Here is a 71479-nt window from a genome sequence, read left to right as displayed (position 1 = left end):
TTCAACCTGGAGAACCTCTACCCTGGCCTCGCCAAGGCGGCCGGCGGCGTGCTCATGTGGCCGGCGCGTCGCAGGGCCGAGAGGCTAAGGGACCGGTGGGACGAGCTCCTCGACAAGCTGATCGACCAGCACACGGGCGAGGTTGCCGGCCATGACGATGCCGGTGGCGACGGCGAGCCGGAGAGTGACTTCATTACCGTGCTGCTCTCCGTGCAACAGGAGTATGGGCTCACCAGAGACAACATCAAGGGCATCCTGGGAGTGAGTTCACCAAAGTCTTCACCTTCTCCTCTCCTCAATCTCAATGTTTCCGAGAGTAACTTTTAATTCGAAGAACAGAACATGTTTGCAGCAGGCACGGACACGACATACCTGGTCCTAGAGTTCGCCATGGCCGAGCTCATGCTGCACCCGGAAGCCATGGCCAGGCTACAAGCTGAGGTGAGGAGGAGCACACCCAGGGGACAGAAGCTCATCAGCGAAGACGATCTCGCCGGAATGACCTATCTGAAAGCTGTGATCAAGGAGACGCTCCGTTTACACCCGCCGGTGCCGCTGCTCCTCCCGCACCTGTCCCTGGAGGACTGCGACGACGTCGACGGCGGCTACACCATTCCTGCCGGCACGGCCGTGCTCGTCAACGCCTGGGCCATCGGTCGGGATCCCGCGGTGTGGGATGCCGCGGAGGAGTTCATGCCGGAGAGGTTCATCCGCATGGGCGACATCGGCGGCGTCGACTTCCGAGGGATGGATTTCCAGTTCTTGCCGTTTGGATCGGGGCGCAGGATTTGCCCGGGGATAAACTTTGCATTGGCCTCCATTGAAATCATGTTGGCGAATCTTGTGTTCCACTTCGACTGGGAGCTGCCTGCTGGCGGTGGAGGTACAGTGGATATGAGCGAGGTGTTTGGGCTGACCTTGTGTCGCAAAGAGAAGCTTTTACTCAACCCAAGGCCACTGGATGGGTGACATCATCAAGGAAAGGTAGGTAGGTTGACCGAAAGAAAACCATTTTCTTTTTGCTTGTGGTTATGTAGTTGCAGCTGCTTGTAGTTGTGGGCTTTCTACACACAGATGTTTAAGTTCTTTTTATATATGTTAAATCTGGGGACAAAATGTCTTGTGGTTTGAATTTATGCCAGAGACATAAACATTTTACAATTCTTGTGTTAACATAGCTTCTGCATCTCTCCCTCTAAGTAGACGCGTGTTATAATGATTTGGTTGAATCTCTCCAGGATATAGGACTTCTTCCAACTAGTTGATACATTAAATATGTTTCTATACATATATTTGAAACATATGAAACATAGAAGTCTAACTGCAAATGCTTTTTGGAAAAAGCAATTCTTTGAAAAGCTTTTAGAAAAACATTTCTAAAGAAGAGTTTACAAAAAAACTCTTCTATTAGAACCAAATTTGCAGTAGTTCATCGGGAAATTTTGTATAAGTTTTCAGAAAATACTTTTTCGTAATGCTTTTAGAAAACTTTTTACAAAAAAATTTTGACGTATTTTCAAGGAAACAATTTTCCAAGTGGTTTTATAATTTTTCCGAAACCTTTTTTTGTGAAATTCTTTTCTATACTATAAAAGTTGAAACAATTGAAAAAAAATTCTCACCAAGATTAGACCCACCATACCCCTCACGGAGGCCCCACTTGTCATGCCAAATGGCTTGACGAAAAGGAGGGGGAGATTGGTTTCGTCAATATTTTCCACTAAAATTCTATTACTTTTTACACCAGCAATTTCTTATACCCACCTCTTGTACCCACATATTACTTTTCTTTAGCATACACATACTTTCATTTGCATATACATTGATCCATAATTCACATCATTTTGTCTTTTGGAAGGATAATAATTAACATAATTGTTTATGGAAGGAAAAGAAAGACATGTATTATTTTTAGAAGAAAAATAAATGGCATTGTTGCTTGATGGTTATGGAAGGATATTAATTTACATCATTGTTTCATGGAAGGAAAAGAAATATGTTTATTATTTTTGAAAAAAAAATAACATTTTGATGGGAGAAAAATTAAATACTGTGGCACGTACATCTTTCCTAGTGGGAAAAAACATAGCAAAGATCAACAGGAGGGGGATAAATCTGGCAACGTGCAAGAGGAGCCCTGAGGTGAGAAATTAAGCGATTATTTTCTTTTCTTTTCTTTTTAATTTAGTTAGGATGATCGTTGTAGTGTTGCGTCCTGAGGCATGTGTACTATCCATAGTAGCTAGATTAACCAAGAGATAAACCTAGCATGAAATATTACCATTAGTTAGGTAAATAAGGTTAACATTAGAGATCACTAGGGTTGTAGTTCAGAGTGGCTGAAAGTAGAACGGTGATTAAAAGGAAACGGTGCTAAATGTTAGCTTGTTAGTGATTGTGTAGACATACTATATTGTGGTTATGTTACATATACCATGGTGGTTATGTGGCCAATCACAAGTTGATAACAAAATAACCATCTCCTTCTAACGGTTTGAAACCATCGATCCACTCAACTCCGGCGCAGTACTAATAATTAAAATAGTAAAATACATGGTCGGTCCTCGAACTTGTCGAGGTGTGTCGTTCCAGTTCTTAAACTTATAAAACTAGAAATCCAAATCCTTGAAATTGTCTGAGTGTGTCATCCAAGTCCCTAAACTCAGAAAACCAGAAATCTGGATCCATGCAATAATTAAAATTGGTTTTGAACCATTTTTTAGTTCAAAAACAAATCCAACAAATAATAGATATAATTTTAAACTATAAAAATATCTCTAAGCCCCGAAAAGTCTCTAAAAAATAAAAAAAGATTTTAGAGATACATCGGAGCCTAAATAAAATAATTTGGAGTCCATAAAAATATATTTGACACTCTCCTAGAGTTAAATCTAATTTTTAGAAGTTTTCAAAAAATATTTTCATGAGCTCTAATTTTTCTAGGCACTAGCAAAACACTTAGAAACTTCTGATCCTTTAAGACCCTTTGGCAAGTTTACTCTTTGATCTTCAATTTCATGTTGGGTTGTGCGGGCTTCTAGCCACAAGTCTGACCCAACTACGATTCCGCCTTCTTCTTGCTCGTTTCATGTCCATCACACGGCTATAAACAGAAACAGTCATGGAGGCCTGATGGAGGGTGGCGAAGGGTCGGGGTGGCTAGAAAAATATGTGGGGGGTTTGGGATGAGCACGCCGGTAGCTGGGGCAGCCGCCCCACCCCACCAATAGGGTAGCTCCACCCCACCGATAGGGTAGCTCCACCTCTGCCTCTCTTCTACATAACTAAATATAACTCTATTCGGCTGGCTTGTCAACCAACCAGCCAGCAGTTAGGGCCGGGCATTCGGGTTACCCGAAATTTTCGGGTCGGGTAGTTCGGGTTTTAGGAATTTCGGGTTTCCAAAAATGATACCCGAAATCAGTTGGGAAAAAGAAGAACCCGAAAATTCGGGTACCCGAAAATTCGGGTTCGGGTTCGGGTTTTACCCGAATTACCCGAAATTCTGGAACTCCACATATGCAGTATAAAATCAAATCAAATACACCCAACCATACATCCAGTTCACACGTCCAAACTGACAGTTCAAACGAAATTAACTAACACTTCACACGTCCAAACCGTGACAGTTCACACTTCATATATCACAATTAATAAACATAGTTTTGAAGCACACAAATCAAATCATAAATGAAAAAACAAATCATTTCGGGTTGTTCGGGTATTTCGGGTACCGTGGCCCAATACCCGAACTACCCGTATTAATTTCGGGTACCGTGGGTTGGAACCCGAATTAGAGTTCGGGTTTTTCGGGTTCGGACTTTTCGGGTTCGGGCTCGGGTTTTTCGGGTTCGGGTATCGGGTTTTCTGCCCAGCCATACCAGCAGTGCTTTTCTTTTATACCAAATCAGCACCGGTCATCAACCACCAATACTTTTCTCTTATAATATATCAGCACCAATGTTGACACTTCTTAACACAATCACTAGGAACGGGGTTGTTAAGCTCGTCCCCGGCAACAGCGCCAGAAATGCTTGTTGGCATTTCTTAGCGTCGCCACTAGTAGGGGTTAGTTCCTAGCGACGCCGGCAAAGGAATGCCGTGTTAGTATGTCTTAACGTTTACAGAAAGATCCGCAAGCGCACGGATATACCATTGTAGCATTTCACCTGGAAGTATTCAGGGTATCGTTATTTATATTTTCCCAAGGGATGGCTAGGTTGTGTAAAGATATTTACTAGTTCCATAACCATGACACGTATGAAGTAAGATGCAGACTACTGACTACACAGGGGTAAGTAATAAATAAAGGATAATCAGGGGTAATGTGACACACACAGAACAGCCAACTCTCATGAATAAAGAATAAACAAGCAATCCTAAGGTTAGTGGGAGCATATGCACAGATTCCTAGTATACTATTTATGTTAGCAGATAAGTTCCGTTAGCCACATACTTAGAGCTGCAGGTGCCGGGAAATTAGGGACATCGGGAAGAATGACCCGCACTGGAGAACATCCAGTCCCGTTTCATCTTTGCATGAACTCCTACACGATACCCGAACGTCAGGGAGTACGCTAACCGAGAAGCAGCTTCCCAGCGGACCGATAGGGCTGTCACCACCTGCGGTCTACCCCAGTCACACCGTGGAGCACCGTCATATCCGAAGGATCCCACATACCCGGGCACCATGCCCGCATATGAGGTCACTACCCTAGCACCCCGGGTCCCCCACCCTTCGGATGGACAGGTAAGATACTAAAGCAAACCCGAAAGCACAACGAACTGATATCCTTACCCAGATCATCTGGTCTAAGCAAGCAACTAGTATAACTTGATAAAGCATAGATCAAGGCTAAGCAAGCTACAAACATAGCAAGATAATTAAGAACAAACTCAATATGAATAGCATAACGAAAGTCGGAATACAAAGCCATACCAGAGGCCGAGGATTGCTCGCCGACCTCGAGGACGACTGGATTCGCTAAGGAGATGAAGTACTAGCCTAGCTCCACTATCCTAAGGAGTACAAGTCATAAGAGAGTGTGAGAGAGAGGCCTTCAAGTGGTGTCTGTGGTGTGAGAGAGGAGAGGCCCCTTTTATAGCTTGAGAGGTCGGTTCCCGCCATCTCCTTGTATGGAAACATGCCAAACCGCCATTGGGAGGATAAGATCAGCCTTCCCGCCAAAAATCTCCTGGAGACACCTCCAGGTGGGGTCGGCCGACCCCCCTGTGCCGCCTCTGGCCACCGTCTTCGTCTGGGTCGCTGCCTGGTGGGTCCTGATGTCAGATGATCGGTGTCGGGGCTTGGTTGGTCGGCTTGGTCTGGTTTGTGGGCCTCCTTTGCATGTGTTACGCAATACGCGATCGTCTGCGACTTTGTCTGCATATTCGTCGTGTTTTCTTCTTATTCCGGACTCGTGCTCCTGAAAACATAGATCTTCGAAAACAACTGTGGAGCTAAGTTAGTGATACAAATATGTGAGTAAGAGATATAGTTTTCCTTCTTTTATGAGTATAGTTGACGGTAATATTTCGCACTTAACGACCGTCAACAACCAAGCATCAGTCAATGGTACTTTTCTCTCTATTAAATCAGTAATAACCACTAGCCACAGCTCAGCCCACATTCGTGCATGAAGGCACCACAACTTATTGGGTCCAGTCTTTAGTCTTCACCCATCACTCTTGGGTTGGGCCTTCTTATGCTAGTGATGGGCTGCTTCTGCTGTTGCACCTGTATGCTACTGCTGACACCACAGAACCAACACATTTTGACTTTGCCCATGGCTAAAGTAGCAGTTCTTGAAGAACAGCTCTCCGGCGACTCGCCGATGGTAAAGGAAAACTCCTACCGCTCCTTCCTCTCCTACTCTTTGTGCTGCTGCGCTGCAGCCATGGAGAGGATGATGAAGAAAGAGGTTGCCTCCCTCCCCTCTGGCGCTGCCGCTGATCGAGCATGTCCACCTCATCGGCGTGCTCCCACACACGTCTCCCTGCAGCATCTCGCCGCGCGGCACGACGACGAGTGATGAAATTTTAGGTTTAGCTTATTAAAAATTTCAAAAATTTCAAATAAATCTCAAAGACCCACGAGTGTGCATGAGGAAGTGAGCTAGTGGTCTGACTCTTTAGTCTCATCTTGCTAGTTGAAGTGGACTAGTGGAGTATGACCAACCAAAATATGGAGGTTATCTCCACCTCTCCATGCTATGTGTGTGGAGAGAAGGAGAGCTCCATATACTCGCTCGCTTGTCTCGTCGGGGCAGGGTGTGGCATGACGAAAGGCGCGGACGCACATTGTCTGTGTGAATGGTCCGTCGAAATCCGGCCCCTCACTTTGTGGGAGCGCTGTTTTCTTTTGCTATTTTGTTTATGATTACTTGGCTTTAAGTTTATGAGATATGGAAATCTAATCAGTTTCCTAATTATTTAGAATCCAATCACAACGGAACATCGTGGGCTCTCCTATATTTTCGACCTATCGGCCTCCACCAAAACACGATCTAATCAAATTAGAGTTTTGTCTCACCCCGCCGCTGTTCCACTTTTGTAGCTTGCTCCATCCCGAGCGTCGGCGTGTACCGCTGAACAGGAGAGCAAGTTTCCGGAACCATTCGCTCTTGTGATCCTGTACCGGGAGATGGCGAATCAGATTTTTGGGTAGTGCTCTGTGTGACTGCACAAGGTCTTCAACACGGCTCATCTTCAGTCCAAGTCGGTTGCTATGGTGTACCGTCGTCTGCGACATTGTTTGCTGCGCTTCGTTTGCATGACTGTCTTTATCCCATCAGCGCCATTTGTCTTCCCGACGACACCCGTTTAGTACGTACATTGTGATTTTATCCGGTTCTTAATTTTCTTTTTCGGGATCATAGTTATGTTGTCCATACTGTCTAGTGTGTTAGAGTTCTATATGCTAGATTTTATTTTTTGTTATATTTAATCTAGTTCGAAATTTAATCTTACGATTGTCTATTTTTTTCCAACAGTGAGGATTTCATGATGCTTCGCCTCGGCATGGTGCCGACGCTGGTGGCTTCGTCCATGCGCGCGGCGCGGGCCGTGCTACGCGCCCACGATCGGGCGTTCGCCTCGCGGCCAAGGCCCGTCTGCGGGGACGTGCTCACCTAGGGGCCGTCGGACATCGCCATGGCTCCCTACGGCGATCGACGAGTGGTGGCGGCTGGCGAAGAAGCTGGCCACCACGCACCTCCTCAGCGCCAAGAAGGTAGATGCAAAAGATTGTGATGTTGATGAGAGCTTTCAAGTTCTTGCCGGCACCACTGTGATCATTATGTCTGGGTAATAGGTAGGGATGGGATGCCGCGGAGGAGTTCATGCCGGAGAGGTTCATCCGGAACGTGGGAACCAAAGGAGTCGAGTTTAGAGGGAAGGACTTTCAGCTTTTGCCTTTTTGGTCAGGGCGTGGAGGATGCGCTCAGGGATCAATTTTGCAGTCAGGGGCGGGCCCCACATGTATTCAAGGGTATTCAGCTGAAGGGTATTCAGCTGAATACCCAAAATTTTTGACAAAAAATTTTATACATATAGTGTATATTATGTATATGTATCAAACAAATGCAAAAATACAACTCAAAACAGGCTTTCTCAGTTCTTCTAGTCAACTTGGGCTCAGTTGGCCCACTATCCAACCACTTTGGGCCGGCCCAACTCCTCCCCTCACTCCCACCTTCCCTCAGCCGATGCGTCCAGCCCGACAGCCCCCTGGGCAGCCCGACACCCCATTCCTGCCGAGCGGACCCTTCTGCGGCAGGAATGGGGTGTCGGGCTGCCCAGATTCCTGCCGAGCGGACCCTTCTGCGGCAGGAATGGGGTGTCGGGCTGCCCAGGGGGCTGCCGGGCTGGACGCCTGGGCTGAGGGAAGGTGGGAGTGGGGGGGGGGGGGAGAAGTTGGGCCGGCCCGAAGTGTTTGGATAGTGGGCCAATTGAGCTCAAGTTGCCTAGAAGAACTGAGAAAGCCTGTTTTGAATTGTATTTTTGCATTTTCTGAGACATATACATAGTATAAACTATATGCATAAAATTTTTTGTCAAATTTTTGGGTATTCAACTGAATACCCATGAATACATATGGGGCCTGCCTCTGCCCAAGGGTGTTGAATGTTGGTAAGGTCGATATGGCGTCCGTGTTCCGTGTTCGGGTTGACTGTGAGCCGAAAAGAAAAGCTCCTGCTTATCCCTACGGCACCTGAAATTGTGCATCTTCTAGAAAGTAGGTGCACTATATGCAGAAAATGAATCAGACACGTTGGTTGTAGTGTAGTACCGGTCGCTATCTTGCTAAGGTGGATTTCTGTTTAAAATGTGTCCGTGCATGCTTTGATATTTGTTTTTTCATAGCAATGCAATAATGACAGGTGATATTTGCTTGTTTCACTTAGTTAAATGTCTTCAAGATTCGGTAATGCAAAAGGAACGGATGTAGCTAGTATACCAGAAGATGACACCATTGGCACCTTTGTATTTGTGCACTCATTGGAAAAGGATAGATGTGGCACCTTTATATTTGTGCACTCATTGGAACAGATAGATGTATTATACCAGAAGTGAAGAACGGATAGCTGTATTATACCGTTGCATCTTTAAAATCTGGTCTCTTGTTGTACCTATTATGGATGTATGTTGTTGCAATTTGTTCTCGACCGGTCTGAAATAAATTCCAGTCTATTGTTGTACCTATCACGAGTTCCTTGTTGTACCTGCCATTTTTAATCGGAATAAATCCCATATAACGAACAAGGCCTTAACATATATAGGATCCGAGTCAGCGAGTAATAGTGACGTTGATTAGGTCCTAAGGGCGGGGAAGCATAAAAAATGAGACCGAGGGGGTCGGGGAAGCACAAAAATGAGAATGGAGGAGGCAGGGGAAGAGGTTTGGACTCATCTTGGGAGGTCTATCATGGTCGGTGGCATTGCTGGCGGGTGTTGGGCCAATGGCCGGTGGCAACACCAACGAGGGTTCGGAGCCCGGTGCCCGGACTGGAGGATGGTAGGGTTCAGAAAAGGGAAGAAGGATCGTTGGATTTAATAGATGAATATATTGGTGATGTTGTTTTTGTCAATGTGATTTATGAGTGATGACTAATGCCAATGTTATTCTGCCAGCATTCTATGAAGGCATGATTTGTTCCCATTCCCTAGTCATTGTTCATATCAGTTTGCTTGTATTGCCTCTAGGTATTCAAGATAGCACCTTACTTTGATTTCTAATGATGGACTCCTCAATCCGAATGGGAAGGAATCTAATTGATATTATTTTATTTTTAATTCAGATTGTTTAGTCCATTTGTTGCAAATGACTCTCTAGCTGAATTGGTTAGATGGGCGTAAGTAGCACCTCTCTAGATTATGGATTCGAGCCCTGTTGTAGCGAATTTCGGGTTAGGGTTAAAAAATATCCCCACCTCCGCGCCAATGCACATGGAAGGCCTAGCCCACTCTCACACGGGTAAACTGTATGAGCAATAGTACTCTTTGTAAGGGTGGATTTTCTCGATCTACATGGGGGTCGGAGCACTTCACCCCCCAAACTACAAAACCGGATATTTAACACCCTGAACTTTGCAAAACCATTCACTTAACCCCCTCATCTGGTTTTACCGAGTGGTTTTGCATTCGTAGCATGCTGAGTTGGACCATCTGACATGTGGGGTCCACTTGTAAGTGACACCTCATCTTTCCTCTCTTATTCTTCTTCCCCTGTCTCCTTTCTCCCCTGCGTCAAGTCGGTGAGGGCTGCCGCCGCTGAGGACTCAACATTGGTGCTGGCCCCACCGTGGCAGGGGAGGCGCCACCCTGTCTTTGGTGCCGGCGCGGCCACCACAACCTTCACGGACTCTGCCGCAGGAGGGCAGGATGGGGGCGATGCCGGCGCGGTCCTTGGTCGGCGACAGTGGGCTGCGGGGTGCTCCGCGGGAGCTCGTGGCCCAGATGACGGAGCCGGATCCGGAGCCTGCACAGCGATGATGAGTCCTCGCCGCCGGCCGATTGGAGGAGGACAGCCGGCAGAGCGGGCGCCAGCGCGAGGAGATCACGGCAGTGTGGGCGGCGTCCTTGGCGGGGAGGCCCGAGACAACATTGCGGAGGATCGCGTCCGGGAGGGCGCTAAGGTGGTCCTCGAAGCTGCCACCGGGGGACAAGGAGTCGGCGGCGAGAGAGGCGGCGAAGGAGATGGGCGGGCAGGGGAGAAAGCTGTGCAAGGAGTCGCCTCCATCCACCTCCCACCTACGTCGATGCCCATGCCGTGGACTCGCCATCCCCGGCGGACGGGACAAGAACAGAGGAAGAAAAAAGGATCCCAGTGTTGCTTACAGGTGGGTCCCACATGTCAGGAGGCCATGTCAGCATCCAGCGTGGCAAAACCGCTAAGCAAAACCACAAGGGGGTTAAGTGCACGGTATTAGATAGATCGGGATGTTAGATATCTGGTTTTGTAGTTGGGGGTGAAGTGCTCCGACCCCAATAGTTCGGGGGGTTATTTAGACTTCTTTCATCTCCCATGGACCCATAGGGAGGCACCTACTCCTCGCGCAGCTCCGAACCCCGCAGCTCCTCCCCTGCGCACGAGCTGCGGAATGCTCGCCGCTGGCCCGAGCTGCAACGCCCGCGCCTCCTCTGCTCCGCTGGCCTCTAGCTGCGGCCTGCTCGCTGCCGGCCCCGAGCTCTGGCGCACCGCCGCTGCCGCCGGCGCGATGGCTGTTGATCCCATTCATCTCGCACTTGCCGCAACCCAGCTCAGCCTTGGAGCCACGCAGGAACGCAGCCTCAGTTTGGCCATGGCGCCTTGGGAGCTCGGAGCCCCGCAGGCCTTTCCCGAGGGCCGCCTGAACTCGACCATGGAGCCTCGGGGGCCTGGCCTAGGCAGCGTGCAGCGCTCAGGCATGGAGCCTCGCAGCCCTTTCCCCAGACCCCAAGCACCGACCGAGCTTAGCGATGGTCCATGGAGATTGTAGCCAAGAAAGATGAATCGGCGGCAAAGGGAGAGAGATAGAGAGAAAGATACATCAAGGGGAGGGAAAGAGACGCGAGAGAGATCTTGATGGGAGAAAGACCGAAAGAGAAATGCGAGAGGGAGAAATATGCATCGGGACTCGGGATGAAAACAAGAGATGCGCACCAGAGAGAGGAAAGAGCAAAATGAAAAGGTAGATAGATGAGACCCCGACACATAGGTCACATAGAAGAGTAGGGGCTGAAATTTAAGGACCATTGCTGAACATGAGAGGAAAAATTATAGCTCTAAAAAATAGGAGAAACCCCTACTTGAAAATGTAAGGACTGGAAATAGGAGTTATTGTTGAAGATGCTCTTTATGGTAAGCGGATAAATTGAATTGCCGAGAGTAGTAGTAATAGTAAAATGGAACTTTTCTTTAAAAATTCCAAGTGATGACTCAAACAAATCACCCATTGTTACTCAGTCAGCCCCTTTCGATTTAAATGGTTTTTTCTAGGCTGCGAAAGGCCATCGCGTGCTGAGAGAGCGAGAGAGAAGAGGACCACCGCCCTTGATCAACACAGGTCAGACCCAGTCACAAAAAAATACAGGTCAGACCCAGTAAAAAAAAAACAAATCAGATCCAATAAAAAAACATACAGGTCAGATCCAGTCACGAAAAAACAAATATACACGTCAGATCCAGTCAAAAAAAAAAGTCAGACCCTGGGCCTGCTCGGCCCCCGCGCCCACCCTCTCGTCTCCGCCGCCCTCTTCCCCTCGCCTCGGGCGCTCCGCCCAGAGCGCATCGCCCTCGCTGAGCTTCCGAAGTCCTCCACCTCCAAGTTCCAACACCCGCCAATCGAAATCCTCCGCTCCCGTGCCCGTGCTCCGTCGCGGCTCCAAATACCCCGCCCCCATCACCGAAGCACGCCGCTCCCTCTGGCTTCCCGCCTCCTCGCCTGCTCCGCGTCCCGCCGCTCCCTCATGGCCACCGCCGCCGCTGCCGCCGCAGCAGCAGCAGTCTCCTCCCCGGCCGCCCCGCGCGCCGCGGCCACCGCCCGCCGGGGATTCGTCACGTTCGGCGGGGGCGCCTCCCGCTCCTCGCCCGCGCTGCGGCCCGGCCGCGGGCTCTCCGGTGAGGGCCCCTTCCATGATCCCGCTCTGATCTCTGCGGGTTACTCTGGTGGTAAAAGGTTCAGTATCCTCGTGCTGCGCTGGAGTTCCGAGATCCAGCTCGTCTAGCAGAGCATAGCGGCGCGTTTGGAAATTTTGTGCGGCGGAATGGTTGCTTGGCAGCTCGTGCCCCCCTAGTGGGATCCACGTTTGATAATTGAGGTTTTTGCCTAGTATGAGGATCAGCGAGCTCGTTTTTAGGATCCTTTTCGGTTGGCTGCATCCATGGCTTGAGTTAGCAGTTAGTAACTGGGTCGTTATGGTCGGAGTGGAATTAGTCAGGATGGAAGTCAAATTTCTTGTTTCCATTTCTGTAGTAGTATATTTTGACATCTTCTTTATTACAAAATAAGCCTGAGTGCAAAATAGTGCCTCAACAGCCTCTCCTCCTTCATTGCATCCTCATCTCTGTTACTCAGACTCACTGAGCTATTCTGTAGCACCTAGTCTCGTCACACCTGCAGTGAATTGCTATCGTCTCATCACCACCTGGCTTGAGTGAATTGCCCTAATCTCATCACCACCTGGAACTGGAACAGGCACATGCAGGGATTGGAATGGGTGACCATACTTGATGGTGACAACAGCAAAGTTTGCTACAGACATATTCGTAGTGGCGACTAGGAAAACTGAGATGTCTGATTATGACTATAAGCATCTATCTGAATTGTAGGTGTCATTAATAGTATTAGTTGTGGTTCGAAGTAGTTCATATTTTGGGGCTGATAGGAGTATGCTTATCTAGCAAACCAATGAAATATGTATCTTATGCCACTTGGCAGAAGCAATGTGATAAATCCAAAACTCTAGAACTTAATGCTCAAGAAGTTAGTAGCTTACAATAAATTTTTCAATAGGAAACTCGAGACTGTAAGGTTGAACCAAGCTAGACAGTAAGATATACATCTAAATTTAACAACTCCACATAGGGAAACGAGCCATTAGCAGGTTTTTTCATTCTTGAAAGCTGAATATTATAATGTGTTTTTAGCATATCCCTACCAGTTCGGTTGTGAAAAGAAACTATCCTATACTGAGAACAGTTTTAAATACATGGTCCTTAATTGGATGACAATATTTTTGGCATTTGGAATTGCAGCATGTTGGATTTGAAAGACAGCAATGGCTGAATGAGCGCAGAATACAAGTTGATATATTTCACTATGCTGTAATGGCATATCATGTTAAACCTGCTGATTCTACTTACTGATCATTATGGTAATGATGAACAACTGAAGAAAACCAGATCCAGTCACACCAATCAATAAAATGTTATCTTGAGATGAGTTATATTATTGCCTTAGTTCGAAAATCAAAGCATTCTCTATCCAATGGATTTAACTTCTATAAGAATGAAACTTCGTTCAAGTAGATAGAGATGATGGTCTCAACTCTTTTTTCCTCACAAGTTCATGAATTTTCGTATGTTTAATTGACGCATTTCTTTCAGAAATACTCAGAAGGAATTTAGTATCTTTTAAAACTTCTCTAATGGAAACAACCTATTTGCATTCAGTACTGAGCAAACTTCTATCTGTAGGAGTGCGAACCCATGTTGCAGCTGTTGAACAAGCCGTTGCAAAAGATGCTACCAAGCTGGATGCACCAGTTGTTGTTGTTACAGGTGCCTCCAGAGGGATTGGAAAGGCTGTTGCTTTAGCCCTTGGAAAAGCAAGGTGCAAGGTTAGCTACTTGGCTGTTTAAAAGAATCATTGTATATTGGGAAGATGTTTTATAGATGCAGAGAGGGTCAGCAACTTATTCAACAGTTAATGGGACTCTTGTGTTAAAGCAAGTTTCTGTACACAATACATATGCGGTTGTGTGCTGTTTAGTTTATATTTTTACCTTTATTCTATGAATACACATGTGGCTGTATCTGTATGATTGTACACACCTGCTTGCAAATGCAAATATCTTCTTTCCCATGGAATGGCAAGTTAGCACTAACCTTAGGGTCTTGAATCTGGTTTGACTTTTTAGGTTCTGGTGAACTATGCCCGGTCATCAAAAGAGGCTGAAGATGTTGCCAAAGCGGTGAGCATGTCGATTCACAAATTACTTTGTTGGCTATTATTTGTTTGTCAGTAATTTTATGTCAGAAGGCTAACACAAAGACAATCTTTAACAGTTTCGATTAATTGCTTTTTATTTCACTACAAGTGTTCAGAATTATTCATTTCAGAACATCACTATTTCTGTCCCTCTCCTTGATCCTTGACATTGCAAAGTCGTTATTGCAGTCTCAAACTCTCAATTCTTCACTTATGCTCGGCCTTACAAAGTAATACATTGAACTATTATCATTTTTTTATTTATCTATCTGGGGAAGTGATAGTGTCATTATTCTGAATTCTCACTGCCATTTTTAAGGAACTGCAACTACAAAACAATTAAACAATCACCTTGAATTATATTTCACGGCTCTAATTATTGTAATGGCAAATATAAAGATTAGTAGATAGTAACAGCAGTGCGAGAACTATAACGAAATAGAATGGTGTTTCTTGAATTTGGTTGACTGAAATTCACCACTTTTCGACTAATAAAATAAGGGAGCTTTATTATTTGACCATCTATTGAATTCCGGCTGTAGTTTTCTGCCTACAAATATGTAGGGACTAGAGACTGACATTCTCCTTTCCCACCTTGAACATGCATTCATTCAGATGCTTACTGTGCTTCTTTTGCAGATTGAAGCGGCTGGTGGTGAGGCCATTACATTTGGAGGAGATGTTTCAAAAGAAGCTGATGTAGAATCTATGATGAAAGCAGTAAGTGTAGTTTGTATGCAGAAGGAAAATATTCCTTCTCTCTTTTACATAAAGCTTTATTTGAACATGATTATGATTACTTTCTAAATCAATTAGGCTCTGAATAAATGGGGAACAATAGATGTGCTGGTAAACAATGCAGGTATGTTCCCCATGGCAATGCGCTTTGCCTGCTACCTTTAACGTTGATTTGTTTTGTCAAATAAAACCATATTTCTTTATTAGGGATTACACGAGACACATTATTGATGAGGATGAAGAAATCTCAGTGGCAAGATGTAATTGATCTGAACCTTACAGGTGTCTTTCTGTGCACACAGGTGAGTTTGTAACCTTTCTTTATTTTGAAATTACCTGGATTGTTAGATGCATCTTACAATAGCATATTCTTTGCAGGCTGCTACTAAAATAATGATGAAGAAAAAAAAGGTAATGTTTCTCAGCTCTTCATATTGCACTTAAATTTACTTGCAGAAAGCACAACTACATAGTACCTCCTTGCTTGGTTTTGTTACATTGTATACGTGGAATATTATATAACTGAAAGTGGTATGAAGCAAAAGAACTAGTATTAATCGATACCCATATTGATAATGCAGCCTTATTGTGTTGTGCCTCAGTAGGTAGGCAAATACATATGGAACGTCATGGACTGATAGTTTGTTACCACCACTTTTATTTGCATTTGTCTTGTACTCGTTGAAGTTCCTGTCAAAAGTTGTCCTGTTTGCTTTTTTTTTGTCATGGTTCGTAATGTTTGTATTTTTGTTGCAAAATGCAGGGAAGAATTATCAACATGGCATCAGTTGTTGGTCTTACTGGCAATGTTGGCCAAGCTAATTATAGTGCAGCCAAGTCTGGTGTTATTGGCTTCACAAAAACCGTTGCCAGGGAATATGCAAGCAGAAATGTCATCGTATGATCTTTATCTTTCAAATAACTCACATGTAACATTAGGCTAGTCTGCATTTCTGAAAGTGTTCTGAATATACATGCAGGTCAATGCTATTGCACCAGGGTACATTGCATCTGATATGACTGCCGAACTTGGGGAAGATCTTTTGAGTAAACTTGTGACAACCATTCCATTAGGTAAGTTGTATGCATCTTAAGCTGTTCCTGTGAACTCTTCCTTTGTATTATCATCTTAAGCTGCACCATTGTACAAGTAGCATTATTTCCTTTGTCTTATGGTTCTTTAGTGATGCCCCAAATGAAAATTACTTGCTAGTATTCGTTAGTGATGCACCATTTAACAATTGTAAGAGGAAGATGATTCTAGTATTTATTATTACAGATAGCTAGAAAGGATGGGATAGCTACAATTTAAACTGCCTTTGATATTGAATAGACGGCAAGAGCAGAGTAATAATTTCCAGAAACTAGAAAGGAAACAGTAAACCAAAAACCGTGTTTACTTCATCTTTTATGAAACCCGTTATTCTTTTACACTTACTCATTGACGCAGAGGGGCACATACTGGATTTATATAACCATAATCTATTAGATGCACTCAAAATTCCAAAACTTTACAAAATTCCCCGTCACATCGAATCTTTGAACGCATGCATGAAGTATTAAATATATCTAAACAAAATAACTAATTACATAGTTTGACTATAATTTGCGAGACGGATTTTTTGAGCCTAGTGAACCCATGGCGGGACAATAATTACCAAATACAAACGAAAGTGCTACAGTACTTTACACCCAAAACTTTTCGCATATAAACAAGGCCTAGTTTTGGTAGAATATGAAAGTACATCATATTGGAATATGTCATGGTTCTCAGGTTCTCGTTTCTCCTCTGCATTCAAACGTCAGCTGTCACCACTAACTCTAAATGTTATCATACGACTTCCAGGGAGATTAGGCGAACCAGAGGAAGTTGCAGGGTTAGTCGAATTTTTGGCCCTTGATCCTGCGGCTAGCTATATCACCGGACAGGTGCATGAGTGCATGACACTACGAATACATTTGCCCTCATTTTTGCAGAGTTTTATTTCATAACGTTTCAATTAACCCTTGTTACACACAGGTAATTACCATTGACGGAGGGATGGTAATGTAAGGTTTGCGTGAGCTTGATAGACTTGGACTTCTCCTTAGCCTATAATGGTGTGTACGCTTCTGTGCATCAGGCGATTTTTGTACTACACTTTTAGGATTGCCTCTGGTTTTGTAACACTCACCAGGAATAAATCGGCGTGTTGAAGTTGAAAAATGTCTTTGGTGTCATGATTGTTGTTATGGATCTAGATACAGTGAACTTAACCCAAGGAGCGCGGCCTCGCAACGGCGGCAGTCGCACTCGAAGGGCAGGGATAATAGGTACTGATCTAATTTATTCTAAGCCTATCCTTGATGACTCCCTAATCTCTCCTTAAATAGACTACTAACCCTAGACGTGATACAGTATCCGCCGCCGCTACAGTAGCCTCGTCTACAGTAATGGGCCGGCTACTGTAGCCCACCGGCCCATAAGTCTGCCCGTGACATTTCACCCCTCCTTTTTAAGCAGCTCGTCCTCGAGCTGCAGATTGGGCGGTCACAGCGACTCAACTCAACTAACCAACTAAGACACAATACTCAGCCTTTTACACCTCGACTGAGTATTTTATTGACAACTAAAATAATGAATAAACCAAAAGCCTTTATCTGTGGGGGTGGCGTGATGCTTGTTTCTTTTGGATCCCATGGAAAACCAGCAAACTTGTCAACAGCCATCCAGAGCCAAGACCAAGAACGTCCGAATCTACCAACATGGAGCAGAATGATGATTGGCGGCTCCGTGCGGATGGTTGTCAGAGCGGCTCCACCCGTGATTGGCCTTCCGCGCAGAATGACATCCTGCTGCTCCGATCAGATGGCCAGCGGCACCGCAAGCACGAGTCCTCCGACGATGTTGTCCCTGCGTGGAACAACGGCTAGTGGCTCCCAGCAGACGGCCACCCCAGCGGCACCGCAAGCACGAGTCCTCCGACGATGTTGTCCCTGCGTGGAACAACGGCCAGTGGCTCCCAGCAGACGGCCACCGGCGTGCTTATTTGAAGGAGCGGCGCCGCCACCTCCGATTGATGGAGACATGTACAACCTGTTCGCTTGCTCCCGCGTAGAAGCCGCGCCCGCTGCCGTGCGAGGAATCCACGCGCCGCAGCCTGTAGCCGCACCGCCGTCTTGTCGCGCAGCAAGCTCTCCTTCAACTTCAAGAGTAAGGCTTTGAGCTTTGTGCAGCCTTCCAGCATGTTGGCGCATAAATCATCCGATGGATCACTGGCAGCAGAAGCCATGGAATCAGATCGAAACCAGAGCTAACCGATACCAATTGTTATGGATCTAGATACAGTGAACCTGAACCAAGGAGCGCGGTCTCGCAACGGCGGTAGCCGCACTCCAAGGGCAGGGATAATAGGTACTAGATCTAATCTATTCTAAGCTTATCCTTGATGACTTCCTAATTTCTCCTTAAATAGACTACTAACTCTAGGCGTGATACAGTAGCCACCGCTACAGTACTTGGCCGGCTACTGTAGCCCGCCGGCCCATAAGTCTGCCCGTGACAATTGTGCTAATTTGTCAAGGCTATTTGAATTTGATCCTCGTTGATAGATCTCCTCTGTTTCTGCATGATCATTGTTATTCTTTATCATCAGCGGTCGTCCTCCTAAGATTGGTGATTACTTGTAACAACCTTTTGCAATCTGTAAGCCTAAATCTGTGCTAATCAACTGGCATCGCCACGCATTCCGTACACTTTAGGATGTCAAATCCTTTGTAGTGCAAAGTCTTGAATATCTAGTTGGTACAAGGAGTAATGTTAGGTCTAAGCTTATGGTCCGTTTCGATAGCTTTTACTGGTTTGGTTTCGGCTTCACATAATTTTAAGATTTTGAGCAAATTGAGGCATTGTATTCTGAAGTGTAAAAATGAATCAAAAGCCAGTTTCACCCGGCTCTAGCCTCACCGGTAATAATATCGTTTTGGGCCAAGCTCTCACAAATGGCCCTTTAGATATGTTACAAAAACAAATTGCTACGTACTTGTAAATCCAAAGCATGTCCATAAAATGGCTTGTCCACTGCTAGTCTGCTACCACCACAACTCCACTCAAGTGACAAGCAGCAGCATGCCAGAGGCAGAGGTAGAGGCAGTACTACAACCATGAGTCCGTTAGCGGGCTTGTTTAGTTGCAAAATTCAAAACTACAAAATTATCACATCGAAATAGAATCTTACATGCATGGAGTATTAAATCTAGACGAAATAAAAACCGAATTTCATAGTTTGCTTGATTAGACATTAAATTGCTACAGTACACATGTGCTAATGACGGGTTAATTAGTCTTAATAAATTTGTCTCGTAGTTTACAGATGAGTTTTGTGATTAGTCTATGTTTAACACTTTAAATGTGCAAAGATTCTATTTCAAAAACTTTACGGGTGCAACTAAATGAGGCCGCAAGTGACAAGCACCTACACTGGCAGCAGAACAGAGGCTAGGAAAGCAGCCATTGCAAGTAGCCCCATTGTGTGTGGGCTCAATTCTAGAGGGGAGCTCGTCGCATGTTGGAATGTGCGTGAGCTCAATTCAAGAGCTCGTCGCAATGGGGTTAGAGACGTGAACAACGTGCATCGCTTGTCTCGTTGCAAGAGACAAAATTGGATGACTGTACTGACTCCCTGGTTTGTGACAGGCTCAGCTCTGCTTTTGATTACTTGGCTCTCCCAGCTACCAACCCTTGCGGTGGTATTCTGCTTGCATGGCACAGGGATTTTTGGTCGGCCACCTGTCCTACACGTCGTGACTTCTCCCTTTCGGCACAACAAACCCTAAAAGTGACCGGGGATGAGTGGTGGATCACCACTGTCTACAGACCTCAAAGCGACGAGATCGGGACAAAATAGCATTCCTCGAGGAGTTGCGTATGGTGCGGCAATCTTGCTCGGGGATGTTGATGATTTGTGGTGATCTCAACTTGATTTACAGGACAGCAGATAAAAGCAATGTTCATCTCAATTTCCGTATGATGGGTCGCTTTTGTCGCTTTATTGACGATATGCACCTCCAGGAGCTTCACCTGAAAGGACGTCGCTACACTTGGTCCAGCCAACGTGACAGCCCCACACTCGAGAAGCTTGATCGGTTTCTTGTTTCTGATGATTGGTTGGCTGCCTTTCTGAACCACGACCTGTCGCGCTCTCCTCCGAATGCTCTGACCATGTCCCCTTGCTGCCACGCACCGACTGTGCCCTCCCACATTTCAAAAGTTTCCGGTTTGAGAACATCTGGGTAACATTTGATGGGTATCTTGACATGGTTGCTGCTGCCTGGAACCAACCGTTGCCTTGTGCAGGAATTGATGACTTCCATGCCTTGGATATCAAACTGAGAGCAATGCAAAAGCCCTGAAAAGTTGGAGTGCTAAGCGGGTAGGCTGTGTCCAAGTGCAGCTTCCCATTGCAAAGGAATTGTCCTGCGATTTGACTGTGCCCAAGAGCACGGAAATCTGGCGCCTCATGAACGAGCTCTACGCCGCAAAGCAAAATTGAACTGTCCTGGCCTGGCTTCACTTCAGTGAACTCCGTCAGAGATCACGCATTACGTGCCTTTTTCTGTGAAACAGGAGAGGTAAGAACCTACTGATTATATATTAAAAAATAACAACAAAGGGTCGTACAGAGAATTATGAAACAAACAAAGAAACAAAAAAGTGAAAAAGATTCCACATGGGTTTCTAGCCATAAAGACATCTAAGGATTGTATCTAGGTTTTGCTCTTAGAATAACTAAGACAAGTTCTTTCTTGAAATGCTGCAAACATGAAGCTTAAATGGGTTGTATTCCTTTGGAAATCAAGTCATTTCTCTGCATCCAAATACACCAGCTCATCACAATGATGACCTCCATGAAGAATGATACTCTCAATTGGTCTCTAAGATGATCCAGCATGGTAAATGGGTCATCATGACCAACAATGAGACCTATTGAAGCCTAGCAAGCATGGGTAAAAGGACAATGAAAGAAAAGGTGAGTTAATGATTCCTCAACCAGATGAGTGCAGCACCCTCAAGTGTAGTCAGGTAACTCCATGCTTCTTCTTAGTAGTTCTCTTGTACTTAGCCTATCTTTCAATAGAAGCCAAAAGAACACCTTGTGTTTGTTTTGGCCGTCTGACTTCCAGAGCCATTTAAATGCATCATGCACGAATCTATGACCAGTAAGATGTTTATAAGCCTTAGATGAGGAGAAAAATGGAGGGGCCCAAATATATGACCAGGTATCCTTTTCATTGGTTCCTGTAGACCATTAAGATCTTTAGCTAGTTGAGTCAACTGTTGGAGTGCCACATAGGAGATGGGTAAGTGAAACAAAGATGCTGGCCCCAGAAGCCGATACAAAATTTTTCCATCTGCAAGCCTGCCACAAAAGCCGGAAAGGATACATTGAAAGCATTCGTGTGGGGGACACCAGAATTGAGAGGGAAGAGGAGAAGTTAGATGCCTTTTTTCAACACTTTTAAGGCATTTTGGGGTCCGAGTGTGCTCTCGATTTCAAGATTGATTTCAATAAACTTGATCTACCTAGAATTGATACCTCGCATCTACATTTTTGCTTCTCTGAGGAAGAAGTGTGGAAGGTGATATTTAGAATTCTCACTGACCGGGCGCCAAGGCCAGACGGCTTTAATGGCCTATTCTTTCAATCTGCCTATGTGTGCCTTTTCATGTACTCTGGTCGCTGGACAACCGTAGTCTCTATCTCATTAACCAAGCATATATTGTACTATTCAAAAAGAAGGGGGGGGGAGCTAATGATATCAGTGATTATAGACCCATCAGCTTGATTCATAGTTTCGCCAAATTATTCATCAAGGCTCTTGCTACCCGACTTGCCCCTCTTATGCATCAGCTAGTAAAACCAAATCAAAGTTCTTTTATCAGAGGTCGTATGCTTCATGAAAACTACAAGGCAGTTCAACTGTCAGTAAAATTGCTACATTGTACCAAGAAGTCGTCTGCCCTGCTTAAGATTGATATTGCCAAAGCGTTTGATACGATAAACTGGTTGTTCCTATTTTGACTCCTGGAGCACATGGCTTTTTCTCAGCAGTGGATTAACTGGGTTGCCATTTTCTTGGCCAGCACCAGGATCATTCTTAATGGTCTGCCAGGTCGTCGCATTTGCCATGCCTACGGATTGGGTCAGGACGATCCCCTGTTGCCATTGCTCTTTATCCTAACAATGGAAGTACTCAATGCATTGATCAGGACTGTTGATGGCATGAATCTTTTTCAAACACTTCATGACAAGATCGGCGAGCAGACTTTTCTTTATGCCAATGATGTTGTCATCTTCCAACTCCTAGCGGCTAAACAACAAGACCTGGTTTTACTGCACACCATACTGAACATATTTGGTCGCACTTCCGGGCTGAAAACAAATGGAAACCAATGTGGCCTCGAGGATACTGCTACCTTGATGTGCTTCTTCCCTGATAGACTTGATCTGTTTCCAATCAAGTACCTAGGCATCCCACTAGCTGTTACCAATGATGAGAACAAGTCATTGTACTGTTGGTCTTTGTGAGCCTCTGCATGCTGCAGCATAGTCGTCTTGCTGCCTCATCTAGGACAACATCTTAGACTAGCTTTTAGGATAGCATCTAGGACAACATCCTAAACTAGCTTTTAGGACAACATCTAGGACATCATCTTAGATAAGTATCTTAGCATATGCTTGGCTGCCTTGGTTAGCTATAAATATGTATCCCCAACCCCTCGGGTTGCTATAGCATTGTGTGAGAAATAAACTAGAAAATTACCCCAACTCCTAGTGTCATCCTCTCGATGAGAGTAAGAATTTAGCTACTAACAACTGGTATCAGAGCCACACTATCCTATAGCCTAAACATCTCCTGCTCATCTCCTTCCGTAGCCCCTCGTTGCCCCTAGCTGATAGCAGGAACACCGGCTGTCCCTGCTCATCCCTCTTCACCTGCACAGACAGGCAGCAGCTCGTTAGAGGCAGCCCCTTCCCCATGCAGCAGCCCCCTAGTGGCGTGCCATGTCCGCAGGACAGTCTCAGCGCTCGGTTGCCTCGAGCGCGCGGCACCGGCAGGAGGCCGAGCTCGCCGTGGCAGAAGAATGCGAGCGAGTGGCAGCAGAGACCGTTGTAAGAGCAGCAAGGGCGTCAAGGTTGGTAGCAGCAGAACTGGCAGCAGTGAGGGAGGAAGTGGCAGCAGCGTTGGATGCAGTACATGCGACGGCAGTGGAGTTCGAGGCTCTACGCGGTAGTAGCATCAACAGCTCTGTCTCTGCCGGCGGCAGCACCAACGTGGAGCTCAGGCTGGCAAGGGAGGCAATGCGAGAGCGGGCGGTGCAGTGGGCAGAAGCGCACCCCCGCGGCGCATTGTGGCGGTAGCCCAGACAGGTGTGGACGTCCCAGCGCCGGTGCGCACGACGGCGACGCTCTCAGAGGTGGCAGCCAGGTCGACGAAGAGCACGACCTTTATAGGTGGCGCGGCTCTCCCTCCCCGGACCGGTGCCATGGTTACCATGGGGTCCAGGCTATTATCAGGGACGTCCATCTCGGTGGTGGATGGCCTACCCTTACCAAGACCAACTACGTCGAGTGAGCCGTCGAGTGGGCCGCAGTGATGATGACTTTCCTCTCCGTCTCAACACTCTAGTGCAGAAGCGATGACACCTATGACGAGGAGAGAGCTATCGAGAAGCTCTTCTGCTGTGCCCTCAAGAAGTACAAGTAGATCGCTCATTCGATCGAGTGTCTGCTGGACCTCTCCACGATGTCGATCGACGACGCAATAGGCCACCTCAAGGTCATCGACGACGAGGAGCAATAGTCCCCCTCGGGGGCTATCATCATTGACGGAAAGCTCCATCTCACTCGGGAATAGTGGGATGCTTGCCAGGGTGACAGGAAGAAGGGGGAGCCATCTTCCACGACAGGCGGCCGCAAGCGCGGCAAGCAACTCAAGGCGCTCGAAGACGCCCAGGGCCAGGGCGCGAGGACGTGCCGAGGGTGACGCATGCGGAGGCGCCCAGGGTGGCGCCACCGGCAAGCACAAGCCAGCACGAGACGGTGCATGCTGCAACTAAGGCAGGCTTGGCCATTGGGCCAAGGACTGTCCATAGCCAAGATGCGGCTAAGCTCACATCGCACAGGCAGTGGAGGAGGAGTCAGCTCTACTTTTGGCACACGCAAGCATCGAGCTACCTCCATCAGCATCGGTTGCAGCGGTTCTCTTCCACCTTGATGAACCGAGAGCGCACGCCTTCCTCGGCGACATCTCCAGCATTGACAAGACCGACGGGTGGTGCCTCGACACCGGCGCCACCCATCACATGACCGGCCGATGGGAGTTCTTCATCGATCTTTACTCTAGCGTTCGAGGCTCTGTCAAGTTTTGGGGATGCCTCCAATGTGGAGATCAAGGGTGTTGGCTCCGTCATCTTCATCGCCGAGTCTGGTGAGCACAGGCTGCTCACCGGAGTCTACTACATCTCCGTGTTGAGGAATTCTATCATCAGCTTGGGATAGCTGGATGAGAACGGTTCATGCATGGAGATCAAGGATGGAGTCATGAGGATTTGGGATCGCCATCGTCGCCTTCTTGCCAAGGTAACCAGAGGCACAAATCAACTCTACGTCCTTAATGTGCAGGTGGCACAACCCCTCTGCCTCGCTACTCGTCGGGATGACGAGGCGTGGTAGTGGCACGAGTGCTTCGGGCACCTTTACTTCGAGGCCTTGAAGTGGCTCAGTGCTAAGGAGATGGTGCGAGGCCTGCCGTGCCTTGACCATGTGGAGCAGTTCTGCGATGTCTGTGTGTTGACGAAGCAAAGATGACTCCCATTTCCTCAGCAGGCAAGCTTCCAAGCCAAGGAGCAAGTCGAGCTCATTCACGGGGACTTGTGCGGCCCGGTGTCACCGGCCACACCGGGAGGACGATGCTACCTCCTACTGCTCATTGACGACTTCTCCCGATACATGTGGGTGATGGTCCTCGGCAGCAAGGGAGAAGCTGCGGACACTATCAGGTGTGCGCAGACTGTTGCGGAGGTGGAGTGCGGCCGCAAGCTGCGCGTACTGTGCACCAACAACGGCGGCGAATTCACGGTGGCTGAATTCGCGTCGTACTACGCTGATGAGGGCATTCAGCACCACTATTCTGCGTTGTACAACTCGCAGCAGAACGATGTCTTCGAGTGGCACAACCAGACATTTGTGGCAATGGCTCGAGCCCTCCTCAAGCAGAGGGGGATGCGGGCTGTCTTCTGTGTAGAGGCGGTTGTGACGGCTATCTACATCCTCAACCGCTCGCCTACCAAGGTGCTCGACGCCAGAACGCCGTACGAGACTTGGCATGGGCGCAAGTCGACGGTCTCCCACTTACGGGTCTTTGGCTGCCTCGTGTTCGCCAAGGAGCTTGGCCACATCAACAAGCTCGACGATAGGAGCACTCCGGTAGTGTTCATCGGCTACGCGGAGGGCTCGAAGGCCTACGACATTCTCGACCCAGAGACACAACGTGTGCGCACTACGCACGATGTTGTGTTTGAAAGTCCATCTAGGCCCCTAATGGGTTTTGGTGAACTAGATGACAACATGCTTAAAGGACTAATGATTTATTGTAGTTGTTATGAGCAGGAATTTATTTACAAATCAATTATTGTCATTGGTTCATGTGGCAAAGAATCAAACAAAAGGCAAATATTGTTGAATGTCAAGCATAGTGTGAAGGAAAATAGAAACAAGGGTTCATGCAATGATGGTTTCTAATTATGTCTTGACAAAATGAAGAGTTACTTGTCTAAAGGATCAAAAAGGTTCATGATTACAACATAAAGACAATGACATGAAGACATGAGAATGAAAAGTGAGATTCATTGTTGATGCGCAAGGCTTAACTCAATCTGGCATGGGTAAGTGGTGAAGAAACCAATCGAGATGACTAGTGCGAGGTACTAAGCAAGTTTTGGTGAAGCGATGGCTTACCATGTGCGAATTGCTAAGGTGAAGTTGCTAGCATATGTGGGGTTTTCGAAGTATCATATCTAAGCTTTATTGGGAGAAGCAATGTAGTGCATCAAATATTTTGTTTAGTGACTTAAGGCTCCAAGGACAGATTTGCAAATGTGTTAGGGAATTCTAAGTCACTAGCTCAAGTATGGATTTGCTCAAAAAAAGAAGATACAATGTTGAAATCCCAAGGTTGACACAGTCAAAGTATGGCAAGACTGAGTATAGGTATGTCGTACTATCAAGACGGATACAACATTAATTGATTGACACGGTCAAAAGTGCTCATAGGTCACCCAAGTGAGAACCCTAAGAGAAAACTCATTAAAACTAACTCTAAAATACTTGGATGATCAAGGCTTGACTTGGTGGACCAAGCAAAGCTTTTTAACTGGGGTTTGGAGTTCTCTGGCCTAGACCGGTCTGGTGGACCGGTCTGACCGATCTAGGGTGCAACGGCTAGTTTCAAGCCAGACCGGTCTGCTCTGATAGTTATAACGGCTAGTTTTTGGAAGTTGGATATTTATACCCCTTGGCCCTCTCTTGCGGAGGCTGCTGGTTCCTTGGCTATTCTTGAGCTCCTTGAAGTTTTATCTTGACTAGCTAGCTCTCTCCAACACTCTTTGTAAGTTGTGCTAACTAGATTGCATATCCTTTGATTGGGTTGAGAGATTGAGTGTGTGTGAGGAAAATGACCATTGTGAGAGCTCTATTTCGAGCTATAGTGTTATAGCTTGAGCACTCTTGGTACCGTCGAAGATTCAATTAGCATTTGTTACTCTTGGAGGATTGCTTCCTAGACGGCTAGGCGTTGCCGGCTAGCTCCCAACGGTGTGGTGAGCAGCGGCAAGTCTGTGCGGACGTGATCTTGCCCCCTTATTGGAAAGGATCAAATAGTGAAAAGGAGGAGTGGTTGAAAAAGACCCAACTCACGAGATCAAGTTGAAAGAGACTCACTCCCAATGAGTTCCTCAACAGAGACGTAGGATTCACTTTGGTGAATATGAACTTCGGGAAACAAATCCTTGTGTCTCCATTTTGGTTTGCCTCACTACTTGTCACTCTAGCTTTAATTTGTGCTTCCGCGAGATCTACTTAGTTGTGTTGTTTCTATGTGTGCAGGTGCTTGAAATATACTTAAAAACATCTGCAGAAGCTCTACACCAAGTTACATTTGTGCTAGAGTTAAAGGAGGGGAGAACTCTGATATTTGAACAGGTTCAGCACAGGACCGGTCTGACCAGTCACCGGTTGCCTGTTGTTCACAGCGGTTATGTCTTGGACCGGTCTGACCGATCTGTGTGCTGACAATTGTTTTAAAGTGATGTGATTTGCAGAAAATTATAAATGCTTATTCACCCCCTCTAGGCGACATCCAAGGTCCTTTCAGTGTTCAAAGAAGGGCAAGGATGGGCGTGGGACAAGGCAGTGACGATGGATTGGCTCCGACATACGACGACTTCACTGTCGAGTACGTCTACTTCGACAGAGCTGGGGGAGTAGGCAGCTCTTCTTCACCGAGCATGTCTACCCTAGTCCCCAAGCCTCCAATGACTCTGCACACACCAAATGATGCTCTATGGTGGTTGGAGGTGTTCTTCAAGTGTAGTAGGCTTCAACAACTACAACACACACCAAATGAGGCGTGGGGTGGCATATATATAGCCCAACCCCTCAAACTAGCCGTTGGAGGAAAGTTGACAAAAAAAGCTCGTAACGCCGGTTAATCCGACGTTCCTCCAATAGCCATCGTCGGTTCAACCGGTGAATGTAATCTGCCCACTTGAGAAACTAGCCGTTAGTTGTACGGGCAATTAACCGACGTATCGTGTGTTTAACCGGTGAATGTAACTGTCCCATGATTCCTGAAAAACTAACTCTCTGGACAATTACACCGACATTCACTTTGCCTTCATCGCCGGTTTAACCGGTGCCTGTAAAACTCCTACTGCTTCTTCGGCCTCCAAGCCCATTACACCGGTGAGTGTAAAACACCCAATGCCAGTTAATCTAGTGCCAAACCCTAGCACGCAGCTTCTGTGTTCATTGCACCGATGAGTGCAATTTGCTCATCATCGGTTTAACTGGTGATAGCAAATTGTCTTTGTCTTGATCTTTTCGACTTGGATTTCTTCACGGTCTCTTCAATTCTTGCCCATTGGACCGAAGAGGTTTCAAGGACCACCGTAGGTGCGGCCCTTCGGGCCTAGCTACGCCTATCTTCTCTTTGTCATCACTTGAACCTAAAAGTCTGAGAATGGTCATCTTAACAATCATATTAGTCCAAGTGTTGTGTTGTCTATATCAATTACCAAAACATTATATTAAAATATGACATGAGAGGCCATTTTCACTACAAGTCCTCTGATCACATTCTTCATTACTCAGGTCCCAGGGTTTAATAGGAGCCTCCGTGGTTTTTTTCTTCTGTTCCTTCTTCTTTGGAGGCTCCTTAGCCGGTGCAGCTACCTTCTTTGCCGGCGGCTGTTTCTGCTTCTTTGCTGGCGGCGGAGGGGGTGACCATGGAGGCGACGGTGACGCTTGAGTGTTCATCGGCGCATGAGATGATGGTGATGGAGAATGTGCCGGTGAACCTTGCCGAGATACTACTGCCCTTAGGGAGTTTTGCGGAGATGACGGCCTTGGAGAGGCATGCTGAGATGCCGGTCTTGGTGTTCGATCATCCGACTTTAGGACAATGTAGCACTTATCCCATAGGATGTAGCCATGAATGCCTTCTGCTAGTGTCCTCTCTCCATCGCCTCCAGGAATATCAAGCTCGAGGGTCTCCCAACCCTGGCACACCTGCTCCACGCCAACTCTTGTGTATCATGCCGGAATTTGCTGCCCGTGGTACATGTCGCCTGGTTGGGTTGGCATGGCGGTACCGTATGCAACAGTAAACATTAAGTTCTTAATGGCAGTCTGCAGGTCACAAGGTATCCGCTGGGTGATCTCATCCACTAGAAATCGCTGCGGGGCTGTCGCTTCAACTGCGGCCTGGATCCCCGTTGGCTCGACGACGACGTCTGTGGAAGTGCAGCTGCTTTTCCGCTGAGACAGATGATCGGCTGCGACATTAGGCTCTGGAGGCACCGGTTGCGCTTGCTGTTGCTGGCTCATTGCTATGGCCACTTGGCGTTGAACCTCTTCCTCCAGTCTCTGATTGTGTGACATGAGCCATTCCTCTAGCCTTCGCAAGTGCTCCCGCTCATCATTCTTTCATCTCTGCTGGCTTCTATATGATTCAATGTAGTCCCTGAACCCATACTTTCACGGAACTACGTCTTTGCCTCTTGTGCGGCCCGGATGTTCTGGATTCCCAAGGGCATAAGTCAACTCGTCCCTCTCTCTATCCGACCGCTGCTTGTATGGCCTCCTGTAGTCTCTGGGCTGCAAGCTGGATTTTTGGCCCATAGATGCAGGCCCCAGTCAATGGGTCCAAGCTTCCCCCGTGACCATAAAACTAGGTCCTTGACCTTTAAGGCCAGTTCATGGTAGCAGGTTGGATGCCTTTGTCAAGCAGATCCTGCTCCATCTTCTCTCATTTGGGTATTGCAAGCTTGTAGCCTCCTTGCACTAGAGTGTAATGGTACACTTTCTTCGAGGTATTATCTTTGGCCTTCTGCACCTTTTGAAGCCCAAGCTCTGAAGACTTGTATTGCACAAATGCATCCCAGTGACCCCTGAGCTTTTCGAGCTCGCCGGTAAACACGGGCGTGGTCCCGGTCTTGATATATTTCTTCGTCAAAATTTTCTTGAATGATTGCAGCGGTTCGGCCATCTTGCTCAGGGTCCAGCGCTTGCATATCTCTTTTGATTCAGCTGGAACCGTGAAGTTCTTCTTAAGCTCCCGCCAGCACCATTCTTTTTCTCTCTCGGGTACCGCATCCCGTTCCTCGCTTGGATTGGAAGCTTTCCATAGCCTGAAGCTGATCGGGATGTGGTCCCTGACAATACATCCGGATTGTCTTACGAATTTTTTGGCGGCAGCTTCTGGAGCGATCGGTTCACCATCTGGACCAACTTCCGTTATTATGTACCGCCCTTCCAGTTTCTTTGTCGGGCCTTGCTTCTTTTTCTACTGCGACGATGATACTTATATAGTATTCATATACTTATATAGTATTCATATAGATTCAGATGAAAATATGATGTTCAATACAAGTAAATATAGTTGTGATATGTACATTAGCACTTTGTTCACCAGCAGCGTCATCTTGCTCTGCAGCAGCGTCATCCTGAATGGATGGTGCCTCAATTCCGTCACCGGACAAATTCAAATATATGTCGGTATTGCTGCCATCATCAGCTTGTTCGGGGGCATCTCCTTGTGCACCACCACCTTCGGCAATCATATTCAACCGAAACTGTTCGTCTTCCGCGTCTGTTTGTTGTCGTGGGTCCATCGTAACTAAAAAATGAATACAAATAACACCCCTTAAGAAAATTCTCTAAAAAATTCACATATTTGTGTTAACGCGAGTTTGCGAGCTCGAGAAGTAATATAAATGACACATTTGAATTAAGAATGAAGAATACATGTAATTAAAGTCTTTGAATGACATAATTAAATAATAAATACATGATAAATTAAAGTCTTTGAATAGATATAGTCACAGAATAAATATAAATCAATTCTACTTTACAGAATAGATATAGTCACAAGGATTCCAAAAAGTCCTTATTTGCCACGGTCGAGTAGAAGACTATGTTTGGATCGGACTTCGTTTAGCTGACGTTTCTTTGGATCGTCGTACGTTTAGATGGACGAGGATTGGATCGGACGACAACGTTTACATGGACGAGGTTTGGATCGGACGACTACGTTTACATGGAAGAGGATTGGATCGGCATACAAGTAGATGGACGAGGATCGGCATACGAGTAGATGGACAAGGATCGGACGACTACGTTTACATGGAATAGGATCGAATCGGCGTACGTTTAGCTGGACGAGGATTGGATCGGCGTACGTACAGACATACACATATACATACACATGACACATTTGAATTAAGAACGAAGAATACATGTAATTAAAGTCTTTGAATGACATAATTAAATAATAAATACATTATAAATTAAAGTCTTTGAATGACATAATTAAATAATGAATACATCGTAATAGAAATTCTCTCTAATTCTCTATTTCCTTCTCTATTTCTCTATAAATTCTCTCTAATTCTCACTATATCTCTATAAATAAAGAAAACACTATATCTATAATTGAATTCTAATAATACCTCTATAAATCAATTCTACTTAATATATAATAAAAAAAACTCTATATCTATAATTGAATTCTTATACAATCTCTATAAATCAATTCTACTTAATATATAATAAAGAAAACATTGTATTCATAATTCAATTCTAATAATATATCTATAAATCAATTCTACTTAATATATAATAAATAAAACACTATATCCATAATATATTTCTAAAAATATCTATAGGCATAATTGAATTCTAGTTAATATAAAACAGAATTACTTAAACATAAAATTTTAAAAGAAAAAGAAAATGCCAGCGGCCACAATTACACAGGGCGGGGGAAGCTAGGGCGGCGGCGGCCCTGGACGACGAGGCGGAGCTGGCGGCGCGGCAGAACGCAGCGGAGAGGGTGGCGGCGCGGCGGCGCGCAGTGGAGGCAACCGGGGGCGGCGAAGACGAGGCGGCGAAGACAAGGGCCGGCGCGCATGCAGTGGAGGCTGGGCGGCGAAGACGAGGTGGCACGGGGGAAGGTCGTCCAAGGCGGTCGGGGAGTGGAGGCGGCCCGACGGTACTCGAGCGGTGGTGGTGGGGCGACGGAGCTCGGGCGGCGCTCGGGGACGTTGGGGACGTCGACGGCGCTTGAGGACGGCGGAGCTCGGGACCGACGTCGCGATGGGGCTGTGGAGCTCAGGCGTCGGAGGTCGGCGGCACTCGGGGATGGCGCCGGCAGTGAGCAGGAGGCGCGGTGGGAGCAGGGGAGACGGCGGCGGCGCGACACAGATCAAGAACTGAGCAAGTGTTGGAGGAAGACGGAGGAAGAAGGGAGATATATGGGGGGGGTCTTTTGTCCCGGGTGGAGCCACCACTCGGGACAAAATGACCTTTTGTCCCGGGTCGTGGCTCCACCCGGGACAAAAGGTGTTTTTAGGGGGTGGAGCCACCACTCGGGACAAAATGACCTTTTGTCCCGGGTCGTGGCTCCACCCGGGACAAAAGGTGTTTTTAGGCGGGCCGGGAAAATTCCCAGCCCGCGGCCCACCTTTAGTACCGGGTGGATCTACCACCCAGAACAAAAGGGGCCCGTTTTCCCTCATTCCCGCCAAATCTTTTGTTTATTTTTGGTTCTTTTTACTTCTCTTTTAAAATAGGCTTTCATTTATTAATTCAGTTAAAAAAATTATGGTTCCAATAATTATGGAAAAAAATTTCTTATCTCTATATAGACTTGATACACGCAACAAAATTGTTTAATTTTCATTCAAGTGATTGGGTCAATAAAATTTGTAAATTTTTTGAAATCATATTTTTATGTTGACCATGCAAAAATATATTACGTGAATAAATTTTTAAAAACTTTTGCTTTTCGACAGAAAGTGGGTTCTATCATGATATTAACGTTTAAAAAATGAGTTTTACATAAAAATAAGCAATTTCATGACATTAATGAGTAGTGTGTGAGTTTATGAGATAGTGTGTGTGTTAGTGAGAGATTGTGTGTGTTAGTGAGAGAGTATAGTGTGTTAATGTGAATGTAATTTCATGGAATAAATAAAATTAGTTGAGTAATCCATATTATTGTATGAAATAAATGAAAAATGATATATATATATATAACACATAAAGATTGTCATTACTTTTGTATAGAATAATAGGAAATGATTCAATTACATGAAAGATCAGCGGTAACAGACTTTCTCTTGACAAATGTCCCTTGATTATGATCACGACGCAAGTATGGAGCATCATCATTGGCTAGCAGGATGCATGGATCATCCTTTACTTTGAAAGGTGGAATGACAACAAAGTTATTATATTCTTCTGACAAGTCTGTCTTGTCCTCCACTCCAACAATGTTTCTCTTCCCTGATAGAACTATGTGTCGCTTAGGCTCATTTTTTTGCTTGTTTATCCCCTTCTTTGGCTTACTGGACATGTTTTTAATGTAGAAAACCTGAGCGACATCTTGGGCAAGGACAAATAGCTCGTCTCTATACCCAAGATTGTTGAGATCAACTATTGTCATCCCATACTCATCTTTTGTTACCCCTCCTCCAGATAGCTTAACCCATTGGCAACGAAATGGAGGCACCTTGAAATTGGGACCGTAATCCAGCTCCCATATCTCTTCAATGTAGCCGTAATATGTGTCCTTTTTTTCCATTATTGTCCGTGGCATCCATACGGACACCGCTGTTTTGATTGGTACTCTTTTTTATCTTGGGCTATCATATAAAATGTATTACCATTTATCTCGTACCCTTGGTATGTTAAGATATTCCAAGATGGTCCCCTAGCCAATAAGAACAGTTGTTCACTTATATCTAAATTGTGCATTAGATGCTTCCGCAACCAGCTGCCGAAAGTGTTCATGTGCTCACGTGTAATCCATGCCTCAGACTTTTCCGGAAATTCGGAGAGCAGAAACTTCTTGTGTTCCTCGATATACGGGTCAACCAAGGATGATTGTTGAAGAACCGCATAATGTGCTTTTTTGAATGAGAAATCATATGTGCAGACATAAGATTTCTTTCCTAATGTACCCTTTAAATTTAGTCTCCCCTCATATCGCGATTCAGGGACCCCAATCGGTTTAAGGTCATCAATAAATTCAACACAAAAGTCAATGACCTCCTCAGTTTCGTAGGCACTAGCGATGCTTCCTTCTGGACGAGCTCAATTATGAACACATTTCTTGAGTACCCCCATGAACCTTTCGAATGGGAACATATTGTGTAGAAATATTGGTCCGAGGATATCAATCTCTTTCACAAGGTGCACTAGAAGATGTGTCATGATGTTGAAGAAAGATGGTGGAAATATCAGCTCAAAGCCAACAAGGCATTGCACCACATAGCTTCACGATGGTTAACCGGACGTTATCAGGCAGAATCCCCTGCAGCACAACTGGAAGAAGTTCGGTCATAAGCACGTGGCAGTCATGGGACTTGAGATTTATAAATTTCTTCTCTGCCAAATTTAGGATTTCTTTTATATTGGATGAGTATCCAGATGGAACCTTTATACTGCTCAAGCAGTCAAACATGCTTTCCTTCTCTTCCTTGCTAAGAGTATAGCTGGCAGGACTTAAGTATTCTCGTCCATTATCTCGCTGTTGTGGATGTAAGGCATCTCGTTCTTCCATACGTTGCAATTCTTGACGTGCTTCTTGTGTATCTTTTGTCTTTCCGTAAACTCCCAATAATACTATCAGGTTGATGCAAAGATTCTTCGTGAGGTGATCACATCAATTGCATGACGAACATGTAAGACTTCCCAATACGGTAGCTCCCAAAATATAGATTTCTTCTTCCACATGGGCGCCATTCTGTTTTCGTTCGGAACAGATTGGCTACCAGGACCCTTTCCAAAAATAACTTCTAGATCTTTTACCATGTCCAAGACGTCTTTACCACTATGGTGCATCGGTTTTGTTCGGTGGTCCGCTTGGCCTTTGAAATGCTTGCCCTTCTTTAGTACCGGATGCCTGATGGGAAGAAACCGACGATGACCCATGTATACAACCTTCTTATAGTGAGTCAACCATATATTATCGGTATTATCTAAATAGTGTGTACATGCTTTATATCCCTTGTTCTAATGTCCTGATAAGTTACTAAGAGTAGGCCAGTCATTGATCGTTACGAACAACAATGCTCGTAGGTTGAAGTTTTCCTGTTTGTATTCATCCCACATCCATACACCTTCATCGCCCCAGAGCAATAAGAGTTCTTCGACCAATGGTCTTAGGTAACATCAATGTCATTTCCTGGCTGCTTTGGGCCCGGGATAAGCACTGGCATCATGATAAACTTCCGTTTCATGCAGAGCCATGGTGGAAGATTGTAGATACAAAGAGTCACAAGCCAAGTGCCATGACCACTGCTCATCTCACCAAAAGGATTCATGCCATCCGTACTCAAACCGAACCTTATGTTTCTCGCATCCAATTCAAATTCTGGGTACGTTCTATCTATTTTTCTCCACTGCGACCCATCAGCGTGGTGTCTCAACATCGAGTCTTGCTTGCGTTCCTCTTTGTGCCATCGCATCAACTTAGCATTATCTTTATTTCTAAACAGACGCTTCAACCGTGGTATTATAGGCGAATACCACATGACCTTCGCGGGAACTCTCTTCCGGGGACGCTCCCCCTCGACATCGCCAGGATCATCTTTTCTGATCTTGTAACGCAATGCACTGCATACGGGACATGCATCCAAATTCTCGTACTCGCCTCGGTAGAGGATGCAGTCGTTGGGGCACGCATGTATCTTTTGCACTTCCAATCCTAGAGGGCAAACAAGTTGTTTGGCTTCATACTTTGTGGTAGGCAATTCGTGTCCTTAGGAAGTATTTTTTTAACAAGTTTCAGTAATTCACCAAATCCCTTGTCGGATACACCATTTGTCGCCTTCCATTGCAGCAACTCCAAGATGGTGCCAAGCTTTTTCAATCCATTTTCACAATCTGGGTACAACAACTTACGGTGGTCCTCCAACAACTTCTGGAACTTCAACCTCTCCGTTTCACTCTCACAGTCTGTCCGCACATTGTGCAGTGCCTGCCCTAGATCGTCGCTGGGATCATCTTCTGCTACATCTACTTCGGACTCTTCTATGGGAATATCGTCATCGAATGCACCGAATCCAGCATTCCCGGGAAAGTGGTCGTCAAAATCTTCTTCTTCATTGTCTTCCATAGTAACCCCCTGTTCTCCGTGCTTCGTCCAACAAATATATTTCTCCATGAAAGTAATCCTTGTTATTGTTGCAATGAACACACGGGCAGCACATAAAACCATTCTGCTAGTTTGCCTCAGCCACAGACAAAAAATAATGCATGCCTTCAATAAATTCGTTCGAACGTCGGTCAGCATTGTACATCCATTGCCGGTCCATCTGCATTTTAAATAAATCGATTTGAATTCTTTACACATATCGAATAAATAAAATATATCAAACCTAAAATAAATAAAATGTAACATAACATGAATAATTAAAAGATATGCAATATCCATCATACATCATGATTAATTAAAGGAGTACTTAATCAATTACAAAATTTAACAAAGGAGTACTCAACATGCAACTTAAAAATTCGCACAACAACACATAGGTTTTCAACCGTCCTTACGTGGGAAAGCAAAATGCTTTGACAGATTTCTTACTAGCGCAGAAGAAGATGGCGGAGATGAAACCTCCGAATTTGGTGGTGACGAACCGTAACGCCGCAACAAATCCTCAAGATCAAACGGAGGTTCCTCGCCCCTTGCCACACATTCTTTTTCCAAATAACGGAGCGCTGCCCTATGAAAAGCGATAGGTTTCTTGCACCGATGACCTACAGGAGTTGTGCCCTTCTCTCCAAAAGAACAACGATCACCCCCACCACCGCCACTCCCTCCAACTGCTGATGCCATATTTTACTGGAAAACACTTTTATTTTTCACAAAATTATAAATTCTTACAATTACAATGAAAATATTATTTACTATTACAATTACAATGATCACATTATTTACTCTTGCAAATAACAATGAAAACATATAAAAAAGATGAAATCTCTAATTAATTGAAAGAAATCTCTATAACTCCTAATTATTTTGACACCCATCGGTTCCAGGAGAACACTCTTTTCAATATCCAGAAACCCTCTAGAAGAAAAAAAAACTTTATTTTAGAAAATGTATATGTTGGTAACCTCGACCCTGCGGTGATGACACTGCCTTTCGGGGGGACACGGTGCTGTACAAGTATGTCACCAATAGGCCTGTCTCAACACCAACATTTACGGTTGATAGGAACACAACACTTGTTACAGGCAGCATGCTCGTTGATATGCTCTCAGTGCAACAACGGCCACACTGACTGTGCCAAATGCTGTGTTCGTATTAACCGCAAGTGCTGGTGTTGTGACCAGCCCATTGGTGATGTCCTTATAACGCATCGTGTATCTCCGAAATGTAGTGCCACCACCGTTGAATGGAGATTAATGACGTATACTTGTTTCGAAATAAAGATTTTTAAGCTTCTAGATGGTTTTAGTGTGAGCATGAACGAATACATCACTAGAGTGTCAAAATAATTCATTCATAATACAAAAAATTCTAATATACTCATTTAATTAATTCATTCATTAATACAAAAATCAACTATCCACAATATGGTCATATATACAAGTAAATCACATGAAGTGTCTACACTCATTCTAAAAATTTCTACTATCCACATACTCATCTAAATCTAAAAGAAAATCACACCTACATATACAATCTAAATGTCCAAGAAATGATCTAGCTACACATTTTCTCTATTTCTAAAGCATGAAATGAGCTACACAAGCCAAGGAAGAAGAGAAAAATAAGCCCCAAACCTTTAGCGCCGATGGATGAACGGGGAAATCAAAGATCTTCAAAAATGTGGGGAAGAAATGAGCAAGAACTCCCCTCTCCCGAGCGAAGAACAGCAAGAACAAGTGAGCTGAATGGCTTGGGCGGGGGGAGAGGGAAGGGGATAAGGGGAACATGGAGTTTTGTCCCGGTTGGTGCCTCCAACCGGGACAAAAAGCCCCTGTCCACCCCGCTGACCCGGCTAGCTATTGGACCCGGGATAAAAGCCACCTATTGTCCCGGGCCCAAAGGCAGCCGGGACAAATGGCCTGAAATAAAGGCCTGTTCTGTAGTAGTGTGGGTAAATATATTTAGAGTCTTCAACTATATTTCATGTGACGTTTGCTTTGAAAGAGGCAAAACAAGCTGACTCGCAACACCTAGCGTGAATAGTATATGAGATGTTTATCTTTGAGAGCTCTTTTACGATGATCGTAAAGTACTAAAGAGTACTTTCAGGTACTTTTACCTTTCATTTTTTTCTAGCCGTTGATCTATGGAAATTATTTAAAAATTTAATTAAAATAGTATTCGATCCCATTTTTTGGTACTTAGTCCTATATTTTGGAAGTATCAGGTACTTTATCTTAGGTACTTCTGGATACTTCCTACTTTCACCATCGTAGAATTTTACCAGATGAACGGCTCCTATTTTTTTCAATCATTGTAAAATTTCTCTATCTTTGAAGTTAGGTCGTTCTATTTTTTTTTGCCTATTTAAAGCTTTAATTTTAAAGTTTAACTTTGAATATGAATTTTAAATATATTTCTAAAAAAACAACTTCTAAGATATCAGGGGAACTTTATGTTTACCATTTCTAGAGGATGTTTTGGCTTCTAATTTTTGAGGCTGGTGTAATAGGTGGTAAGGATCATGGTTCTAATAGTTTCTTCACAATCCAATTTGATCTTAATATATTTTTAATTTAAAATAATATAAAATTAGAGCTTTATATTTTTAGAGTCCGATTTTTGAATTATCTAAATTAAATTTTATATAAGACTCCTTACCACCCTAGGTTCAAGTGGCCGACAGGCCTCCTTGCCCAGCCCATGAGGTATTGCGTCTTTTTTATTTTTATATTTTTCAAAAATATTTTTTACAGAAATATATTTTCAATTTCACAATTTACAGTTTTATACCCCTACCGCCCTCCAGGGGGCGGCACGGGGCCTGCCGCCCCGCAGGAGGGCGGTAGGGACTTATATGTAAATAAAAAAAATTTATTTGCGCGGAGGCCCTTAGCGGGAGCCTGCCGCCCCCTGCCGGGCGGCAGGCCCCCTGCCGCCACTCCACTGGGCGGCAGGGGGCTTGCCGCTCGGCAGGGGGGCGGCAGGCTCCCCCGCAAAATTGCAGTGGCCCATTAGATGTGTTTTAGATATGGATACAAATAAAAACTATTAATAAAGAACATGAATATGAAAAGTAACGTCCTGTAGGAAGACCCAGTAGCATCGCAACATCCTGTAGGGTCGGTGTCATCTCCCCACAAGGGAGGTGGAAGGTGTTTGTCTAAGGCCTCCATCTATCAACCAGAGCCGTCAGTAGGGACCTGTCCAGCTTTACTGAACCACTCTCAGCAAGACGATCTATAGTAAGAAGACCAGCCTCACTCAACCTGAAAAATTGAACGATCAAAGGTAAGTACATTATGTACGAAACGTATACGAAACAAACGTGTTCTTAGAAACATAATCCGACGACATATCACCTGGGCACCCATCGTGGGTCAACAGGAATAAACTCTGCTGGTGGACGTGGATGCAGCACGTTAAGTTTCACGCGCTGAACCACTGCAAGGAAGGACCGGTGCGACGAGTCTATGACTCCGTCAAGTAGAGCTAGCGTATCTTCGGCCATACCTAACACAAAAAAAATATAATTTTTCTGCATTTTCTACAATTTTTCTGTATTTTTCTACAATTTATCTTAAATTTTCATAAATTTTTCTAACATTTTCTTGCATTTCCTACAATTTTTTTACAATATATTTTAATAAATATTTTTTTCTAACATTTTCTAAATTTTTCTGCATTTTCTACAATTTATCTGAATGTTTCATATACTTTTCTAGCATTTTCTACAATTTCTGACTATTTCTCGAAATTTTTTATCGTATTAAACAACTAATCAGTACCACAAAATTAGTTGGTAAACCTAATTGGTTTTTCTAAAAACTAATCTTAATTCTACTTAAATTATATTAAAAACATTACCTAAATCGCTAAAATATCATTACTGCTGCATACACTAATTATAGAATTAAACATACAAAAAATTTAGATCGAGAAAGTTGAGAAATATTTATTACCTGCGGTTAGGATCCAAAATCCGGCAGGACTTCGCCGTTACAGCTGCCTCCCTCACCCCTCCTCTCTCCCTCCCGCTCTCTGGATGTCGTGGGAAGCAAATGAGGGGGGAGGGGGGAGAGAAGCCTTTATACAATGTGGGGGAGCCTGCCGCCCCCCTGCCGGGCGGCAGGGGGCCTGCAGACCGGCAAGGGGGCGGCAGGCTCCCGCCAAGGGCCTCCGCGCAAATAATTTTTTTTATTTACATATAAGTCCCTATCGCCCTCGTGCAGGGCGGCAGGCCCCTGTCGCCTCCCTGGAGGGCGGTAGGGGTATAAAACTTTAAATTGTGAAATTGAAAATATATTTCTGTAAAAAATATTTTTGAAAAATATAAAAATAAAAAAGACGCATGAGGTATTGGCCGAGACCAACGGGCTGAATCACGCAAGCAGGCCCTCGCCGGAACGACCAAGTCGTTGAAGCCCGAACCTCTCCACTCACTCAAGCCGTGTGCTCCGTCACCGCGAGGCACCACCGCCGGCGCCGCCATCGCGCGGATGGCTGCTTCCGCCGGCGCAACGACTCCGGAGGCAACTTCGCCGTTCTCCGAGGACCGGAGGGAGCGGATCATCATCCCGGTCGCCGCCGCCGGTGAGCCGCCCCCCGTCCCAACCCTCTTTTACGTTTTCTTGGAGCTGGTGCTAGCCTGGGCAGGCGTCCCTGATCCGGCGGGTCTTGTCGGTTTGGTTGGCTGTGCAGGGGTGGTCGGAGCAGCGTTCGGGCTGCTGTCGCGGCACCGGGCGCGCCTTGGCGCCGCCCGCGCTGCTGTCACCTACGCCGCTAACCTTGCCATCGTCGCCGGGTGCTACGGAGGTGAGGTCTCTGTTCTTGCAAGGCTTGCGACTTATACACAGAATTAATTTGTTCAGTCGGTTCTGGTATGAGCCAAGATCAGTTTTTTTGTCATTGTAAGTTAAGCACTACAATTTCATTGCGTATGTGTAGTAGAATTTCTTCACATGATTTTATGCTTCCTTGTGTGGGAGGGATAACCGGAGAAATTTTCCACTTCAACATCTCTTGAAGAAGTTGTGGTAGTTATGGTTAAGACTATTATGGACATTTACAGTGCCTGCAGGCTCTTGGATGTCAGTTGTGGGAACTTTGGCAGATCTAGATTAGTGAAAGTTAAGTTGACTGGTGTGTGTTTGCTCAAAATGACAGAAGTAGGGAAATGCCTGGTAACTTACCAGGCATGGTAACTTGTAAATTTCTGAGGTAGCTGTAGTTTTTATGCTATGTAATGGTCTATGGTTTGTCTGGCACAGGCTTGCCTCAAGCTACGTTTTATGTATGGCATTCAGTCTTGTCACAAGAACAACCTTTCATCTATTTGCATTTATTGTCATCACAGGGGCATAGAAAATGGAGTTAAGCATGCCTATCTTTTTTAAGAAGACAGTAAAAGCCCCTCAAAAAAACAAACAAACAAGACATTTAAGGCCCAAATGTTTTATATGATGGTTTCAGTTTTCAGAAAAAGGAAGCTAACAGTTGATCCATTGATCAAGATAAAAGAGGAGTATGCAGTTGCAATTTTCATGGGTAGATGTGACATCTTTCAGTAAAACATTTATGTTTGTTGCCTTCCAGGAGCACGTGAACTCGCAAGAGATGCTCGAGCCACAACACCCGATGATCCCATGAATTCTGTTGTTGGTGGGCTAGCAAGTGGAGCTGTTCTCGGTCGAATACAAGGTTGATTACTAGATCAAAAACCATCCTTCATACTTGAAAGTTTTCCAGACCAAGTGTTACAGTGAGAAGTATTTCTAGTATTGCTCAGTTAACCATGTCACTTAGGTTTGTCTGGATAGTGGGGACAAACTTTACAGTCTAAACCACTTGTCAAAGTTATTGAGATAATGGTCTTTCATAATGGTCAGTTCTTTTTTAAAAAATTCAGGTGTAGCTAAACAATATTTTAAGCTTAACTTAACTGTGCATATTCATAGGTGACCAAAACAGACAGCCCGTTCGGATGGCTGGGCTGGTGGTTGGGCACTGTTCCAGCTGGTAGGCACAGTTCCAGCTGGAAAGGGCGGCTGCCAGCAAGCCCAGCCGGTGGAGGCAGCCCAGCCAACCGTTTCTACCCATCTGAACAGGGTGAAAGTTGTAGCACTGGATTCTCTAGTTCAAGGAAGGTTGTAGAAATAGAAAGAAGCATGCTCACATCATACATCATGGGCATGTGTACATATATGTTAATGTGGGGTGCATGTGTACCCTTAAGGCTGCTATTACCAAATTTAAGTGTCCTCAAATGCTCAGTAAGGTGCATAATTGACTAGTATTTAGTTTACATCTACTTGAGTCCCAATTCGTGGGTAAGGAGGCAACAGCCAGCCATGACTAATCCTGATAACTTTCAATAATTTCGTATGGGGATATCTTATCCATAGCTTACAGGATGTGAGATACTAGTAAGTAGATGGTATACTACACACAGGGAAGATTTTGAATTGGTCATGCTTAGGCACGGTTCGGTAAGGATTGGCCTTGATTTGGGACCACAGTAATTTTTTTGTTGAATTCCAATCCAGTGTGACTTCCTGGTTTTAAGTTAAATATTAGTGTATGATAACAATGCTGTTGCAATGGCTCGTCTTTATTGGTCACTGTCAATCTGCCTACTTTAACTTTATTACTTGTTAGCATTCTTGTTCTGAACTTGCTAAAACCCAATTCCTCCACTATTTAGCAATCAGCTGAATTTCGAAATATTCTTCCAATTTTATCTGTATTCTGGAAGTTGAAGGATTGCAACAGAATCTGCTCTCATGTGTTGGTATTTTGTCACCTATTATTTTCAGTGACAGATGATTGGAGCTCTATCTAAACTTATGTATGTGCCATGGTTTTTAAGGTGGTAAGGCGAAGCGTGGCGACCCACCCCCTTCCGGACGCCTAGGCGAGTAAGGCGCGCGGCGAGGCGACGCCATACTATATATCATAATCTAGGATGAAGTGCATAAACCTACCTTGTTGCTGTCAAGTCTGAAACCGAGAGTAGCAAGTAGCAAAACTAAGCAAAATGCAGTAAGATGCAATCACATGAATCAATCATAATAGATGCAGTGGAGCAGAGCAGCCAATGTTGTTTGCCTCCTAACGCAAGAAGCACAGCAGAACAGAGCAGAGCAGAGTATGTCCAAGCAGGAAGCAGAGCAGAACAGAGCAGAGCAGAGGAATGGAGAGGAAGAGGTATGTGCACTGTGAGCAGACCGGGAGGACAAGGAGGCGGAGCGGAAGACAGAGCAGAAGGGGAACGAGTCGACGAGCACCTGGATCTAGATGTGGGCGGACTGGATTGGTTGCAGCAGAAGGGATGGGAGCCGCCAGACCAAGGTGCGGGCGCACCTGGGCTGAGGCCACGCGCCGCCGGTGAGGATTCCAGGTGCGGCAACCCTTTCTCCTTCCCTCTCTCTGAATCCGCCCTCCCTCTGTCTTCCAGGTGCCGGCGGGCCTGCGCCCTCTTCTTCCCTTCTCTCGTTCTTAATCCTGCTGGCGGGAAGTTAGGCGCACGGATTTCACCCGCACGCCCCGACTCTCCCGATTCCCCGCGCGCGCATCTCTCTCGCGCGCCCACTCGTTTTCACCCGCGCGCGTCCCTCGTCAAATCGCCGTGCGGCGCCCGACTTTCTGAAAATCGACACCATGCCCGCCTAGGCGACGACTCCGGATGCCATACTGTCGTGGGATTTCTGGGGTACCCATAGCCGGGTGGCGGAACGCACCCGCCTATTCCCAGAGAAGGAGTACTCGGGAAGGTACTAGGCGATTGGGCTAATCTAGCTCTGAGTCAAGCACATAAGAACACACGATCTAGAGTGGTTCGGGCCGCCGGAGCGTAATACCCTACATCCACTGGGAGAGGTATTGATCTTGGTTGTGTATGAACCTATCCTCAGCCGGGTCTTGGCTTTTTGCCAGCCTGAGTTTTCTTCTAGCGAACGCCCCCCTTTTATATGACCAAGGGGTGCGGATACATAGGACGTTGATGCCCCGACAGGTGGGCCCAACGTGACTGTGCAGCGTACTGCGCAGAGTAATTAAATGGCTACAGTGGTTGCGAATCTTTCCTCCGATATGCTTCCATGCTTTGCTGACCCTCTGACGAAGGGAGGTCTTCTCTTGTCCCGTCAGCAAGGTGCCCGTTGGGGGAACGTAGCTTGCGGCGTGACCTGTTGAGGCTATTATGTAGGCGTCATAATGGGTGAAGCCGAGCCGTCGTATCCATCTGTTATTGCAGACTGGCAGGCGCGGTGTGGGCGGCGCCAGCAGCTCCACTATGCATCTTGGTAATACGCGATCAATAGTGCCCCCTGGTCAAAGAATCGCCTCGGCTTCTGCTACATCAATGCGGACGTCCTCCTATCGCAATGAATGTAGTGGTAGGTGAGCCTTAATATGGAGACCAAGCGGCCTTATATACGTGTCTGTGCTTGCAGACACGTGGCGGCTCCGGACCACCCCGAGGCGGGGTGTCGATTCCTTCCCTTGGTGAGGGGTCCGGTTACTATACAGGGGTCCGGGACCCCATTGGGGGTCCGGGATTCCCTGGGGATCCGGACCTCCATGGGGGGTCCGGGATTCCCTGGGGATCCGGACCTCCATGGGAGGTCCGGAGCCTCCGGCTGTTCGGGCTGAGCGCCTGCTTCTTCCGGGAACACGTGGTGCTCCCGGAACTAAGCAGGGGACGGGTCCGGGACCGTTGTCGGGCGAACCGGGCTCCGGACCGCAGGTGTCCGGCTGCTGGACGTAGTTAAGGATAACTACAAGGCTCTTACCTAGACACAGCAAGAGGGAGTACCCCAGTCCTGGGGTACCGACACATACGCACAAGATTCATGGCGCCTTGGACGCCGCGATTTTTTTTCCGCCTGGACGACTAGGCGACGACTAGGCGACGCCTAGTCGACGCCTTAAAAACCATGGTATGTGCTTATTCCAGAAGTTTCAGTGTTTCCCAGTTTTAGATTTCAATGTTCCAAAAGAGAATTTGCTTTTGAATTGCTGATGTAGAAATGCACTGGCTCCTTTGAATCTCATTTTCTAAATGGGATCCCTCAGCATCTATTGATAGAGTTGCTGAAAATGATTCTTTCGTCCTTCTGTGACTGCAGGTGGACACTTCGGAGCAGTGAAATATGCAGTCACCTTTGCAGCTGCTGGTACCGCGTTGGATTATGCTGCGCTGAAGCTGGCCCCTGAGTGGCATGCATGGAAAGAACAATTCTCTGGAAGGAAAGACTGGTTTACACTACCTGAGTGGTCACCGATCCAAGTGTTGGATGAGGAAGCTTTGGCTAAGAAAAAAGCTCGAGACGAGAAGTTGTTTGCCATGTTATCTAGTCGTCCGACTAATCGCGATTAGTCGGACTTATCGGTCCGGTGACCCCGATAAGGGACACCGAGTAGGTCTGGGTGACTAGTTTTCTAGTCATCCGACTAGTCGTCGACTAGTCGCGATTAGTCGCATGATCAGGTTGGAAAAGATTAGACTTGAGATTGTTTTGTGGGCTGTTTGAGTTGTGGGCCTCGGCCGGTGATGGCCTGGCAAGGTGGCCCATTAGGTTTTTGGTATATAGAGGCTGAGAGACAGAAATATGGACTAGGAATATGGACTATGGGACAGGAATACAGAGTTCTGGACAGTTTACAAATCATCTCTCACAAATAAGTGAAAAATTGACCATTATTGTTGCCTTCATACTTGCTTTTTATTAAGTAATATGTAGTACATATATCATATCGGTCCTGGGACACATAGGACGACTAGGCAGATGACTAGGACCGACTAAGCTCAACTAATCGGCCTGATCGACGACTAATCGCGACTAGTCGTCTGATCGGTCCCATGGCAACTAGGTTCGACTAGACGATTTGAATACATGGGTTGTTTGCTCAGCGAGCACTGGGTAAACTTGACAAGGAGGATCCCTAGATACACTGCATTTTGGAGAACCACATAGGCGCTATATCTTTTTTTGTCTCTGGAACCATAGAGAAGATCTGTATTTTTCCTTTTCCTGTACTTTGGGCGTTTGAGGAATGGGGATGTACTTCCAGGTTTGGACGGCCAAAAACATCTTGCAAATGCTTGTACTCCGTTAATCCTTGTGCGGCTTCCACCTTTTTCTTTTTGAGTGGATTTGCACATAGAATGAGAAAACGCACTGTATAAAACTTTTTTTATATGTAATTTTTCAGCACAAATGTGAACGATATCCGTTAATCTTCAAAATGATTTTTTTGAATTTATATATTTTCATCTCCGAAATCCCAGATACGTAATTTTGTGAATTTTAAAATGATCACCAGAACAGGGAAATGTGAATTTTTTAAGCTTGTGCAGTGTGCTGACAGAAGATAATCTTTGTTGATCAATCGGCTACACATTTGTCATTGTGCCCAAATCACTGTATCGAGGAAAGAAAAAGGTCTAAATATTTTTGTGGAGGACCTGCGTATTAGTAACGGCCCATTTGTCTCGGCCCAAGAGCCCACCAAACAGGCCTAGGGTTTCCTCGCTCCCACGGGGTTTTAGCACCCACATATATAAGCCGCAAGCCGCCGCCTCCCTACCCGCTTCGACCTCCATTTTTCATCCCCTCACCCGCCGCCGGAAGCCCGGCTCGCTAATCGCCATGGGTAAGCACCTTCGCGATGCTCGACGGCGTCCCTGGTCGCGAGTTCCATGCCGTTCCTGGTCGCGCGGTCCCTGCCGGATCTGACCTTTCGTTCTACCGATGGCAGCCCGGATCAAGGTGCACGAGCTGCGGGGGAAGAACAAGGCGGAGCTGCAGGCGCAGCTCAAGGAGTTCAAGTCGGAGCTCTCCCTCCTCCGCGTCGCCAAGGTCACCGGCGGCGCCCCCAACAAGCTCTCCAAGATGTGCGTGCTTGATGGCTCCCTGACCCTCGTCCCTCTTCTTTGTTTCTATCTCCCCGGGCTCGCGGCGAACTGAAACCGAGGCTTGGATCCGTTGCTTCTTTTCTCTTGCAGCAAGGTGGTGCGCACCTCCATCGCGCGCGTGCTCACCGTGATCTCGCAGAAGCAGAAGGCGGCGCTGCGGGAGGCGTACAAGAAAAAGAAGCTGCTCCCGCTCGACCTCCGCCCCAAGAAGACCCGCGCCATCCGCAGGCGCCTCACCAAGCACCAGGTATACACGCCGTGCCCACCTCTACTTCCCGCATCTTCTACGCGTATTTTTTTGCTCCCTTGTTGAAACTTCGATCTGGATAAGTTGATGCGGTGCGATTAGCTCAGTTGCTCATTACTGGATGTGCTGTTTCTTGAAATCGTTGAATGATGCAAATGTAGGTAAAAATTGTCATCCCTGTATAAAGATTGAACGGACATCCTTTACAAAAATATGTTGATGCAAGTGTCGTTTGGGAATTTGGTGTTTAGTCTGTATAAAGATTGAATCATGGTTAAAGCAACATTCTGAATTTATGTGTGGTGTATTTGCTAGTTATTTCCCAGTGATTTGGTTCCACGGTTGTGTTCCTGCTGTCTCCAAATTGACTGTGGTTAGATTTGTGATATTATAGTTTTAAAATGATTTTGTTCCTGCTGTTCTAGCACTGATGTGATGTTTTTAATTGTATGATATGGTGAAATGCTAGGTAGCTTGAATATTTTCTTGGTGTGAACTTAGCGCAATTGTAAGGTTCAACCCTTAAATCTGATGTTTACCTTTCAACACTAGTCTAAAAGCAGATGGTTGCTTCAGAGTGGAGGCAAACTAGCATTAGCATTACATCTATACATGGTTATATGATTATTGGGGCTTCCTGTCTTGTATTAACTAAAATTCCTGTTCTTAGTGAATTGGTAAGCAAAAAAGACCGTTTTCTGTTGCTTTTGCGATTGGATAGTGTCATAGACTCATAGGTCCTAGTCAATGTATGGTTTCTGCAAAATGACGTGTCCAAAGCCTCCATAAAGTAGGTTGTACGCTCAACCTAGGGTTGTCTTTCCTTTGGCAATTTAGCTGTAAGAATTTTGAATTCCTGTAGCGATCATGCATGGGGTCTTCAGTGATTATTGTGGAACTGATATTTTCATGTTGAACTGATACTAAAGTTCTTGATTATTGTGGGCTTACATGCATGGGGTCTTCAGTTATTGTTATAATGTCCACTGAACTATCTGGTCAGTTAGATATCGATTTTCTTTGCAGTAAGATGGAGCCGCATTTGCACGGCATCATCTGTAGGGCAACTACTTTGTTCATTTAATTTCAGTTTGTTGACATGTGTTTTTTTGTCTTCCAGCTCTCTTTGAAGACCGAGAGGGAGAAGAAGCGTGAGAAGTATTTCCCCATGAGGAAGTATGCTATCAAGGCCTAGATTAGTGAAAGTGAACATGTTTTACCCTTGTCAAGTTTTGCCGAGAAGTTACCAGAATTTGATGTATCGCACATCTATTGTCATCTAAGTACAATGTAGCTGATCAACTATGTGATGAAAATGTGTACTATTTGCTTGGTAACATATGCTGGCTATTGTTAGTTTTGCTTCCACTTGATTCTCGTCTGCTTTACTGCAGCTTGATATTTGAATCTCTGTTTTGAAGATGATTACTCATTTGGGGCTTGTTTGGATCCCTTGTTCGTTTTAAGCTTATACTAGCACTTGGGCATTCTAATGCACTAATGCTTGCAGTGACCAACCATTTCAAGCATCTCACAGATTCGGTCAGTCGGGATTGGTCCCAATGCTAGTATGATGACCTTCGCTGCTTTTGTTCTCCAGCTTTCTTCAGATCTAGGAATTGGTGTAACAGCACATTTGGTTGGTCCGAATTGATGACTGGTTTAGAGTTTTGAGTGTTGATTCTCATGGCGAGAGATGAAAATTGGCGCCATCTATCATACACTTACGGTATAATTTCGCACTTGCAAACCATCATAAATTTTCTTAAGCTCCCAACTGTTCTTTCCAAAAGTGAACAAGGGAACGGACTAAAATCAAATTTTCAAGAGAACTGCTCTCAGATGCATAGTTGAGAGAGAGAGAGACACACGACTGCCTTTCTTGTTTATGTGGTCTCACACAAGTATTTAGAAGTAGGGATGCCACTCCCTCCAGTTATCGAGTAAACAGTTTTTTTGGAAGTGATTTTTTTTAGAAGCTAGCTGCCCTGAAAATTGGCTGTTCATATAATCTTCTTGCAGGAGAATGTGATAGTTTGGCAACCTGCCAACCTGATCTGTGCTAAGTGTATAATGACATACTCCTATAGGCGCTTAAAGTCAATATTAAAATTTGTCCCCACATAAAATTCATTATGGATTAAACATTAAGTTCATGGCAAATTTTTTGAACCAAGTTTCATGACTACAAATTATAAGCAAAAACTAGGGGGTCTAGCTTCTGCAATGCAATGCAGACACGGTTGGGACGTGTTATTAGAGCATCTCCAAGAGTTTGCCATATTTTACTTGGCATATCTTGTGTTTTGCCAACTTCTAAAAAAATATGCCAAGTAAAAAAAGAGCTTATCTCCAACAGTTTGGCATAATTCACTTGTCAAATTCAGATCTAAGAGCATCTCCAAGAGTTTGCCATATTTTACTTGGCATATCTTGTATTTTGCCAACTTCTAAAAAGATATGCCAAGTAAAAAAAGAGCTTATCTCCAACAATTTGGCATAATTCACTTGCCAAATCCAGATCTAACTTACATCAGGAACCCTGATGTAGAAACAAAATTATATTTATGCCCTTCCACCTCTTGAAAACTTAAATCAGGAACCCTTCTCTGTTATTTATTTCTTTTTTCACCCTCCCACCTGACTAGAAACCACGATGCCAACCGCGCGCCGCGCGCGTATATTTACGCGCTAGAGGCTGGTTTTTCCCAAGTTGCCAAAAATTGCCAAGTCTTTTGCCAAACTGTTGGAGGAGTATTTTTAACGTTTTTGCCAAAAATCAAAGATGACAACTCGATTTGCCAAACTGCTGGAGATGCTCTAACTTACATCAGGAACCCTGAGAGAGAAACAAAATTATATTTATGCCCTTCCACCTCTTGAAAACTTAAATCAAGAACCCTCCTCTGTTATTTATTTCTTTTTTCACCCTCCCACCTGACTAGAAACCACGATGCCAACCGCGCGCCGCGCGCGTATATTTACGCGCTGGAGGCTGGTTTTTCCCAAGTTGCCAAAAATTGCCAAGTCTTTTGCCAAAATATTGGAGGAGTATTTTTAACGTTTTTGCTAAAAATCAAAGATGGCAACTCGATTTGCCAAACTGCTGGAGATGCTCTTACGTGATCGTGCTCGATCTCTGCCATGCTTTTGTGGCAATATACAGATAAGGACTTGATAAAATTATGACAATATATATTGTTTAGTAATTATGACAAACTTTGAAAAAATATTCGAAAGGACAACTTTGATTAGAAACAATATTTATGATAATATATTAAACTAAATGAAAATAGTCAAATTTTAATACTTTCATGATGAATCCAATAATGTCAATCTTTTCTGTCACATTTGTATATATAGAATGTAAATATACTGCTGATTACTGTCGAAAATGCTCATAACCCCTAAATGTGTCATACAGAAGTAGGGTCTATTTGTTTCCCCTCCAAATTCTGGATTGTAGAAAATTGGATTTTAAAATGCTGAAGATTGAAAACTACTACTTATTTGGCATCCAAGGGTATGGGGACTTCAATTATTGTTCGTTTTGGATGTGGCTGATGGTTGGTGCTGATTTATTGTGAGAGATAAGTACTGCTGATTGGTAACTGGTGCTGATTTGGTGTGAGAGAAAAATCACTACTGGCTGTCTGGCTAACAAACCAACTGAACAAAGTGAATGCCCTCAAATATTTTGAGGCCCGGTGCATAAGGTCGATGGGCAGAATAATTTCCAACAACTGCTATCATAGGTTTTAAAAATGTTAGCACAATCCGATTTCCGATCTAACAAGCTCAGTTTGAGTGGATTTTGACCATACATATATATTCTAAATCGAAAAATACCGTGTGCCTACATGACCATACATATATGGATATCCTGCATCGTTAGGCTCCGTTAGTTTCTTTTGGTCAGTGCATTCATGATCTTTTGTCCTATTGTACGTTTTATTCTCTCTTCCCGTGTAATGTTCTATCCTATGATTACGAGCTAAGCAACTCATTTCCAAATTGACTTCTATCATTTTGCCTAAAAATTAGCTCCGGATAAGACTGATTCCTAGCATTTTTTTGTTGTATTTTGTTCAACTTAAGAAGCTTGTCCAGTTATACCTTTTTACTCCCTCCATCCCAAAATAATTGCAAATATTGAGTTCAAAATTTGTCCCACAAAAACTATAACTTTGATCTACCTACCATAAAAGACATGACAATTTCTGGAATATTCTCACAAAAGATAACTAACACCTCATCCACTCACCGCAAAAGACAAAAGACATTTTGATAATTTTACATCTAGCATTGGTTTGCGTGCTTGGTCCTAAAATTGCATTTATTTTGAGACGGAGGGAGTATTGATTTGTAGCATTTTATCAAAGGAAAACATCCATGTTCAATTTTATTTGCAAAAACTATTTTGCTCAATCCAATCTAGACTGCACAATATCCAATCCAAATTCAGTTTAAAAAGCCTTTTGCCAATTCCAATCCAGCATTGGAAAAATTCAGACCAAATCATCCAACGATCTAACACTGTTCAAATTGATTTCAAACATTTTTATCTACAAAATAGGCTCTGTCCAAATAAATTTTAGCACTTTACATGGAAATACTTTGTACCCAAATCTAGTTTACCCATATTCCTTGTCGATTCAAATCTAGGCTTAGAAAAAAAAATTTTGAATCCAAACCCACCAACAATCTGACAAAAAATTGTCAGAATGGCTGATTTGAGGTATAACAGATCATATGGTTCCACTCCCATTTGCCAAATAAAGTTTCGCTTCCATTTGCGCACAACTTCTAGCAAGTTGATTAGAAAATAGTTCCAGCGCACAATGATTCTTACCAGATTGTATTGTACCATGCTAAATCCAAATCCATATTAAATTCATTACCAAATTGAATCCAACAATAATAAAAACTAACTGTTTGCCAAATCTTGCAACTGAGATAAGGGTGCTAGCAAGAGAATTCGAAGACTCTCCGTGCATCCGCCTAGCACATAAAACTCCTTAGCTTCGAGCCTAACAATGCTACAGAACATGCATTTGATCCTCGTATTTATCCCGGCCGTTGTTGGACCCGGGACTAATGGAGCCTTTTGTTCTGGGTCCAACGGCTAGCCAGACACGTGGGGAGTGGAAGGGCTTTTTGTCTCGGTTGCAGCCACCAACCCGGACCGAAGACCCTTCTTTGATCCTGGTTGGTAGCTCCAATCGGGGAAAAGACCCAACTCTTTAGTCCCGGGTGGTACCACAAATCCGGACTACCCCTTTGGTCCCGGTTGGTGGTACCACCCGGGACTAAAGGACTCTTTAGTCCTGGTTGGAGCCACCAATCCGGACCAAAGGGCTCTCTACAGGTTAGTATAAAGAAAAAAACATCACATAAAAAATCATATGTGCACTGTAGGTGGAATGGTAAAAAACCTCTTCTTTAGACAAGAGCTTTAGGTTCGATTCCCGTAGAATGTAAACTTTTTTTCACATCGCGTGCGACCCTTTGCTCCCGGTTGTAGCAACCGGAACACCCCGGGACAACACGCCCTTTCTTAGTAGTGTAAGCTGTTCGCAGCCAATCCTAATCTTGTCGTCCCGCGCTCAATACTAGTTGCAGCAGTGTGCACTAATTGCGCTCAACACTTGTCGGACCTGGACTAGATGCACCAGCAGCCGTACGCGCAAGGACTAGCGAGCTGCAATCCTTGGCTCCACCGCTCGCGGCCTGTCCTAGGGTGGCTGGCTGTTGCGGTTGCTGTTCGCTCTCTCTCACGCACGGATGGAGAAGGCTCTCTCACGCACGGATGGAGGGCGAGAAACGCCGCGGCCGCCACACGGACTATATTTTGGTGGTTCTATTGATCAAATGGACTCGACTCAACCGAGAACACAAGAATTAATTACAAGACTATTTGTAGGCCTAGACGGCACTACACCCACGCCACCACACTTCGACGAGCTCGCGCCCACGCACGCACGTTCCTGGAGACCCGACTTCTTTCTATTCGCGAGCAACCAACTCCATGCAAGAACCGCTCTCCATCCTCATCCGCTAGCCAAGCGGTGCCCATCATGCTGCCTTTGCGACCCTCCCCAATTTGGGCCTCCGTGCTTCCAACGGGCGATCCAGCACACGCCACATGACATGTTCCACCGATCTGGACGCACGACGCGAGCACACACACACACGCCATGCCGCCATCGCACACACACGAGTACGAACTCGTACGTGTATCTGCTACTCTACAGACTCTGACTAACACATGCTAACAAACTATCTTAGTCTCAACCTATGGACGCACACACGCACAACTAGCAAGCTAAGACTCAACCTAAACGCACGCACAAGATTAGGTAGCACGTACACTACCTGGACTCCACGTACTCGTCGCACACATGACGGACTTGACCCAGACGATGAACACAAACGCGAGCTCAAACACGTGCGCCATCGATGACTCGACCTGACACACGTCATGCACGGACATGACGTGCATGACGTGGTTTATTTCTAACAGCGGTGGTGTAGGAAGGAGCCTCATCCTCCTCCCGAGCTCCATCAGCTCTTCCCTGACGTGAAAAACGGGGCTGCTTGGAAGTGGAGATGGAGCAGTAGCTGGAGGTAGAAGACGAGATGAGAATAGGATGTGGAAGCTAGAAATCCCAAACAGAAAACGTTGAAAATCACCACATCTCGTGAATCCGTGAGTAGGAAAGTCCGACCCATTACATATGTCAGAATATGCTTTTGCCTCATTTCACGCCGTTAGCTTCCATTAGCACATTAGCATGAATCTCCATCATTAAATATCCATCCAACCATATTCTAAAAAAATATATCCATTCAACAGCAGCAGTACTATTCTTTCATACTAAATCAGCAACAGCCACCAGCTACCAGCCAATTAGCAGTACTGTTCTCTCATAACAAATCAGCACCAGCCATCAGCCACAGCCAAGCGAACACAGCGAATCTAGGTGGGCACCTGTCCATTCGTGCGCTTAAAAAACTGCACTCATTCTACATAGCTGAATGCAAGTTCACAATCAGCAATGATAATGGGAAAAAAAGGCATAGTGAGCTGACCAGTAAAATAGCATAATAATTTGCTGAGATTTCAGTTAGATTAAATCGGACGACAGAGCAATGGTAATGGAAAAAAGAAAAAGAAAGAATCACAGTGAGCTTGAAGCCCTCACTGAAAGCTTCTAGTAAAGTAGGCAGGACTGAGGAAATCAACTAACAACAATTGCACACTACATCAGGTACCATCATGTCAAAAGTTAACAGTATGTCGTGTCCATGAGGATATAAATCTGTCAAAAGTTACCAAATTACATTCATCTGTGAAGTTTGCGATGATGTGTACTAATCGTTCATATAAATCTTTTTCTAAAGATAAATTTTAATACCATTGATTATTACTAAGTAGCAAATATATGCATGCGTGTTGGTACGGCAGAGAAGACTAATGCATACATGATTCAGCAAGATTGCCGACCACGTACATGATACCACCAACTTGTACGGGCCGAGTTGTGACCGCACGAGGTATTAACTATTTAGGTTCCGATTAGTATTATGATTGACGGACCAATTAATCTTGCCTGCTTTAGGAATAGTAGAGATATTTGTGTTCATATAACATCTAAATAAAAGGGTTTTTTTGGATCCGTGCCATTACAATTTTTGAAGTTCTGAGATATGCCATTACAATTCACGTCTATTTTGAAACTTGCCATTACAATTCTTTCCTTCTTTGAACCGTGCCATTTTATACATCTTTGATGCTCTTGGACCCACTCGCAGATCCACTCATTTTCGTATGGCCCAAAATACCCCTCTATTGCTTCTCTCCTTCACTCATTCACTTGTGGGACCAACACGTCAGCTTCTCCTTCAACCTCCGGTGCTTCTTCTTCCTTCTACCTCCAACATCGGGGTGAGCTCGGGGCGACGTGTGTGGGGTGAGCTCGGGCGGTGCCATGAGCTCAGGGTGACGTGGGTGGGGTGGAGCTCGGGTAGCGTGGGAAGCCCAGAGTGGTGTCTGGCGGGATAGGGTGGACCTCGGACGGAGCGGATCGGACGGCGTGGCTAAGCGAGGGCGCAATGGTGGTAGCCTTGCACGATGCCAGGTGAGGCTGAGGCGTCGGCGAGCCCACCTGAGGGCGCGGCGGCGATTAGCTCGCACGAGGCAAGACGGGGGAGAGGCTCTCCCAACGAGGGGATGAGCTCCCGAGGGGGGGGGGAGGGAGTCGAAGGAGATGAGCAGCGTGGTGGAGAGTAGGAGGAAGAAGGAGGTTGAAGGAGAAGCTGACGTGTGGACTTCACGCGTTAGTGAGTGAAGGAGAGAAGCAACCGAGGGATATTTTGGGTCATACGAAAATATGCATGTCTGCAAGTGGGTTCAAAAGCATCAGGCACGTATAAAATGGTGCAGTTTAAAGAAGGGAAGAATTATAATAGAAAGTTTCAGATTAGGTGAATTGCAATGGCATGTCTTAGAACTTCGAAAATTGTAATGGCACGGATAAAAAAGCCCAAATAGAAATGGTTTACTTGTAGTTTCCATAACGAGTCTATTGTTAATCTTGTTTTGGCGCTCTCCATATATAAAATTTAGTATAAACTAGGGATGGTAAAGAGTCCTTAAATTTAGCCTAGATAATCTAAGGACAAGGTTTTAAAATAGCCGAACTCCAATCTTATATAATTTTAAACTAAAAATATATAAAAGTCAAATTTTTTTGACAAGTAATGCCATTAATTAACAGGAAGAAGCTGTTAGAACCATTACAGAGTTAATGGTTACAAGCTGGAGTGCCGGATGAAGAGGGCACTCATGCACATGAGGCTCGTAAGCACAAGCAACATAATAGTGATTATGATCATACTGCCTATCTGAAAAAGCCTGTCTGGCTAGGAGATCCGCCATTTGATTCTGGGAGCGCCTGAGTCTTCTCACCACTATAGAGGATTACCGTATAGCAATGTCAGCCATATGGGTTAAAGGCTTAATCCTCCAATCCGGCAGATTGTCCAGATCTGGGCCATTCATGAAATGGACCAATTGCTGATTATCTGAGAGAATGGTAATGTGATGCAAATACAGATTGTTGGAAATTTGAGCAGCAAGGGCCAGAGCAGCTGCCTCTGCCATCAGAACAGAGGAGCATTGTTGCAAGGCCGCTCTGATGAAGATACTGTGTGGTGGATGAACCTGCGTGTTTACCAGGAAAATACCAAGACCAGCTCGATAGGGAACAGAGTTTGTATTGTCAGGTTGTGTGGAAGCATCTATGTAGCATCGGCATCCTTGCAAAGTGGTAGGGGAAGGAATCAAGAACCTGTCAGAATGAACATCGATTGTGGCCTCTCTGTGTGCTTCTCCTCATCTGGTGCCTACAGTAGAGATGGAGGTACCTGAGTTGTTGGTGGAGAGGGTTGTCAGGTCAACCTTATCTCCTGGGCGATGGATAAATGCCGGTGTTGCTTTTTATTGAAGAGCTTCAAGGTGTGTGTGCATATGTGCTTTTGCCGCTTGACGAATCTGGAGTGAGGTCCAAGTTCTCCTATTGAATCTGTGATCATTGCGAGCTTTCCAAATGTACCAGAGAATGAATAAAGTTTTGAACAAAAGATCATCAGAGGGATTAGGAGTAATCATTAGTGAAAGAAACATCTGGAGGCCATCAATTTCAGGAGGAAAGGTGTTAGGTTGTATAGGAGGATCAGTAGAGGACCAAACCTGAATTGAAAAGGCACATTTCAGGAAGAGATGTTGGTCATCTTCAATAGCTCCGCAATAGGAGCAGTGCTTGTCGATATGTTTAGAATATTTACCCGCTCTTGCACCCGTGGCAATGGCACGTTTAATGAGTCTCCAAGCGAAAGTTTTGAGGAGGGGAGGAATTGACTTACTTTTCTAGACCTTGTCAAGGATGCTGGCAGCATCCTGACTTATGCTTCTGGAACCTTGGTCAGGAAGTTGATGTACCTGTTGATTAGCTAGATGAGTATAAACAGATTTGGTAGTGCATTGACCATTGTTGGCCGGTGTCCATCTGAGGAGGTCATCACGATCAGAGGTTACCACTGGAGTAGCTTGAATAATATTTACAGCCTCCTCCAAGAAAGTGGAGGAGAGAAGTTGGTGATTCCAGCCGTGAGTACCCGGGTTCCAGAGATCACATACCTTATTTGGGAGAGGGCAGGTAACTACTGGCAAGAGAATGTGGTCATGAATATTATCCCACACAGGGGTCCAAGGCGATGACCAAATGGAGGAATTCCCGGCATGAAGTTGATATTTGGAGTTAGCCGCAAGCTGATCCTTAACCTGCAAAACAGAGGACCAATAGACTGATCTGGAACCATTTACGGGGGCGGTCCAGAAGGAATGATTAGGGTAATATTTGGCCTTAAGAATAGCAGTCAGGAAAAGGTTTTTATTAGTTGCCACATTCCAAGCAGAGTGAATAATTAGGCTTTTGTTTACCATTTCCATATCTCTAATTCCGAGTCCTCCTTGTTCTTTGGGTTTGCAGATGTCGTCCCAAGAGCGATAAGCAATGGGGCTGGTGTCTTGTTCTTCCTGTATTCCTGCCCACCAAAACCTTCTAAGGATTGTGTTAATTTTTGCAACGAATGTTTTGGAAAAAAGAACAGTAGACATGTAATAAATGGGAATAGAAGCTAATACAGATTTGATGTATTGCAGCCTGCCAGCATGGTTAAGTTTATTAGCCTTGAGAGTGCCAAATTTAGCAAGGAATTTGTTATAGATGAAGTTGTAAGCTTTATTTTTGTCTCTAAATATCATCGGGTGACCTAAGTGCATAGTGTTGGCCTGAAGATTGGGAACAGGAAAGATACCTTTGATTTGATTCTTGATATGGTTAGGGACATTCCTGCTGAAATAAATGGAGGATTTTTGAAGGTTAGGCGTCTGACCTGACTTTTGGCAGAATTCATAGAGGATAGTCTTGATGGCCTGAGCTTCTTCCAGGGTGGCCTTGCCGCATAGAATGAGGTCATCTGCAAATAAAAGTGAGTGAATAGGAGGGGTGCCTATACCCAAGGAGATGCCAGAGAGGTTGTTATTGTGGAGGGCTTTCTGCAATCTAATAGAGAGCTCATTAATAGCAATTACAAGCATGAATGAGGTTGATAAAGTTGGTATTAAGACCAAGTCTATGAAGGGCATCTGAAATAAAACTCCACTCGAGTCTATCAAAAGCTTTAGCTTGATCAATTTTGAGCATGAAGGCATTAGTATTCCAGTTTTTAAGGTTAAAAGAATGGATGACCTCTTGAGTGATGATAATATTAGAGGATATATGCCTATGAGCAATGAAAGCAGATTGTGCTTGGTTAACATAATTGGGGAGGTGATTTTTAATTCTGTTAGCCAGAGATTTAGCTATTATTTTATAGATGACATTACACAAGCCAATAGGTCTATAGTCTTGGGGAATAATAGGATTATTCTTTTTAGGAATGAGAGTGATAAACGTTTGATTCAGATCAGTAGGTAAACGAGCATGAGTGTAGAAATCTTTTACCACTTTATAAATGTCATCCTTTGCCCAATTCCAGGCAGATTTGTAGAAGGCTGCATTGAGGCCATCCGGGCCTGGTGCTATGTTGCTCCTCATATTCCTAATGATGTCATGGATTTCATTGAGGTCGGGAGTAGAATAAGTATACCTGAGTATGTCATTGTTGTCAACTGCCTCCTCTTCTTCTATGTTCCTGCTAGCCCGGGTACCGGTGGTAATAGGTTGAGTGGAAGAGTGACTATGAGAAGTGGAGTTGAGGAGAGTGGGGTTGCTGGTGGCAAAAATTTGTGTAAAGTAATTAATCAGTGTAACAGCAAGCTGATCTGGAGTGGTGGAAAGGGTGCCATATGGGTTAAGTAGGTGGGTGATCCTATTCTTCCTGTTCCTTTTGATAATAGCATGGTGAAAGAAAGATGAATTTCTCTCACCTTCAACTGCCCATCGCTTCTTGACTCGCTGGATGTGATAGGCCTCTTCTTTGGCTATCAGATTGTGGTGCTTGTCATGGAGGAGTTGCTGCAAGGTGTGGTTTTGGAGAGAAGGGTGGAGGCTTTGCTGGTCAAGAATTTGCCTTTCAATCTGAGCAAGGACATCTGTGTTCTTTGGTTTCTTTGTTCTTCATTTCGTAAGATCTGCAGCAAGAAACTTGGTTTTTCGTGAGAATTCACAAGCATAAGAGCGTTGCCAACTTTGTTTGGCAATTTTATGATAATTCGGATCCATTAACCACCAATTCTCAAAACGAAAAGATTTATTAGTACGAGGGCATTGAGAGTTCAGGACAGCCAGAATGGGAGCGTGATCGCTGTACATCATAGGGAGATGGTAGATGGTTGTGGAGGGGAACGTCAAGCACCAATCTGCATTTCCTAAACAACGATCAAGTCCTTCATAGGTTGGAGCAGAAGAAAATCTCTTGCTAGTCCAAGTGTAAGCTGGACCATTATAGCCAAGGTCAATGAAACCACATTGCTTAACATACGCAAAAAAAGCACTTATACGATTAACATCAGCAGAACTGGGACCTAGCTTTTCATTAGCATGCATAAGTTCATTGAGGTCGCCCATACATAACATAGGAATACTGCTGTTAAGAGAGACAAAGTTCAGAACTTCATCCCAGATTACATTAGTGGAACGGTAATGGGGATCACCATAGACACAAAGTAAACCATACTGCTGTTGGCTTGATTTATTTATACACAACGCAAAGATGTTGTGATGACTATGGTCAAAGATAGAAACCTCGACCTCATCAGTCCACATCAGCCAGAGGCCACCCGATTGGTCTTGAGAGGGAACAACAAAAGCATCATTAAGATTAAAGTGATTCTTAATAGAAGTTTTGGAAATAGTAGAATTACAAGTTTCAGAAATAAGACATACATGTGCTCTAGTTGACGCTAGGATGCGGGAAAGGTGCACCATTGTTGAACTGCGAAGGCTCCCTTCTGAGCCTCTGCAGTTCCAAGCAAGGTGCGTCATGGCTCCGGGGGCGCCCTATCGGCCGGTGCCTGAGCCTGAACGTGAGTCCTTCCAAGTTGTGGAGGAGCGAAGATGGCAGCAAGAACCTGTTCTTGATGGCCATTACCTCCGAACCGGTCAATGGCGTGCTGAGCAGCGGTATTTGCTTGAACTGGTGCCAGGATCTGTTGAGCAGTGACGCCACCGGGTGGGAAGTAGATGTGAGCAGCAGAGTAAGGTGGCTGTTCCGCAGCCATCTGCGTCACACCAGCACCCAACACTTCACCCAAAGGATCGCCAGGAGAGAGGCAAGGGGAGGTGCACCGGAGGTCCGGAGTGGGCGGCTGAGGAGGTCTTGTGCTTGTATCTTGTTGCCCAACTGAGGTCACTGTCAGATCCGGGATAGCGGGACTGCTTATAGACATAGAATGTTCTAGAGTAAGGGATAGCTCATGGATGTACCTTACCTCTTTTGTAACTATACGAATAGGCATAGAACTAGCTGCAGTACAAAGGAAACTACCCGATTATATTGTAGTAGGATTCCAACTGTACCCGGCTAGGAATTTCCATGTAACCCTGTCCTCCCGGATATATAAGGGCGGGCAGGGACCCCCTCCAGACAATCATCAACACCTAAGGCAATACAAACCACACAAGACGTAGGGTATTACGCAAACTTGCGGCCAGAACCTGTCAAAATCTTTGTGTTCCTTGTACCATCGAGTTCTAGAGCAGTCGATCCTTACCTACAAACCCTACTGCTAAGGGTATCTCTGAGCAGGCTTGGCGGTAAACACCGACAGCTGGCGCGCCAGGTAGGGGATTCGGCAAGTTCACCAACGAATTCGATGGCCGGATCAAGCGACGCCAACAACGTGCCTGAAGGCACAACCCTCGTTTTCGGTTCTTGGGCATGTACGGCTGACGGAACGAGAGGCTTCTCCAGCCACCTTGTCATGCCTAACTCGCCTAAATAAAAACCCGCTACCAACTTGCCGACATCCGCGAGCCCGCGGATCTCGACGAGAAAAGAGTTCCACCCGAACTCGACTCGGACAACCCGAGAAACGTGACAACTCAAAACCGAACTCTTGGTTTGGTCGAGTTCGACACAAATTCTGATTCCGAAAAGCCTCACCTTTCCAAAACTCTTGGAAAATACATGGCTCATCTCAAGACGATCAAACGCCCTAAGATCAAAAACTCAGAACTACTCGCCGGAGTGGATCAAGTTTCACGATCAATAGAGGGCTGCATTAAACTTGCAGAAACCGCTCTCAGCCCATCTGCGCCATAGCAGAACCCTAAAGCACTAAACCCACCGCAAAAGAGGTCGGGCGATATCCTCTCAGGGATCGATCGGGTAAATTCAAAGCTTGCCGACTGCATTAAGGTGGCTGAAAGCACTCTGCAAAACAAAGCGCAGAAATCGGGAGGAGGAATCTGCGGGAGAGCTGGTGAGACAAACCACCGGCTTGTTCGAATAGGACTGTCTATCTCCAGGATACCTCAGAGCCCTTCACCGAAAGCTGCTCACACTCGGACTCCGAAACCAGTCGAGTCCAAGTTCGATCAGGACTTTGATCGCTTCATGAACGGCCCGAGAACTTTGGACTGTTCGACGATCTTGAAGAGTAGTCAGACAATGTCAAGCTGTTCATGGACGCTATGGCCAAACCAACCGAGCATGCTGACGCTCTTTGGGAACTGGCCAAGCTTAAAAGAGGAAAAGCCAAGGCTCCAGAACAACCCAGTGATTCAATCTATGATAAACCCTGGTTCAAGGAGCCTGAGGGGCTGACTCCTGCCCAATCATGGCTATACTGGATGAACGAGAACGCCCTCCGTGTAGAGATGGGCATACCGCTTCTCACTCACCCAAAGCATACACACTCTAAAATCGGTGGGCTAACCAACTCCGAATCCGAGTACTCTTCCGATCTGGAGGATTAGCTGGATAACCTAATCCAGTACAGTAAACAAGTCGAGTCCAACTCGGCTAAGAATCTCAAGTCCGATAAGGTCTCCCTCCCTAACCTGATTATATATGCAACGCCGCAAGGACGGACAGTGCATCTTAGGAAGGCACAAGATCCCAACGCCTCCGGCTCACAGCCAGCGGATCTGCCCTCCCAACAGAGCACTCCTTTAGATCCGTCCTCAGGCAAACAAGACCAAGAAGTTCAAGACCTTTGCCGTGAAATCCTCATGGTTCGTATCGCCGAAGAACCTGAGGGTGATCCCACGGAGCGTCTCAACCTCGACGACTACAATTCTGATGATTTCGACGAGTACCTTTCCGACAACATGGAAACTACTCCTACAATCACAGAAGCCCAAGCTACCACCAATGAGGATCTACCTGCTCCTCCTCCTCCTCCAGCGGCGACCGTCACCGTCCAACTGGACGAGCAGAATCCAGTAGAAGACCTCTACGAACGTTGTCGCTAGCTCAACCAGAAGAGGGCGTTTAGGTGTCAGCGCCTCGCTAACACCCTACAAGAACAACAAGGCGACAACTACGACTACTCCAACTGCGACCTCCGCAGTGTGATCAATGTTGGGAATGATGCGCACAACATCATCATCTTAAGGAGAAAAGAACGGCAGGAAGTCAAGGCATACAGCCCTTCTTCCAACTACCGCATCCCACCAAAGGCTTCCGCATCCTTCAAGAAGCACAAGCTGGCAACCATTAGTGCCCTCCTCAGGGTAAACCACGCACCCAGCATCAAGGTGAATCGTCTCAGAGCGGAAACAGGATCAACAAAGTACTGCTACGCAAGTGCTTCATCCACCCAAAGAGCTCTCACACGATCTTCCAGTGTAACTCACTCCGCAAGGCCCTTGGGGCACCTCTCCTGAAGGAGACCCTACCAATAATCTAATCGACCTCTGCATCGACTAGTTCTACCTCGAATTTAGTCAACCATCATATCGACTAAGTTCTTTCTTCGAATAAAGTTTTATTCAGTCATGTAAACCATTGCTCACGTCCAACGAGCAAGGGGTAGGTCTTAAGAGTCAGAGTCTGTCACTTTACAGTTATCGTAATTTCGACAAATCCAAATAAAGTTGATTTCTCATATATCGACTACTTGGCTCTCGCTCACACAACCAATACCCCATCTCGAAAGTCTTGCTCAGCTTTAGAGCAGCTATCGAGTAGTTCTTATGGTTCATACTCGAGTGCTTTTTGGGCATTTACATCTTGGGCAACCCGACGGGATTCGTACCTAACAGTTCTGTCCTAAAAGACACTCTAGTCCTCTGTAAGGACAACCTACTTGCCCTGCCTGAGTAGGTCTTGGATACTCTTTCGGCACCTTCATCTTGGGCAACCCGACGGGGTTAGTACCTAACAGACTTGCCTTAAGAGTTACTTCAGTCCTTGGTTAAAAGGACACCTTACTCGCCCTGCTCGATTAAGTTTTGGATATCCCTTCGACATTTATGTCTTGGGCAACCCGACGGGGTTCGTACCTAACAGTTCTGTCTTACGGATTACTCCAGTCCTTGATTAAAAGGACACCTTACTCGCCCTGCTCGAGTAAGTTTTGGATATCCCTTCGACATTTACGTCTTGGGCAACCCGACGGGGTTCATACCTAACAGTTCTGTCTTACGGATTACTCCAGTCCTTGGTTAAAAGACACCCTACTCGCTGGCCCGAGTAGGTCTTGGATACTCTTTCGGCACCTTCATCTTGGACAACTCGACAGGGTTAGTACCTAACAGACTTACCTTAGAGTTACTCCAGTCCTCAAGAAGGACACCTTACTCGCTCTGCTCGAGTAAGTTTAGGATGTTTCTAGAATATTCATGTCTTGGTTAACTCGACGGAGTTCAAGCCTAACAGTCCTATTCTAGAAATCAATCCAGTCCATTAATAGGACATACTACTCGATACGATCGTGTAGTTTGGGATATTCTCGCAAACAGTTGCATACTATCTGGGTAACCAAACAAGGTCTATCCTAACTGGTCAACCACGTAAACCCTTCAAGGAGTACAGATGAGTTCTTGATACTCTAAAATAGGTCGACACAAGTTTCCCGCTTGCTTAGTTTACTATGGGAATCTTCGATATAGAATCTTTTTGCCTCGAGTACTTGACGAGTACTACTCGCTTGCTCGAGATACAAAGAGAATTCCTATTCTCCCTTAGTACTCTGAGTAGTTGTCGAGAGCTGCCTGTCTTCTTATCTATCAAGAAACTTCTTATACCTCCTAAATACTCAATAAGAGTTCTTCCCCCATTTGGACAACAAAGTCCGCATTAGCTGTGTGCTAATTGAAAACTTTCCTCCAAAAAAGGAAATCTACTCTAAGCTACGGCTTCTTTCACCTTCTAAGTGCTATTCCCACTTGGTTAATACCGAGGGATTCAATCCTAACCGGTTAGCACCACGGATTCAGTCCAGAATCATGAAAACTCGACCCTAATCGAGAATGCAATGCCTATTAAGGCACCTACGGATACAATTCCTTGTATCTGCTTTTATGACTGAGTGGGCCCGATGCTACCTACACTCAGGACCCTCGAGTACAACTACTCGACACATCAAAGGATTCCATAATCCAAATACTAAACGAGTACTTAACATTACAACAAATATCCAGTATTTGTTTCACAGTACTACCGGCCCACACGCCATTTCAAGAAAAGATCAAGGAGGCTCAGCCTTGCTCAAGGACTCTACTATTTGATCAGCCACCCTGGAAGTTTCTGCCAAATACTGACGGAACTGATCTTCCGTACAGTCAGCTTTGGCTCCTCGTCCTAGGGCGTCCAGACGAGTGGTTGGCCAATAAGACTTCACCAGCCCAAGCATGTGACCTACGTACTGATAGGTAATGTGGGAGACAAACCTCTCGAAGGCTCCAGGCACCCTGTGAAGCCTCACAGCCAACGTTAGCGGCTCATCTCCATCTTTTTGTGGGATATGCATGGCCTCCGTCACCTCCAGGGCGGCATCTCTGACTTCTTTCAGCTCCACGAGCTCCTGCTGCATCGAGTCTCGAGATTCTGATAAAGTCTTGAGCTGTTGCAGCATGGATGCCACCTCTCGGTCAGAGTCCTCTTTGATCTTTTTAAGCTTCTCTATCTCATCTGCATTTCGGTACATAAGAATCTTTAAATCCAGTACCAAGCTTTCCTGAATCTCTAAAGATTTGGCACAAGCTGTGTACTCGATTAAAAAGAAAATCTTATAAACACCAAGCGGATCTACTAGTCGAGTGCATATCAAATGCTAAAGACTAATCTTTCTTAGATTGGGAAAGCTTCCTAAGCTTTCCCTCAAGAGCAGTCTTCTCAGACGAGAGCGTTTTAACCCTCTCCTTGAGAGCATTTAGCTCTGTCTCATCTTGGGACTGGCCACCCTTCCATCCCAATGCTTCCTGCAAAAACAAAAAAAGATCAGTATACTACTCGATCTACTACAAAATGTACTCGAGGTATTCGACTACTTACTCCCAGCAGCTTGAAAGCATGCTCCACCTTTTCTTGCGGCAAGTCACTTCCCGATGTGACTTGGGAAGTACTTGCCACAACAACAGCCCTCTTGGTCACTTCTTCAATTCTTCCTACAGTATTTCCTGTGATTTGGGAATCTAAAGGAAGAACATGCTACTTAATCACACTAAGAGCAAATAAAAGGATACCTTTCTACAAGGCACTACAAGCTTACCTGCAGGGGTCTCCGCAGGCTGTTTATTATCGCCTCCCTCAGGATGCTTCTCGCCTTCTCCTTCTCCTGGAAGCCTGCTGCTTCCGCCATCTTCTGGGATTTCCTCATTGGCCTTCTCAGGATCGAGCAGTGGAGAATCCAGAAGCATAACGTTGGACATCGCCTCCGTATTATGAGCACTCATCTCAGGAGTACTCGGGGTCTTCCCCAGCCCCAGCTGAGAAGCCGAGTGGCTCTCAGCCCCCACGTCCTCTCCCAGGACCGCATCTCTGCAAAGACAAAGTAGTTACAAACTACTAGATTCAAAACAAATCCTACACATACAAGTTCTAAAGAACTTACGCAGGAGCTCTTATTAGGGTAAACCCCTTGATGCCAAATTTGCGGGCAGGCTTTGTGATCACGGCCAGCTTACCCGCATCGCCGGTAATATTTACATCGGAACTACTCGCTGAATGAGTAGCCCCGATCCCACTCGACGGGTCCACTGTGGTGGAGGGGACTGTCTGCTCCACCGCAGCATCATCCCCAGATGCTGAGTTTCATGGCATCTTAGCCGCCGGACTTGGAAAAGCAAAAAATACAAATCAAAACTTGCAAATCGACAACTAGAAAGTACTCGATTGCAAAAACAACTAGCTACTTACCTGTCGCTAGTAGTGTGGGAGGAGCTGCTACGCTTCCTCGCCACTGACCGAGTATTCCTTAGGCGCTTGGTCTAGGTATTAGCACTTGGAGTGGGGCTGTGCTCCCCATCACTCCTTTCCCCAGACGCTGCCTCATCTGCACAACCAAGTCTGGACATCAGTCCTATTTATATGAAACCTCATATGAGCATACTAAGATTTGATTAACAGATCGAGGAAATTAGAAGAACAAAAGGGCAAACAAATGCCTGGTAGCGAAGGACTACTCTTAAACGAATCCACGTCCTCCTACAGAAAGCAAATCCTATCAGATTTACACTATGGTAAAGTACTCGATTTCTACGTATCGACTACTCTTATCAAGTACCTGCTTCGGCGGATTCGCAGCAGAAAATGTACTAGGAACAACTGGGATTTTCTTTACATTCTTCAGAAGTCGTTGTACTCGACTAAAAACTACATCATCCGAGATCTCTTCCTTCGAGTATCTTGACGGATTAGTTGTTCCCTGATACTGGAATCCAAGCGATTCCCGATCCTGCAATGGCTGGATCCTTCTCTTCATCCAGTCAAATACGACCGCCTCTCCAGTTAATAAATTTTGTCTCAAGAAGGCAATCCACTCGAGTAGTTCAGAGATCTGACTCTCGTCGACTGGTTTTTTATTCCACTCGGGCCATTGGATTGGAGGGCCGGGAGTAATGGATGGAAAACTTCTTGACTGGTTCTCGACATAGAACCACTTGGGTTTCCATTCGATTACTTTATTACTAAGGTTATAAGGGATATACACTCTATCCTTTCTTTGACTAAGTTGGAGACCCGCGCCCCTACTACATCTAAGACGAATCTGTCGGGCTGCGGTTTCAAATGAAAAAGAAAGCAAAAGAGTTCGAAATGGGGCTCGATGCCCAGAAAAGCTTCGCATAAATGCACGAAGATGGAAATATGAACAAAGGAATTTGGGGTCAGATGATGCCATTGGATCCTGTAATAGCGCAGGAGTTCAGAAAAGAAAGAAGAGCAAGGAAACCCCAATCCTCGTTCCAAATATGAGGTAAAAGCAATGATTTCCCCCGTATTTTCATACGGATGATCTTTCCCCAAGGCAGGACGCCATTGGATAATAGACCTGGGAACTAAAAGACCCTGCGACACCAAAGAATCTAAGTCAGATTGAGAATACTTACTTGTGTTCCAACCCTCATCACGGGTTGGCTCTGCAGCCACACCCTTCCCCTTGGTCGCTTTCTTGGGGGCCATCCGGAAATCTACGGATCGCTTCACGCGCATACACCGGCGGAAACCCTAGGGCAGAAGTGGGGAACAAAAGGAAACAAGAGCTTTGGATCTGGGAGCTTGAGAGCGAAGACAGATCTAAAACAATAAAAACAAGTGGCGGCCGGTGGGGTAAAACCTAAATTACCATTTCATTTTATAATGGCGGTGGCAACATGGTAAAAACACCCAACAGACCAACAGTCCGTTGCAAATTTTGGATAAAATGGGATTTTCTGAGACATTCCTTTTTCTGAGATTACATTCTAGAAAAGAAAACACTCACATCCCTAGTCGACTACTCGACACTCTTTTCCTTAACTGGGATTACATTCCAAAACAAGGATAAGTACTCGACACAGTACAACTACTCGACATTATAATTCAAGTACTTTTTCTAATTAAATTTTACAATGACTCGGACTTGCATGCCCATCGCCTGGATCTCTTGGAGCTTCTAGTCGACACCTACTGCAGACTAGATCGGTCCAAGGCCATGACAAAGTACAAACTTGTTATTCCCACTAAGGGAATAATGATACTCGTACTCTGGGAGGAAAGTTTCAAGAATTTGGAGGTAGATTACAGTAATCACCTCGCAAGTCCTCTTGTAGCATCTTCTGGAGAAACTTCTCCTTCTCCCAGAATATGTTGTGGCAAGATTAAGCTTCCCTACCAGAGATGTCAGTTCTTGGGCACCCAGAAACAGGCAACCCCAAGGATGTGACACAACAAGACTCAACCTAGCGACCCCAAATCTGCCTCATTGGAAGATACAAGGACATGATGTCCAGCATGGATCCGATGAGAACATTGGGGATGCAGGAGGAGGCAGCAGAGACTTCTCTTGTCACTCGCAAGTTCTCTTCTAGCATCTTTTGCTGGGAAGAAGTACACAAATCTCAGGAGGGCGAGAGCAAGAACACCAAGAAAAAGCCATGGCTGCTACACTTCGGTGCTTCTGCTAAGGGCCTCTCTCCTGCCTTTTATAGCCACAAGGGGGGCTTACTGAGGGGAACCCGTGAATCAATAGTGCACGTTTCACGGACACATTCATAGCATCATTCACGGATGCAGTCAAAGATATAATAATGCAGATTCTCCAAACAGTAACGTCCCACGTGAGCACTGAATAAAGAGTCGTACATCCCGGATTTTATTCCTGAAGTTATTTCGGGTGCAATCAGTGTGGCGGATCCAATTGTATCATTTTTGTGGGATTTTACCCGAAAAAGAGATCTTTTCGGATTCTGAATCTGTTGAATCCTGCAAATAATTAGAAGGATAAAATCTGATGCCACATCTTAAATCCTTAATTCCAAATCTACGCTCGGGGGCTACTCGCAGCAAAAGGGATTTTGATTTAAGGCTCGGGGGCTGCGGGATGTTGGCATCAGAGATTTATTTTTCAATTTTTTTGGAAAATAAAGAAGTAAAAAGACTGAAGTGACCCTCAGCCTGATTCTATGATTCAACCTAAGGCTCGGGGGCTACTCCATATGGAGCGCGAGTACTTCGCGCACCATAGATGATCAACATTTTGGGGCTTGAGCACCTCACAGCCTCGAAGCAAACGAAAATACTTGAAGGACTACTTGACGTATCTGAAGGAAGGACCAAAAGCAACCAGAAGGGTGTTCTAACTACTTGAAGTACTTGAAGACGCCCAGCCAAGTACTCGACGCCTGCAGGACTCGGCTACGAAGAGCTCGGGGGCTTGTCAGACCCGGGACAGCGGGACTGCTTATAGGCATAGAATGTTCTAGAGTAAGGGATAGGTCATGGATGTACCTTACCTTTTTTGTAACTATACGAATAGGCATAGAACTAGCTGCAGTATAAAGGAAACTACCCGATTATGTTGTAGTAGGATTCCAACTGTACTCAGCTAGGACTTTCCATGTAACCCTTTCCCCCCGGATATATAAGAGCGGGCAGGGACCCCCTCCAGACAATCATCAACACCTAAGGCAATACAAACCACACAAGACGTAGGGTATTATGCAAACTCGCGGCCCGAACCTATCTAAATCTTTGTGTTCCTTGTACCATCGAGTTCTAGAGCAGTCGATCCTTACCTACAAATCCTACTGCTAAGGGTATCCCTGAGCATGCTTGGTGGTAAACACCGACAGTCACTCTCCCAGGAGAGGCGCCTAGATCCCCACCTCCTGAGGGACCCCCATGTCCCAGCGACTATGCCGGGCGCGAGCTCGGTCACGAGCAGTAGGGGATCTTGATCTGTCACGGAAGCCGGGTGCGGAGACGGCTGAGTTGGCATCATTGGCGGGCAAGCAAAAGTGTGCAGTGGTGACTGGCCAGGGAGGAGGAGAGCTTGCTGGATTTGAAGCATCTCCATGAGAGAGTCAACGTTGGTGGTAGGAATTGTGGAGGTGACGTTGAGTCCCAAACTTGCAAGAATGGCTTGCGCTCTGAGCTGGGAGAAGAATTGATTGGAGTTTGGCGCGGCAAGGGAAGAGCTGGTGGGTGAGCCAGAAGCAGGAGTCTGATGAATACTGGGGAAGGGAAAGGCAGGGGAATGTTGGAGGGGCCCTCATTAATGACCCCTTTGCCCTTGGCTTCCTGGGAGTGCTGGAGTGACGGATGTGTATCTGGAAGCTGGCGCTGGTGCATCTGGTCTTCAACATTAGGATGGATTTGCCCTCTTGGATTAGCCTGTGCAGTGGTCTGAATCTTTGGCTGGTACTGCCTCTGGTCAAGAGTGCCCCCTTGGATTGGCATAGCTTGCTGCTGAGGGGTGGGGAGCAGGATCAGCGTTGTATCTGCTTGAGTGGAAACCTACACTTGGACCTGCGTCTGCTGAATGTTGAGATGAGTGAATTGGAGCATATGCTGAGTGGAGACATGCTGGACTGAAGCTGGCTGAATGAGTGGTTCGGAGTTCACAATCAGCCCCTGTGTGTTTGCATTCTGAATAACTTGCAGCTGCTGAGTATCAGAAGGAGGAGCTTGGACAACTGTGTGAGCAGCATTACTACTAACCGGCGTAATTTTGTGAATGTTATTAATTGGTTGGGTTCCTTGCTGATCTAGCATCATAGTGTCTTGATTATCTGCTCCCTGAGTAGGTGGAGTGGCTTCAGCAATGTTGGTAGGAGGGAGGTTGCCTCCAGGAATAATAATGCCTGCAAACACTTGGAATTTTGAACCGAGCTCTTATGGGTCTGGTATTTTGAACCGAGCTCCCTCCCATTCTGATGCCTGCAAACACTTGTCTGAGAGTGTTGAGGGGTGGAACAGAAAGCCCTTGGAATGAGGTGATCTGGTTCTCAACCAGTTGCATGGGTATACGGCTCCACTGCGCCATCTAGTTGCCATAACGATTAAAACCTTGGTTCCCACTAGCAATCATGATTCTTCTAACTCTTCCTGGGCAATGTTCAGCACTGTGGAAGAATCTACCATAATAAGTACATATTCTTTTAACCTTTTCATAGTGCAGCCAAATGATCATGATACCCATGTTAGGAACAGAATGAAAAATCTTGTCTTTTGCAGGCTTGGTGACATCAAGCTTAATTCTAACTGGAACATAAAGTGGATCATGGCTGAAGCTCCTGGGGTTCAGTCTATGCCAGTCAGAAGCATGGCCGATGTGCTGAATTATTCCTTTGATCCTATTTTCAGTTCTGAGCTCTCTAGGTATATCATATAGTCTGCAGAAGTGTCCAGATATTGGAAAGCATAATCATCTCTATCTCTATCAGGCACATACATTTCAATAAGCAG

General features: G+C 45.4%; 3 protein-coding genes across 6 annotated transcripts in view; all 3 read left to right on the top strand.

Moving 5' to 3' along the window:
- The window catches only part of LOC120681042 (indole-2-monooxygenase-like), a 1810-nt gene extending 708 nt beyond the window's left edge, over positions 1-1102 (top strand). Inside the window, exons 1-2 of the mRNA XM_039962596.1 lie at positions 1-261; positions 340-1102. The exon at positions 1-261 is cut by the window's left edge and continues 708 nt beyond it. Coding sequence (XP_039818530.1) covers positions 1-261; positions 340-969 — 891 coding nt within the window. The 3' untranslated portion in view covers positions 970-1102. The remainder of the gene's footprint in view (positions 262-339) is intronic.
- A 10594-nt stretch (positions 1103-11696) lies between these two features.
- On the top strand, positions 11697-17136 carry LOC120682615 (3-oxoacyl-[acyl-carrier-protein] reductase 4-like). The gene is made up of 11 exons (XM_039964587.1): positions 11697-12100; positions 13679-13821; positions 14122-14175; positions 14832-14912; positions 15009-15054; positions 15138-15232; positions 15309-15341; positions 15694-15828; positions 15911-16004; positions 16777-16859; positions 16951-17136. The coding sequence occupies exons 1-11, from the start codon at positions 11950-11952 to the stop codon at positions 16981-16983; spliced, it is 948 nt and encodes a 315-aa protein (XP_039820521.1). The 5' UTR covers positions 11697-11949; the 3' UTR covers positions 16984-17136.
- Positions 17137-38592: 21456 nt separating this feature from the next.
- LOC120682496 (60S ribosomal protein L35-2) lies at positions 38593-48454 on the top strand. 4 transcript variants are annotated; one of them, XM_039964448.1, is made up of 6 exons: positions 40501-40505; positions 46488-46493; positions 46534-46568; positions 46674-46809; positions 46921-47077; positions 48198-48454. In XM_039964448.1, exons 3-6 carry the CDS (start codon positions 46565-46567, stop codon positions 48270-48272), a joined length of 372 nt encoding a protein of 123 aa, XP_039820382.1. In that variant the 5' UTR covers positions 40501-40505; positions 46488-46493; positions 46534-46564; the 3' UTR covers positions 48273-48454. The 4 variants fall into 4 exon arrangements, with proteins under 4 accessions (XP_039820383.1, XP_039820381.1, XP_039820380.1 ...); XM_039964449.1 differs by lacking the exons at positions 46488-46493; positions 46534-46568; positions 46674-46809; positions 46921-47077; positions 48198-48454 and adding exons at positions 38593-38620; positions 40614-40727; positions 41508-41612; positions 42781-43980 and having other exon boundaries at positions 40269-40505; XM_039964447.1 differs by lacking the exons at positions 46488-46493; positions 46534-46568; positions 46674-46809; positions 46921-47077; positions 48198-48454 and adding exons at positions 38593-38620; positions 40614-40727; positions 41508-41612; positions 41870-42762 and having other exon boundaries at positions 40269-40505.
- Positions 48455-71479: the final 23025 nt, after the last annotated feature.

This window comes from Panicum virgatum, chromosome 7N (genome assembly GCF_016808335.1).
Source record: "Panicum virgatum strain AP13 chromosome 7N, P.virgatum_v5, whole genome shotgun sequence".
NCBI lineage: Eukaryota > Viridiplantae > Streptophyta > Magnoliopsida > Poales > Poaceae > Panicum > Panicum virgatum.
The sequence above is the reverse complement of the archived record's forward strand: the minus strand, read 5'-3'. Positions and strand labels throughout refer to the sequence as shown.

Bases quoted from the DNA above. Each gene is read 5' to 3' on its own strand.
- LOC120682615 (XM_039964587.1), top strand. From the start codon at position 11,950: ATGGCCACCGCCGCCGCTGCCGCCGCAGCAGCAGCAGTCTCCTCCCCG. The intron at 15,342-15,693 runs GTAATGTTTCTC...TGCAAAATGCAG, and splicing joins TAATGATGAAGAAAAAAAAG to GGAAGAATTATCAACATGGC. The intron at 16,005-16,776 runs GTAAGTTGTATG...TACGACTTCCAG, and splicing joins TGTGACAACCATTCCATTAG to GGAGATTAGGCGAACCAGAG.
- LOC120682496 (XM_039964446.1), top strand. From the start codon at position 40,412: ATGGCTGCTTCCGCCGGCGCAACGACTCCGGAGGCAACTTCGCCGTTC. The intron at 40,728-41,507 runs GTGAGGTCTCTG...GTTGCCTTCCAG, and splicing joins CGTCGCCGGGTGCTACGGAG to GAGCACGTGAACTCGCAAGA. The intron at 41,613-45,040 runs GTTGATTACTAG...CTGTGACTGCAG, and splicing joins TGTTCTCGGTCGAATACAAG to GTGGACACTTCGGAGCAGTG.